Raw genomic sequence first — 72,089 nt, 5'->3', positions numbered from 1 at the left:
GCCTGCCAAATATTTATAACTTTTAATTTGTCTACAGAACAACTCCCTCTTGGAGGAATGACTGAAGTCTATTTTAAGTTCACCTCCGAGACGGTGGCGAGATGTGGGTGCTTATTATTCCTTTTCCAGTTGTACTCCAGTTGTTCCATATATCACCATTACTTTGCTTGAAATTCCATGTGCCTGCCAACCCTGCCCTGCAGAGTGACCCTCGCTCTGAATGCGACTCCCTGTGCTGCAAACAGGAAGGGAGCGGACAGTGAGATCAAAGAGGAAGGGGAAGCGGGGAGTCTAGACCCTGACAAGTTAATAACTTAGCAGTGGGTGAACAAAGCTGAGAAAACAGCCGAATGAATGAATGAATGGGCTGCAGGAGTGGGGTGGAGGGCAGGCTAGACAGGAGGGAAGAGAAATGCCAAGAAAGGGCAGTGAGGCGGGCATTCCAGGACAGCCACCAGGTCCTGGGTGGGACACAAACAGGCTCAGGAAAGTCTCTGCAGGAGCAGGGACTGCCAGAGTGACTAGATTCTGTACCTCCTCATCTGTGTTTGGGATCCTGACTTTTAGATATCTGAGATCAGTGGTTCTCAACCTTCCTAATGCTGCGACCCTTTAATAATAGCTCCTCATGTTGTGATGACCCCCAACCACAAAATCATTTCATTGTTACTGTAATTTTGCTAATGTTATGAATCGTATTGCAAACATGTTTTCCGATGGTCTTAGGCAATCCCTGTAAAAGTCTTTGGACTCCCAAAGGGTCAGGACCCACATGTTAAGAACCATTGCTTTAGATGCTAATGGCTCAAAGTTCTTCACCTCCCCTCTTTCAACCAACTCAAGCTTCAATGTGCCAGATGTTCCATCTCCCTGCAGCTGGTCCACACCTCTAAGAAGCTGCTCAAAGCCACCGTCTTCAATTCCTTACCTTCGATTTCCACCACCCTCTTCACTCTGCCTTCTGCCCTCTCCTCTGTATCACTTAGTGTGACGATCCTCCACCTCCTGTCTCACTCCCCTCCTCCCTACCACTGGGTGCTCCCTCCTGAAATGCTCCTCTTTTGTCCTTTGGAAGGTCTTGGCCTCTTAGTTTCTTCTTTTTTTGGCTCTCTTTTTCTCAGAGAGATTTAAGGGGTTGTCTTCTTCCACCACGCACCGTGCTTGTGCACTGGAATTCCTCCACAGCCTTTGTGGTTTGCCTCTTGTGACATTCCTTTTCCTGAGGTGACGTGTCCTAGCCCAGAGTTAAGGGCCACCCAACTGGTGATCACTCACAACGGGATTCTCCGCCACTGAGCTGAGATTTCCACTGTCTGGTATCTACCTCCTGTCAGGCTTTCCCACTTCGTCTTCATGATGATAAATTAGTGACATCATCTTATAGTCTTGTGTGTAAACCCCAAGTTCTAGTGTCATCTATGGCCTTCTGCCTGATGATGACCTGTGGACTCGTTGCGAGGATCTTGGGATATATATTCTATCACCCTGTACACCCTCCTAGTTCTGGTCGCCACCATCTTTCCTGAACTCTGCAATGCCTTTCAACTGCTCTACTCTGACTCTTCTTCGATCCCTTTTCTGAAGGGTTTAGCCTTTAAATAGAAGCAGATAGTATGGAATTACCCAATGTGTAAAGCAAACCAGAGATGGCTTCTTGCTAACATCTCAACAGGACTTCTATGACCTGCAGATTCTGGCTCCTGCCTGCCTGTCCACTCACTGGGCAGATGCTTTCCCTTGGACAGGAACTCTCTCATGATTTCCGAAACTCCCTGGCTCAGCCACAAGGCTTTATTCCAGGCTATTTGACCTGAAACCTGTTAAGCGTTCTGTTATCACATGCCTACTTTCTCCATAAACTCAAAAAATATTTCCCCCAGAGAGAATGTCTTTGACACGTTGGAGCAGACAATCTTAAACACACATGTATGACATACTCTCCTAAGAATGTGTTGTAGCATTCTTTCATGGATGCTAGGAAAACCAAATACCAAAACAAACAATTGACAAACGGAAAAAAAAAAAAACAAAACAAAAACCATCCTGTCCCATCTATAAATCGGCAGATGAACGGAATAGACAGTTGTTAAGCCTTTCCAAAAGTAATCAATGTCGTTAGCCATAAAGCAATGCAAATCAAAACTGCTTTGAGAGCCTATCTCACTCCAGTCAGAATGGCTATCATCAAGGGGAAAAAACCAGCAAAATAAAACAAAACACCACTGACATCAAATGCTGCAAATGCTGGTGAGGATATGGGAAAAGGAAAAAAACCCCTATCCAGTGCTGGTGGAAATATAAATTGGTTGTGGGCACATGGAAGTCAACACACCCCAGAGGTGCCAATGTATCCATGTTAACAGCTTCATTATTCGTGACAGATAAGAAATGGACCCAGCAAGATGTAGCTGTAGCCATGAAAATGCATGAACCCCTGGGGTGTATTTCATAGGAAAGACACAGAAACTGGGACTCTGCTCCAATAGGAGGCTCAAGGCCACTTTTATTGTGGAGAAATACTTAATGATAAGAGACACCGAGAGAGCTGCCAAGAAGAGATCAAAGCAGGCCAGTTCAATACCCTTTAGGCAGATAAGGTAATTATAGAAATCAAACTTTATTTTTTACTAAGAAAAAGATGAAGAAAAGCTGGTTAAAGAAAAGGATGAGTCCCCTGGAAGACATGCAGAAGTGTCAGGAGGCAAGGCAGAGCACAGCTGACCCAGGAAACTCTTGGAGGAAGAAACACAAAGACACAAACGAGGTGCCATTTTCCATGGGCTGTTCCAAAGCAGAAAGACAAAAGAGATGCCAGAGATAGGTTAGGGAAGGAAGATGTCAAAAAGCAGGTGTTACTAACGTAGACTGGGATGCCTCCCAGAAAGAGATCCTACACAGGGGCACATGGCAGGAGTGCCACAGGTCACCTTGTGAGAGTCGATGGCTGCTGAGATGTCTTCTCCAGACCGTCTGTCTTGGTCCTCTGGGGCTGTCCGGTTCTCATGCACCTCATGATGGTCTCTGGGGTGACTTTCTCTGGGAGCAGTTTCCAGAATGTTCTGGCAGTCTCCAGGAAAAGCCAGTATTTATGTAGTCAACCTGCAAACATTGGGGATTTAAGTCTATCCTGGAGCAAGTTTCCAGGAAAGGAGGAAAGTGGGAACACTGATGAACCAATGAAAGAGCAGCCTGTGTTTGGGGAACCAATGAAAGCACAGCCTGTGTCTGGGAACCAATGAAAGAGCAGCCTGTGTCTGGGGAACCAATGAGAGAGCAGTCTGTGTCTGGGGAACCAATGAAAGAGCAGCCTGTGTCTGGGGAACCAATGAGAGAGCAGTCTGTGTCTGGGGAACCAATGAAAGAGCAGCCTGTGTCTGGGGAACCAATGAGAGAGCAGCTTGTGCAGGGAGCCAATGAAAGAGCAGTCTGTGGTTGGGGAACTATCTGCATTTGGAGGCAGATGGTTAGACATCTGGGCTATTTAGAAAACAGTTCTCTGGCAGCAGAATCCAGAGGATTTTCTAACTCTATTCAATGTAGTCCTATGCAAGGTCTAAAGTTAGAAAACTTTTGCTCCACAGTACTTTTAGGACTATGAGAGGGGATGTGGACAACAGAAAGCAGATGGGGTTTGAAGTCCTGGAGTCCAGAATGCTAACCTTTGGACCACGGAACCACGTGGGTTTGGAGTCTGGAAGAACTAGGCTTGGGAACTAGCTATCTCAATTTTTAGATATGAAATTCTGGCTGGCTTTCTCTATGTGCAGCGGTTTTATGGTCTGGGAAGGGTGTAGTAACCTCCTCGATGTGGGCTGTGTAGTTAGGAAAGAAAATGCAGAGCCCGGCATTACAATGAGGCCTCAGGAAATGGTGAGTGCAATAGTAGATACAAATCTTGCTTTCACACTGTGGCTAGATTAGAATGCGTGCCTTTTAGAAGCAGAGAAGTGGTTCCCTCTATTCCCAGATCTCCCTGTTAGATGCAGCCTGGTCAAGATGGGGCAGGTTGTTTGGTAGCTTAGAGCTTCCCTCCCCCACCGTGTATGACTGTACCAGAATGAAACAGGTTTAATTAAGCATTTACAATCTTGATCATAATCTAACTGGGGGTGTGCCGGGCGGGAGGGGGGCTGGATGAAGAAAAGCCTCAGGCACCTTACATAAAGCCATCACCGCGCTGCCACTGGGCATTTTATATGTGAGGTGTCAACCCTCAGAAGGAGCTGTTGGGAGGGTTGTGAGTTCAGACCCACTCTGCCCTCTAACAATTCGAGACTTGAGGCATAGAGTGGCCATCAGTAACTTGGAAGGCCACACAGGTTGCAGCAGAGGCTAGGTTTGGTATTAGAACTCAGTAACTGAGCTAAGCCTGTCCATGTAGTGGCTTGTAGCCCCTTGGGCTCAAAGACATGTCACCACAATGCTGGTGATCCCATGAGCATCACACGGGGAGTACAGGGCAGAAGACACTGAGGGGAGAAGTCCTTGTCCTTCCTTGAGTTTCTGCCACACTCATGACTCTGTCTTTTCCCTCCCCCATAGCATCCTGAACATAAAAGGCCAGCCTTGAGGAAGGCTAGGGTGCAGCCCTACTGAAAATGGATGTCTACCAGGGCATCCACTCAAGGACAGAGGTGGACTGTCTGACACTTGAGGCTGGGCACGGGGGAAGAGTTCAGACCCTGCCAAGGACATCTCAGGGAATCACTTCACATCAGTCCTAAACAGGTTGTCCTGAAAAAGGACCTGCCTGTGATACGCTATCTCTGCCCCACCCTCAACTCCTGCAAGCAGAGTCCCTGGAGAGTCCAGGAGAAAAGTACAGGCAGTCAAGTGACAAACAAGTCACTGTCCCCACCCAGAAACAGGGGAGCTGGCTGTACAGTGCCAAACACACAGAGCAGACTCTGCTCAAAGGCTTTAGTTCTGCAGTGAGAAGCCAGATCCAAGTTACTGTTCGGTGAGCACAGATGGTTGCTGCTTTCTACAGACAGAAAATCAGAATATCTAGCAGCACAGGGCAACAGGCCTACACCCACACAGATAAATAGACACAGACAGATATACATACAGATATGCACAGGCACATTCATGCTGACACAATGGTACACATACATATTCACGCACATACACGCATGTACATACATATACACAACACAGAGACAAACATGCAGACACCTTCCTCAACACACACCCTACCCCCATCCACATATACAGAAACACATCTTATATACATGCACACAGACATAGACACAGGCACACAACACACATGACCACACATTCATTCACAAACGCATAGAAACTTAAATATATATATATATATGGCCATACAGCAAAATATACATGGATGCACAAACACATATACTGACACAAACCCATAGAAACACAGAAATCCACAAATAGACACAAACAGACATATATGTAAATCTACAACTCAGTAAACATATACACATGCAAATACATGGACACAGAAACACATGTGTATATATAAATATATACATATAGAAACCTATACATCTATACATAAACACATAGGAATGCAAATACATACACACAGAAAGACAGAATCTACATGCATCAACACGTGTAGAAACCTACACATTGCCTAACATACATGTATCCAAACACATACACAAGCACTCATAGCAACCACACCAACACTTCAATTAAACAGTTGTTCTTTAACTTATCAAGCTTTTAGCAGAAGTCCCCAGCCTTCCAAAGGAAAGGGGCCTGAAAAGTGTTCATCCAGGGTTTTGTTCTCAGAAATCATTGTGATTATAAAATACACACTCGCTGGAAAATTGTCCAACACAGGAAATGATAGAGCAAGTGACGGTCACTGGGTAATCCTATCCACTGCACATTCCCTTTGACATGGAGGCTCAAGAACACCCAGACTTTGGAAACCCTTAAAACACCCGTTTTCTAATTAGGGAATGAATACTAAGGTTTGACAGAGAGGAGAAATAAAATTGAAATTAGGAATACACCAGGGACAAATAGCCCGAGAAGGAACCGGGGTGTTGACTGGCATTTAAGAGGTTCTGGCAGAGACGCAGAGGATTCTGGGACGTAAACAGCTCCACCAATCCCAGCTGAAGCTGGAACAGGATCCGGCTGAGGATGGAACAGGATGCATCTTTGCCACAAAGAGAACACCTCAGATTGCTGCTCCTTGCCACCGTACGGTATCAGAGCCTGGGCTCAGGAGAGATGAAGAGCGCGCAGTAAGACCACCGGAAGTATGCACATGATAAGTCCACATTTTAAGAGCTGCCCAGATAGCATATTAAGAGAAGAGCAGATGTTTAGGAGGCATTTGGTCAAGGAGGAAAGTGGGGAATACTGAACACAGTAGTTCTCTGAGTACCATAAAAAGTTTAATCCAGGGATGACAAACAGGTTTTTACTCTGGTGACCACACCTTGATCATGGCAGACATCACTAATCAATCGCTACCTACTGTCTTAATGATTAGGGGTGGCAGGGTGGGCGGGCGGCAGCGGGAGGAAGCTAGGAATTATAGTTTGATGCACAAATAGTCACAAGGAAATCATCAGTGTTCTGGGGAAGAGCATCAAGTCTGCGAGTCTTCAAGACTGCAAGAGGCGTGAGGAGATGACAGCTGGAGCATTTGTGTGACAGTATCTCTGCAGTGACTGTCTCTGAGTCTTGAGATAAAAAACAAGCCGTCCTCCAGCGTGATGGTTTGTTTGGAAAAGCCAAGACTGACTGTTGCAGGAGATGCTTATCAGTAAAGAGGCCCCACTGCCTGAAGGGGGAGATAAAAAGAGGGACAAAGAAGGGGGGACAACCTCCCACAGGACACTTGAATTCCATAGGGTCTGTATCTGGAGAGATTAAACAGAGAGAAACAAATCCAGTCAGTTCAGCAGGCTCAAGGACTTCCAAGTCCCAGGCTAAGAGCGGGTATTTGATAGAGAAGTTTTACATTGCAGATATAATCTATATAGCATTAATAAGAACAAAGGCAGCTTTACAAAAACAAAATGGAACAAAGCAAGAAATGGTCCAGAGATGTCCCTGTTGGGCAACTGTAGCCTCAAAAGAATACACAAATCCCACTGTTTGGAATCTTGCATGAAAAACTACACAAGATGGGAGCGTATTTGCATTACTTGAAGGAAATGAAACACAGTGTGTTTGATGCTCCGTCTGAGGTATAAGCCACTGTTCTCTGGGGTTGGTCGGCATAGCGATGCTTCCGTCCTCTTGGGTGGGGACGGTGCTTATGTTTTATCACACAGGGAAACAGTGTTAGCCCTGAGAATGGCTCTCATCCATCCTTGGAAGCAGGAGGGAGGCAGGCACGCCGGTTGATGGTTTTCTGATAGACCAAGAATGTGAAGTTGAGGCTGGGTCTGCCAAACACAGCTTGGGAGAAGGAGTCGTGAGGTAAGCCCTCCAGAGCTAGACTGACATTTTCTATGAGATGTTGGTACTCGTAAGGTGTGATAGCAGGTTCGGGCTTGTAGCGAGCCAGATCCACAGAACCATTCGACATCTGTGGTTGGCTGCCCCTCCCCCCTCTGGAGTCAGAGTCTTACTACCCTCAAGCTCACCATCTTCCTGCCTCAGCCTCCTCTTGTGGGTAAGCACGGGGAATTACAGGCAAGTACCATCATGCCTGGCTCTTATCCTAGTAGCAAGATAAGCAGCACTGAGAGGGTACTGACTTGCCCGGTGTCATCCATCTAACTACCAGGGACTCGTCACGGCTGGCAGGCTGGTTCCTGTCCTTCGCTCCCAGGGCTCTTACTGGGTTGCCGAGAAGTCCTCGCTCGAGGCGCCATGTGCAGTGGCTGTACTTACTCGGCAGGTGCGTGTACGCCACCTCAGTTCTCCTCCTCCTCTGGGTAATTATCAGAGTTCTAGTCAGCTGCCTCGGCCAGAAGCACGAGGAGGTCTGGCGGGACTCAGAGGCTGGGTGACTTCAGGCAGCCCCGGGAGGTCTTCTGCTTCCTCTGACTTCTCAGTGTGGTGATGGCATTTCCTTGACGTGGGTTTGCTCTGAAGCCTCCAGGTGCAGACTCCAGAAAGGACAAGCGTCCCAAACGAGGAAGGCCCACAGGAGGGCTGCTGAGAAACCGTACCAGACTCGCATGGGTTTGTTAACCAGCTTCCCCACATAACGGAGCAAGGGGGCCCAGGAAATGAGCATAGGCTTAAAATGCTAGTTCCCTGACACCCCTAATTCTTCCTGAGACTACAGTGAGAAAAAAAATAGTCAATGTGTTTCTTAACTACTAGCCTGACCTGAATATTTATTTACCACCAGCACTGTGACACGATTTCTAAAAAGGGCACAACCAATGATCATCTAGGAAAGAAGGTTAATAAAATAAGGGGACGAAAGCCGAGAGACTTTCAAAATATGAGCACAGACGATCAATACCTTCACTCGTCAGTTGTTACCTTGTCCCCGGCATCTCTATGGAAATGCACAAATTAAGAAAGACCCTAGGAGCTTGCAGATGGCAGTAAGCTGTCTCAGGAACTTTCTGGGTCAAAACTTTTGCCTACTTCAGGGGTCAAAGAAGAGGCAGAAGATGGAGAAGGGCAAACTGTGCAGAGGTGTGGGGCCCCTTCACCGAGGACAGAACATGGCGGGCAAGAGTGGGGCGGGTGCTTTCCCGAGTACCACAGTGAGACAAGAGGAGACCATCTTCCCCTGCTGCATTTTAGAGCTGGAACTTGAGGCAGACACTTCAGGGATGAGGGTGTCTAGCATCTTAATGTCTGTAGGAAGGCTCCTTACTAAAGCAGAGGAGCAATACAGGGGCTAAAGCTGACAAAAATCACATTCTTAAAAATGGAGGGAAGAGAGGGGAGGGGCTTACTGTCTGGAGACCCTTAAAGGACGTAGCAGGGAGCAAGTCAAGAGCTGGAAGGGCTCTGAAGGATGAAGGACTAATCCTGTAGAGCTGGCCTTGGGGACAGAGCTGAGGGAACAATTATGTTTTCCATGAGGAGTTCTGTTTAGAAAGGGCCACGTACAAAGATGGCGCGGTATGCACCAAGGACCAGCTGGGAAGAGTGACGTCATGATTCTGTGAGGGCAGGGGCCAGTGTGAGATGAGGTGTATAAAAACAATACTACCACTGTTAAAAGGAGGTGTGTGTGTGTGTGTGTGTGTGTGTGTGTGTGAGATGAGTGTACTAGTTTTAGTAGTAACTTGAAAAGGGATGAGGGCCATTGCTTTGGGGGAAATGGCAGCACATTAAGAGGGGACAAAGTACAGAATCTTGGCTTTCATTGCTCTCGCCTGTGTAAAGAAGCAACGTGGTCTAGCTAGAGAGACTGAATTAGACGCGGTACAAACAGTGGAAGGCGGGTTATGTGGCATAGTGGGAAAATGTCTAACATGAAGGAAGCCTTGGAATTTATCTTCAATATCTCCCAAAAGAAACAAAGAGGTGGGAGGAGATAGCTGGGTATAGTAAGTCTGCTCTCTGAGCCACTGTGGTCCAAGCTGCAAGACCTTCCTTCCTCATAGGTCCACATCCTAGGGGCCTGACAAGCTCACAGGGTGGTGATGGGGGGGTTGATGAAATAAAGTCTGCATAGACAACAGTGCTGGTGGCTGAGAATAACCAGACATGTGGCATTTATGTGGGGCACATGGATTTGAAAAAAAGAGATCAGACCAGAACGCTCTACTGCCTTGTGCCCAGACAGACTATGTTGGGGGGCTACGATGTCCTCACTAGAAACTGTGATTCTAGAAAAGAAACATGCATTGGCTATGGGTGAACTTATCACCTGGGCAACAGGGATATGGGTCCTGTGTCTGGGCTTGCGGGGTGCTCAGGTGTCCACGGCACAGCCTGTTTCCTCTGGTGGGGTTCACCTCCCTCACCCATTCTGTCTGAATGCTCACTCAACTCAACTGCAGGGAGGTCCCTTCTCAGTCCTGTGTGCTGGGGAGGGCGTTTATCCACAATTGCTGAGCTACTGTGGTCAGTCTGAGGTGCCGTGCCCTGGGCTGCCCCAGCTCCCGCCCTGGGCTGCCCCTGCTCCCGCCCTGGGCTGCCCCAGCTCGCGCCCTTGCCCTCCCGGCCAGTGCCCACAAGCTACTGAGGAGTTTGCATTCCAAAACCCGGCAGACTGCAACTTGCTTTTGAATGTCTGCACCGTGCAGTCACTGTGCCCCATGGCTTTCTCCGAGTCTAGACCTCTCACTGGTGACTTGGAGGTATAATATATGCTCAGAGATCATAACACTGGGAGAGGATAATTATATTTGGGGCTCAAAGTTCAAAATCCATCTGTCTATTTACTGGTTATAAAGCTTAAGAGCACAGATAATAACTTTTTTTAAAAAAAAGATTTATTTATTTATTACATCTAAGTACACTGTAGCTGTCTTCAGACGCACCAAATGAGGGCATCAGATTTCATTATGGATGGTTATGAGCCACCATGTGGTTGCCGGAATTTGAACTCAGGACCCTTGGAAGAGCAGTCAGTGCTCTTACCCGCTGAGCCATCTCTCCAGCCCGATAATAATGTAATGTAGGCTGATAATAATTTTAATGTAGGCTGGCATGCTTACGGCAAAGGTTTATTTTGTTTCATCTTTAGGTGAAACATTAGGCAGCACATCAGAGGTTGTGAATTGCAGGTGAATACATCCACACAGGGGGAAGTGCTGTATTCACAGATCAGTCTTGTAGAATGAGTATGTATTGTGTGGATGTATCACCTGTCAATTTAAAAGCCTATGGCCTATGGCTTAGGCAGGAAATGGAAGGTGGGATGTCCTGGAGGAGAAAGGCTTCTGGGATAGAGCCATGTGCAGGAGGTCTGAGGGAAAGATGTGACAAGATGGACACAAGGTACCCGAGCACAGGTATCCAGCCAAATGGCAGAATATAGGGCAAAATAAGTGGGTATTTTTAGTTATGATCTAATCAGAGCAGAGCCTCTTTATACCGGAGCATGGGGTTTGGAGGAAGAACCAGCGCTTAACTGCAACACAGTCTCTTGCATTTGTATACAATGTTTCCTCTGATTCATGTTGACTACACCATGTAATACTACTGACCATACCACATAATAGATCATAATGTCAACAAACCTCTCAAGTACATCTGTAAACTTGCCCACTGTGGAAAGATAACCAACCATCAAAAGTTTTTAACTCATGCAGCTTTACATTCGATCTTGAAAAGTAATCCAGGTGTCTTTCTGTAGTCTGAGCAGTATCTGGCCATCCATCCACACATCCGCCACCCACTAACCTGCCTCGACACTTGCAATGTGTCAAGTACTGTGTAGGATCTACAAAATCGGTGGAAAAGAAACACTGTTTTCCCTTGAGCATTCCTGTGGGAGGACATAGACAATAAGCAAGGAAATGACGTAATCTAAAATGATGAGGACCAGAGAAAAGGAAAGGACGCACTGGGGAATGTGGGTTCTTTTGGGGTAAACAGGCGCACAGATATACTTTGAAGCTAGCAGGGAACTAATGTGAAGGAAGACTGGATGGGGCCTGATGGCTAACAGCCCCCCTCCCTGCTCAAAAGCATGAGGGTTAGACTGGAAATCAGATCATGGTAACAGAAGCAGGGTAGTGCAATCAAGAGTGGTGGTAATCCTCCTGCCTCTGTTGGTCACAGCTCTTCTAGGCTATCTTCTGAAGATGCTAATGCCGTACTGTAAGAAAGTCATTGGGTGCATCTGGAAGAACAGTCTAGACATCTCTTGAGGCCACGCTGAGTCAACCAGAGGAGTTTAATCTGAAGATGGATCTACCAGGCAGTCATATTCAAACCATCTGTGTGCTCAGAGGAGAGTGGGGATAGAGTTTTGTCTCGTTGTGGCTGCTACTGCTGCTCTTGTTTTTGAGACAGGGTCTCACTGTGCAGCCAAGGTTGGCCTAGAACTTTCTGTGTACCTCAAAGCTGGCCTCAGACTGATGATCCTTCTGCCTTAGCTAGCCAAGTATGCATGCATTCCAGACATAACTCCATGGAAGCTTTTGCTTCTTTGGGAAGGAGGCACCCCATTCCTTGAAACAGCCATGGATTGGATGAATGCAACCAAATCAGTTATGGTGGCATTCATATACTAGGTAGCTTCCCTCCCCCAGAGAAAATCTGACAAAGCTAAACATTTTTATTTTTCAAGCAGATAATTTTCTCTTCTTGAAACATCAAATCCCCCTTAAAATATTTCACACACAAGCAATGATATCTCCAAGGGCTTCAGATGTTTCCCCCACCCCCAAGAGCTTCTATAACCTTGGGGCAGCAACCTCTCTTGATTGGACCATCAGTAGTGATGGGCTTCTCTTGATACTGGAGCTGAAGTGTGCCTTGGATGTCTAAGCATGCACAGGAAGACACAGACATCTTACATCCCCTGTCCTCAGAAGCAGAGGTGACAGAGAAAGATGGGGACCCCTGAAGCTATACCCTGCATTTAGATCAGGTAATATCCACTTACCAGGATTGCAGAAACTTAGTACATAGGGACCAGGAGCCCGGGCAAGACACCACTAACAGCATTCAATCAGAACTGTATGCTTTTTTCCCTCTTTTCTCATGTCCCCTGTGCACATATGTACATGCATTCACAAGTGTCTAAGCACAGCTCTCTGAACTTGCCAACCCAAAGTATCAAGAGACCTGTATCTATGGCTTAGGTCAAAGAATCTGTTCTGTTTGAGATTTCTATAGAACGCTCTAAGGCCTAAGGCCTCTCCCTGTCTTTGGAATGTGGATTTATCTTGAGTAGATAAGTATTCTACTTTCTGTTCCAAATCTGTATTAAGGCCGTGTGTTTACAGAACAACTCAGCTGACCTTCACAGCAACTATAACACATTTAATTTATTGTAATCACTTTATGACTATGATTTGATAGTGTATGAACTCTGTATCACCATACTTGGAATAGAAAATAAATAAAAACCCATAAAGATTAAGGTTTAAGGCTGCAATGAACTTGAACCCCAAATCAATACTTCTTTGTGTATTTAGGTTGTGGACAAAACATGGTTTTTCAAGGATGGTGGAGAACATAGGCTATAATTCAGGGAAATACCATACCTGAGCCACAGACCACAAAAACAAACAGGGCCAACAGCCATGGCCCAACAGGGTACTTCTCTTCTTGTGGCCTCTGTAAGGGAATAGAAAAATTAAGGTTAGGTTCACTGATTCGGGAAACATTTACAGGGCTGCTAGGTATTGTGTGTCCTGAGGATCCTGCTGAGTCTGAATGACAGACTTGGGTGCAACTCTTAGTGGGCTTATATGGCTGAGTTAAGCCAGTTATTAAAGATTGGGCTAAATTCTGTAGAACAAGTCATTTATTACTTTTTTACTATTAATGAATTTGGTGGTCTAAAATGTCATAGAAGTGAATGATGTATATATGACAATTCTAAAGGCTAGTGATAGTAACAATAATTCTGTCCATCTGTTGAAAACATAGTCCAGGTAGTCCATGTATGTTATCTCCAGACAAAATGGCTCAGTGCAAGATTATTATTATTATTATTATTATTCCTATTTTGCAGTTGATAACTTGAGGTTCAAAGTTTGCTACTGAGTAAGAAATGGGGTTCAATTCATTACTGTGCTTGGGTGTCTTTTATGACCAGATTCATCTTTCATTCTTGTGTCTGTGCATTCCCAGAAGGACCAGACATTTTCCCCAAAACATCAATATATTAAAAATGAAGAAAGTCCTTGTAACCATAAAAGCATTCTGAAGAGTGGATGATAAAGGAAAAAACGTTTTCTAAGAGAGCTGGTAAGCCTTAATGACCCCTGCAACTCAGAGGAGTCTCTGCACATTGGCAAGGGCACAGCTGCATCTGCAGAGACTGGCACACCTGAGGCTCTTCTCAGAACAAGAGCAAGGGTACTGGGGATTAGCTTTAATATTCTGAATTAACCCGGCCCCCCAAAAAATCAGGAATCCTCTTGTCCAAATGCTGAAGGTCCTTGTCCCCAATTGGTTTTTGATCTATCCACAAAGAGCCAATGACTGGGCATATAGACTGAGGCGGGACTTGAGGATTTGCAAGGTTAGGAACTAGAAGAGAGGAAGAGAGAGATCGATATGTCTCTGAGGGAGATGGATTAGATTTAGAGCCACAGAAGAAAATGCATCTAAAATGTAGGTGGAAAGGGAAAGCAGCCCTAAGGGAGGGCCTGCCCAGAATACGGTAATAAGGCTGCGAAGATAAACCATAAATTTAGAAGGTGTTGAACCTGGAGTACTGGAGGGAAATGTATGCTAGCCACGGGGAAGATTAGAACTGCCCAGCCTTTGAGCTACTCAAGGCATATTTAAAATTAACTGGCGCATTCATGTATGTGTGTATGTGTGTGTGTGAGTGTGTGTCTTTTCCATTTTTCAGTAGGTATGCACGTGTAACCCATGGGTAGCACAAAGCCGATAGCTAAACTTGCCGGTATACAAGGGTATAACACAAATGTCCCTCTGCCAACACCCTTAGGCCTGAGTACAGATGCTCCTAAAGACCAATTGGATGAACGGGACACACCTAGGGACACACCTAGGTTTTAGGGAAGACGCCTGAAGAAGCAGTGACTTATCAAACAAAAGAATCAAGAAAGAATGGGGCAGGCCGGGCCGTGGTGGTGCACGCCTTTAATCCCAGCACTTGGGAGGCAGAGGCAGAGGCAGAGGCAGGCGGATTTCTGAGTTCGAGGCCAGCCTGGTCTACAGAGTGAGTTCCAGGACAGCCAGGGCTACACAGAGAAATCCTGTCTCGAAAAAACCAAAAAAAAAAAAAAGAAAAGAAAAGAAAAAAGAAAAAAAAGAAAAAAGAAAGAAAGAAAGAAAGAAAGAAAGAAAGAAAGAAAGAAAGAAAGAAAGAAAGAAAGCCAAAAAGCATGCAGAGAGAAGCACGTGGGTAGGAAAGACAATCTGTGAATGTTTACTCTCGGAGCAAATCACAAACTCAAGCTGTGGGTTTCAAATGAAAGGCTGTGAACTTCTGAATACATACTCAACATTATAAAGTGTGTGCTCAAATACGTTTATGCAGATCTGACAGCTACACATTTAGGAGGTGCACCCTATTAGTGCTTCAAAAGAAAATGAACGGTGCTGCTCGGGAGCATATAATTTTCCGACATGTTGCTCAAGTTTTAGTAAAGTCTCGAACAAAACCCGTGCAGGTTTTCTTAGAGTTGCTTCCCAGAAAAGTTCACTGTATGAAAGCTACAATACCAGGCTGTGTGTATTGGTAACTCCCATCCTATATTTAGTAACATTCTTCACTTGCTGATAGCACATACCTCGAATCTCAGCAGTGAGGTGGCTACTGTAGTTTGATTGTGAGTTTGAGATCACATAGCAAGTTCAAGGCCAGCATGGGCCACATAGGACAACTGTATTTCATTACAGAGCTCAGTGGCGTGTGCTTGACTAGCATGTACAAGGCCCTGGTCTTAGTCCCCAGTACTGAAACAAATAGGAATTCCTTTTCCTCTTCCTCCTCCTCCTTTTAATAGATTAAGCTACTTTTTTTTTTTTTTTTTTTAGATTTCAAATCACCTATTACCTTCTTAGCCTTTCGTCTCTACCTTACTCAGTTATGTCATTTGTATGACCGAGTACATTTTCTTACAGTTTTTATAGTTTAGAAGTATGGACTCCCCAGAGAACATGTTTAGTGTCCATCTCTCCACTATACTGCAGGCCCCACAAGGACTGGCAATGAGTTTCTTGGAGACACCAGTGGAGAGCAAAGGCTGTCACAGACTTAAATAAAGAAGATAATGAAATGTTCATTTAAGAATGATCATGCCTGTTTCATTAATATGACTTCATAGCTCAGGGAAAATGCAAGTCTATGAAGATTATTACCCTTTTTTGACATAGGCTTTCTTGTCCAGGCTGTCCTTGAACTCAGGGTGTAGCCAAGGATGATCTGATCTTCTTTTTCTCCCCTTTCCCCTCCCAAGGGTGGAATTGCAGGCATGCAACACAACTCCCAGTTTTCCATGGTGCTAGGGATCAACCTCAGGGCTCCCTGCATCTATCCAAGCAAGTCTACCGACTGAGCCACAGGCTCAGCCGCCCTTTCAGTAAGACTTCATCATTGGTGGTAATGAGTAGGTCATCTTGTATTTTACTTACTAGATCGTGAAGAAGAGATCAATGTGTCAATAGCAGGTTGACTTTGACTAAAGATTAAAGCCACTCATTCTTTGGCCTTGACCAAAATGCATCCTGAGGAGTCACAGTGCAATAGGTCGTTCCTTTGGACCAGAAAAGAACCAAGTAATTCTTTAAGAATTTCACAGTATTGCTTTAGTATGTCACGTAAAATTAGGCTAAACTCAGATCAAGTAAACAAGGGAGATTTTAAAGTCACTTGAGCAAAATGTGATATTTGCTCTTCCCTGCCCTCTCCTAGAACTTAACTGTCCTACTTTCTCTTGGAAGCCAATTGCATTGCCTCTGTGGTAACTCAAGGAACATTATGATTTACCTCAGCTCCATTCCCAGCAAAGCCAATAAGAGAATCCACAAGTCTCTATATGAGTCATTGGGCTCCTAAGGATGCCAAATGGAGTCCTGTATTTTATACCTACAGTTAAACACAAATTATCATCGTGTAGTCCGGTGTATGTATGCAAACCTCTTTTGGAAGACATTCCCTGGAGAATGGAAATGAGGTGGACTCAGAGATCCGGAACACATCACTGATCATAACACCAGTACATCCCCTTCAGAGTAGTAATTTTTCCTGCAAAGGGTACCAGTACAACCCCACCGGGACATGTCACACAAGCACCATTACACTGCTGCAGAAGACAGAGGAAAAGATGTTTCTACAGCGATCGTACAGCAAGGCTCACCTCAAACATGAGGGCTCACCGTGTGAAGGGCTAGCTGTCTTTTTCTTTGATTAAATCCTTGCAGGGCAGCTCAGAACTCTACAACTTAAATTCCCTTTCACTGCGGAGAATTTCCAACTGTCCAATCAATCCCCAAACAGCCCCTCCATTTCCGTTTCTTATATCAATCTGCTATCTGGGAGGAAAACATTGGTTTACCCAAAAGCCATTAGCTAATCGTGAAAGTCAAGCATCCTAGCATCCTCTGCCTAACAGTGGCAGAGGCTGACTTCTGCACAGTAAGCTCGACTTTTCAAATTCCAGGCACAAGGGAAATGAGTGCATATTTTACATATCAAAACAGACATGACTTCCAGGTCTCCCAGCATCCCTCAGTCACTACCCGACATACCCTGACCCCAACCAACCCTGCCGGCCCAGAGGCTGGACCAGGGCTGCCCTTCTCCCAGAGACTCTTCCCTATATATGATCCAGACATTTTGATCTCCCCTCTCTCCCTTCCTCTTTTTCTTTCTCCCCCCTCTCTCTTTCTCCCTCCTATATTTTGGTCTTCTCTCTCTCTGTTTCTCTCTCTGTCTTCTCTTCTGCATGCACCCCTTTCTCTCTCTCCCCACCGCCCCGTGGTGATGTCCAGTAGCTTCCTTCCTTAGGACCAGTGGACTCGCCTGAGAACACCTTCACAGTAAACCTGCCTTTAATATAATCTAATCTGACTTGCACTGACTCACTTCACGGTTGGACAAACAACCTAGCAACTTCTATCAGAGTATAACCATGTTTGACTTGTAATTAGGACCACAAGATTCAGGAGTTACAGAGGAAAAGTTTTGTTTTCTTTCTGGATGCTGACCCACTTACAATACGGCTAACCAAAAGACCCTTCAAAACAACTGAAAACAAACCGTTTATTGGGGCTTGGTTTTGAAACCTCTCATTACAAATTTAGTCTGGTCGATTACAGGTCCTCAGAGGCGCCAGGCACTGTTGAGGAGGGCCATCCACGGTACAACAGAACCTGTTAGAGGCACTTATACCATACGTAAAATATAATTTAAATGTAGCTGGGAGCATTGGGTTGGATTGCAGATGGCTAGTTATATCCATTTCATGGCGTTTTCCCATTTTCTTTTCTTATTTTTGAAGCCAATGCTTTTTTTGCTTTGTTTTAGGCCCTCAACAGTCTCTCGAATCCACAGAAGCTGATGGAGAAAACAGCCCTGCAAATGAGTCCCTGTGTCCCTGCCCTTGTCCCGACAGAAGCTGTCAACTGAGATCATTTTACATCTGAACTCAGAATCCTTCGCTCATTAGAAAGAGAGCAACATCTTCATATTTTCACTATGTCAGCAAATAGGTCTGCCACCTTGAGAAGGAAGAAATGATCTACTAGGAGCATAAAAGAATTGCCTTTAATGTCGACTTGGGCAGTGGCTCCCTGCCCCCACCCAGTAAAACCTCACAGGGGAGACAGATCTCTGTGAAAATACGGTTCCCATTCTATGGTGGCGTGGCATTTTGTCCCCTCGAATCAAGCTCCAGTTCCCCAAAGAAGGAATTCAAGGGTTACTTAAGCCTGGAGCTGTGTATAAGCTCGGTGTAGTTGATGCCATGGTTTCTCTGCCACAGTTTTGCTTGGCTGAACGAGAATTCCGGTGTGGTGACGACACATCCAGCTTTTCCCTCAGTTAATCAAACCAACATCATTTCTTTGCTAAAAGGTATTACTTCATCAAGTCTGCGTTTCCAGACAAACCCTAAGCTTCGGCTGGGCTTCCCCCATAATCTTATGGGATAATAGATTCCAGGCGCCTTTGCAAACCAGTTCTCCATAACGATGCAACCCACTCAAGCCTTGGATGGTTCAAAGTCACAGGCCTGACATTTTCTGTAGCAGACAACTTGGTTTCCTAAAGGAAACCTCTGCGCCTAAGGTCCACAGTTTACTTAAGATTCCTGGGGTAAAGCTTTAACACACAATCTAGGAGCAAAGAACCTGGGGCTATAAGCTGGTCGCTACAGTTACTGCATCATAATGAGCCAGAATCCATAGCGTGAACTATAGGCAGTAACGACGCACTTAAGAGTTGGCTGAGGCAGCCTCATTTTGCAAGAGAAAGAGGAGGGCGGAAAGAAATGTAGCTCTGAATCTTACGCCCTACTTTTAAAACACACACACACACACACACACGCGCGCGCGCGCTCGGAGAAGAGACAGATCATCATAAAAAAGGTGGAAAGAAAACCTTAGCATGGGGGTAGGGGGGAGAGTCCAGGGGCGGAGTCTGGAAGCTGGGGATAAGTGGCATTCTATCATTCGTTCGTCCCTTCGTTCATTATTCATTCATTCATTCGTTCATTCATTCACCTACTAGGCTCCCAGCCCAGTTGGCTTCACTGGCCCCTAAGATGCAGCTTTTAGCCCTCTTCAAGGACGATGGCTCATTCTCTCTTGGGGAGGCTCCACCAACCAGAGTCCTCTCCGCCCACGAGAAAGCAGAGCAGTCTGCGCCCCCAGAGCCCGGGTGGGTCCCCCCCAGCCTGCGGGACCCCGGAGGAGGGGCCGGGAGGCCTGGCTCCGAGCCCGCGGCCCGCCCGCTCCGCCCCGCTCCGCCCCGCGGGTCCTGCCAGCTCGGCCCGGCCGGCGCCGCCCCCGCCTTACCAGGGTTTTGGCTACGTTTCCCCTCTGGGTGATGTTTTTGCTGTGCTTCTCATTAGCCATCCGGATCCGCTGTTTGGCCACCATGGCTTGGGCGCTTGGGGATGCTCTCGACTCCGACCTGCAAGGATGGCCGGGGTGAGCCGTAGCCGCAGGGCCCCGCGGCTTGCCGGGGCGCTGCAGGTGGCAAGGCGCGGCCGAGCCCCCGCGCACCCCGTTCCCCGAGCCCCAGCCGGCCGGCTCCAGAGAGAGGCCAGCGCGGACGGAAGTAATCTCTCATCTCAGGAAACCCTCTCCGACTTCCTTGCCATCCTTCCGGTCCCCCCAGCTACCTACCCTGCGCGGCCACCGAGGCAGGAGGCGGGAAGCGGGAGGCGGGCGCTGCTACAGCGCCACGCGCCGAGCCAAGGGCACCGTGGCCCAGGGTGTCCCGGTCCTGAGATCGAACGCTGCGGGGCATAGGATTCGGGCGACCCGGCGTTTGTGCGTGCGTGGGGGGCGGGGACGCAGCCGCACCCAGCCTAGTGACCTCTGACTGTTTCCTGACCACCTTGGGCCAGGCAGGGATGGGGCGCTGGTGCTTCAAGCTGAAGGCTAGACCCTAGGCATGGAGCGCTGAGCCTCAGAAGACAAGCCGAGCCTGACCAGGGTTGGGTAGTACTACTGTAGGGAAACACCCCAAAGGAACCTGCCCTCTTGGTGTCTGAAGAAACTCCACTTTGACCCGTTGGGTTGTGCGAAGAGACCCTTTGTGACATAGGAAGAAGAGCCAGGAAGCATCTTTCTGGTCCCTGAAAAATGTGGATGAGGGTGGAGTTGTACCAGGCCTTCTCACCTTGGCAGTGGTGGGCATCACACTAGTGGATTGCCCCAGAAGCAGCTGAGTGGAATATAGAGGATGAAGAGTTCGTGACCAAAGTGTTCACCAGGCTTGAACTCCCAACCCAACCACCGCCTTGGGGCATCTTGGCCCTTTGGCCATCCTTGTTCTATGGGGTGCTAAGTGTGGACTCCCAGACAGCATTGGGAATTTCTCTGCAGTAAAAGGACAAAACCAATGTATGAATCTCCAGATGTTGACACGGAGATTTAGCTAGGGGAGGAGGGGCCTTAACTGCTCATCTTTCCACAGCAAACATGTTTCCTTGGAGCTCAGGAGGAGGGAAATCTGGGGAAGTGGGAAGAGGTGGTCCAGGGTAAGGAATGAGAGCTGTGTAGACCAGATATGTCTGATGCATCTCTGATCCTATCTTCCAGGCACTAGAGGATGTTTCAGTAGGCTCTGGTATGGACAGAATTTCTTATGTGGGTAGAAAGCTAGGAAGAGCTTTTTGGATACTGCTTGTCTTAGGGTTTCTGTTGTTGGGATGAAACTCAAACAGGGCAGAAACCTGGAGGCAGAAGCTGATGCAGAGGCTGTGGAGGGGTGCTGCTTACTGGCTTGCTATCTCTGGCTTGCTCAGCCTGCCTTCTAATAGAATCCAGGACCACCAGCTCAGGGATGGCACCACCCACAATGGGCTGGGCCTCCCCTTCGATCCATAATTAAGAAAATACCTTACAGCTGGATCTCATAGAGTCATTTCTCAACTGAGGCTTCTTCCATTCTGAAGACTCTAGCTTGGGTCAAGTTAGACAAAAACAGCCAGTACATCCTTCTATCCACTGATTAGAAATCTCTTCACTTGAATGAACAACTACTGGCTTCATTAACATAATGAGCAGCCACCAGCATCACAGGACCACTCAAGTCTGACCAACGCTGGTCCCTGATTTTAAGGACCACTGGCTTTTATGTGGAGGAAGTTGTCATCTCAGCCTCTGCGGTGTCACCTCCTGAGCAGGGCTATTGCATAGGACCCCAAGGCGCTTCTGCCTGTCCCTCACTTACTTCAGTAACTGGGAAGAACCAGGGCAAATTCTCTCTGAAGCTGACCAGAGGCCAGGCTCTAGGGGACACTCAGAGTGGTGAGGTTGATGGGCAGTTTCTACTTCGTGACTTCAAGCAGTGTGTTCCCGGCTCTACAGAGGCAACTTTATTGAGGAAAACTTATAATTTCTTGTTCTTTGTTTTGTGTTTGTTAGGGGACAATCTTACACCTTTAATTTTTATTTTATGACATTTTAAATTAGTTTTAATTAGATAGAGGGCCTGTTCACAGTAAAAAGTCCAATGAAAAGTCCACCACTCCCACATTTTCTAAGTTGCTTTCCTGGTATTCTATTCTATATTCATCTATCTATCTATCCATCCATGTATGTATGCATGTATGTATCTATATCTCAAGCTATCTATCCATCCATCCATGTATATGTGTATGTATGTATGTATGTATGTATCTATCTATCTATCTATATCTCAAGCTATCTATCATCTATCTATCTGTATCTAAGCTATCTACCTATCCATCCACGTATGTATGTATGTATGTATGTATCTATATCTCAAGATATCTATCTATCCATCCAGCCATGTATGTATGTATGTATCTATCTATATCTCAAGCTATCCATCCATGTATGTATGTATCTATATCTCAAACTATCTATCTATCTATCTATCTATCTATCTATCTATATCTCAAGCTATCTATCCATCCATCCATGTATGTATGTATATATGTATGTATGTATGTATGTATCTATCTATCTATCTATCTATCTATCTATCTATGTACCTACCCAGCTATTTGTCATCAACCTGCCTATTTGCAGAGTCCCTTCAAAGTCCAAACAGAAGCAGAGTATGATAATGAGTATTGACTCCCATATTCTGGAGGCCAGCACAGGGGAATATCTAGTTTAAGGCCAGCCTAGGCTACATATGAAGACCCTACTTTACAAGGAAACCAAAACCACCAAGTCAGATGGAGTGATGCCTTTCTGTCACCGTGCAGTCTCCATACTTAATGTATCAAAAGCACAGTTGTAACTCTGTACAGTAACTCCATTTTTATACTTGCTCCCACAATATGACTATATAGTGATATATTGAATGATGCTATTGGTAGGTAATCGCCAACCCCCTTCATTGAACAGTAATATCTTTATTGGTTGGACAACCCTCAGTAGAACATCTCTGTGCGTGTATTTTTGCACCTTTGCCGGTGTGATATTGTGGAGTATATCATTGTAACCATACTTCCTTCCTGGAATGCTTCTCCAACCTTGAAATCTCTATATTGACACGAATGCTTCTTGTTTGCTCAAGAGCACTGTGGGGTTGGAGGGGTCCTGGGTGGTGTATGGAGGGAGAATGGTCACTAGAAAGGGCAAAGCATGACTGGAGTTGGGACTTTTGATCCTGTTCCCAACCAGGGAAGGAAAAAGGGCCAAGAGGTAGTTGAGTTGATTACCAAGGCAATGATGCAATCAACCACATCAGAATAATAAAGACTTTATAGAATCCCTAAAAGATTTCATTGAGTGAGCCACTGGGTGGCCAAACATGGTAGGCTTCCAGAAGGTGTGGAAACTGACCTGCTCCGCTCACCCTGACCTTTGCTTCTTTTCTGTCTGCTGCTTCTTAAAACCTTTATAACATAAGCTCAGTGTTTTCCTGAGCTCTCTGAAACATTCTAGCAAACCGCTTGTGTTAGTTACTCTCCTAGTTGCTACAACCAAATAGCTGACAAAAGCAACATCAGAAAGAGGGCTTTGTCTGGGCTCATGGCTGAAGGGTAATTCATCTTGGTGGGCTGTCCTGGCAGCAGACGCTTGAGGAAGATTGTCACAGCATCCAGGAAAGAAGCAATGAACGATGCTACTGTCTGTGGGGTTTCTCCTCTTTTTGTGTCTGCAATCATAGCCCATGGAATGGTGGTGCCCACAGTTAGGATGGATTTTTACCACTTCAGTCAACCAAATCTAGAAGGTCTCTCACAGACTTCCAGAGGTTTGTCTCCTAGATAATCCTACACCATGTCAGGTCCATAATCAAATGAACCATCATATTAGTCAGACTACAGGGAAACCGTGGGAGCCTCAGTCTGTCCCCTGTTGCTTAGATGTAAAGATTGTACTGAGTGGGACTGGCATCTGAAGCAGCACAGGCTTGAGGCCTTAACCTGTGGGGTTGAACGCTACCTCCAGGTTTATGGCATCCATATCAGAGTTGAGTTGAATTCGGAGCCACTCGGCTGGTGTCCACTCCAGACTTGGCTTGCCAGTGTTGAAGCTGACCCATTCCTCATTTGTGAGAAAGTCCTGCTGAGTGTGAAAGAGCAGGGGTGGGGTGGGGGGAAGCACATTGGGCTTTGCTCTATCACTATACTGCTGAATTAGGTTCTTGCTAGTGAAATTAGTATAATTTCTGTCAGTGGAGTTCCTGGTCCTGGTTCTGGAATGAGAACCTGTTGTGACTGTCCCTTCACTTGCTTTACCCATCCCCCACCCTGCCTTTGTCCCGTTGAGTCAGGCTAGCACCATAACTGAGCCTCATTATTGACCATGGAAAGCTGCTTCCTCTTTTCATCGATGTTCTTCTTCCTCTGCTCCACCTCCAGCCTCCCTTAAGCCAGGAGCTGCGCTGGCTCCATAACCTCGGTGCTCGCTCTGTCAGGTCTGGAACTGGATCCCAGCACCTCCTCCATAGTAACAACTGGGCCCAGAAGGAGCCAACTGCTGAGTTGCCCTGCACTTTGGGGGTGGGGGGGAAGTTGGTAAGAGTTGCGTTCCCTGGACTCATTCGTGCTGCCAGTAGGAATTTATGCCAAGTGCCAGTACCATGCCGTGTTCAATCACAACCTCTGAAATCTCATGGGTATTTAACTTTGAATTTTAGCCTTTACAGAAGAATTCCTAACAAGCCAATGCGCATGAATCTGAAATCCGCCCCCATTGGATTTATGAGAGACTGGCTTTTACCCATCTTAAAAAGAAAGGATGCTTCATCAAAGGACCCAGAGGCTGTCCTGTTGAGCTGTGAAGTAGAGGATGCCTGACATTTTTCTGCAGCAGTGTACTGTGAACCTCCCCTACTGTGTGAATCTTGGTATGTTCCCTCCCACTACGGAGCATAAAGGAATATATTTGGTCTCTCAATCCCTGACAGCTAGGGCCAGTTATTCAAACACTCCCATGTCAAACTTGAATTCTTGATCCAGTGATAAAAAAGATAAAAAAGATAAAACTTAATCTTGGTGCTGGAGACAGGGGCTTCTGGTAGCCATGGTGGTGAATCCCCAGCAGTTACCCTTCTGCTACCTGAAATCTATCAGTTCTTTATCTACTTCTCTTGCCCAGGGTTTGTTGGTAAACACACAAGAACTCTGATACGGGTGAAAACAAACAACCCCACCTACACATCTGGGAAACCCTGCGAGTGTAGCAGAAGCGTCAGGCATTGATAATAAATGGCCTTTCTTGAGCTCATCCTTCAGGGGAACTGAAGATAGAGGCCATGGAGACCGTGCTGTGAGTGGCCAGTCCCTCAGTATGGTTGGGTGTCCTCGACAGGAAACGGCTGCACTTTAGTCACCTTCGGCATCTTCTTCACTCGAGAGGAAAATCAGGGAAGTCCCAAATCATCCCCCTCTCCTGTTCTATTTACACCCTGGGAAATGTTTGTGATGATGTATCAGTGGTAGGTAGGACTCAGACTGACAGCTAATGCTACCCAAAGTCCATTCAGTTCTGTAGATGGTGGTTCTGTGGACACACGGACCCTGCAACTAGCAAACTTGGACCCTCACTTACTCTTAGGTTTGCTGAGTGTCTGTTATATGATAGACACCATTTTAACCATGAAAACTCAAATACTAATAGAATTTTTGCTTTAGGGAGATCCCAGCTGGCAGAAGGACAACCAAACATGTCCTTGTGAGACTGTCGTCCTTTCACAGGTGAGCAGGAGCCTTGGAATCACAGAGGAAGCCTTAGCAAAACTCAGAGCAGGACTGAAGCTTCCTGACAGGTCTCTATTCTCAGCAAAAGAGCAGTTACCAAGTGTCTTAGTTAGGGTTTTACTGTTGTAAACAGACACCATGACCAAAGCAACTCTTAAAAATGGACCGTTTAATTGGGGCTGGCTTACAGGTTCAGAGGTTCAGTCCATTATCATCAAGGCAGGGAGCGTGGCAGCATCCAGGCAGATATGGTGCAGGAGCTGAGAGTTCTGCACCTTCATCTGAAGGCTGCTAGCAGAATACTGACTTCCAGGCAGCTTGAATGAGGGTCTTAAAGCCCACGCCCACAGTGACACACCTACTCCAACAGGGCCACACCTGGCCTGTTGTACCACTCCCTGGGTCAAGCATATTCAAACCATCACACCAAGTAGACAGACAAGTGAGAGATAGGAAAGTTTGACTTCTGAAGAGGTTGAGCTTTGGAGCAACTTGCATATGCATGGGAGAATAAATCAATCTCTCTCTCTCCCTCTTCTTCTTCTTCTCCCTCCCTCCCTTCCCCCTCTCTCTTACACACACACACACACACACACACACACACACACACACTATGCATAGCAACGATAAGCTCCACTGCAGAGCAATGTTAGTCACCAGATGGTGGCAAGAGACAGAACTGAATTACTATGACAGCAACGTGAGGCCTTGACCAGAGAGGAGATCTGATTAAGCCTTAAAATGGAGACATGATTACCCAGCTCAAGTCTGTAATTGCCTGGCCTTGTCTGTTGCTAATAACAGTAAAGCCATTGTATTCGGATGGAAAGGAAAACACAGCCCCACTGAAACCCTTTCTCTGGTGACCCCTGGCTACGCCCCTGACCCCCCCTGCCCTGCCCCCCCCCCCCCCCAGAGCAGGACACTGGTGACTGAAGACTTGAGATCTGAAGAGGTGCCACATACTCCACCTCAAGTGTGGCCAGGCCCCTGCTAATATGTCATTACTTGTCTCTCCTCGTTTCTATTCACCCAGATAAATACCTGGTCATTTACCTGGAAGAGTTTCCTAGAGGGAAAGAAAGGACATTGGTCATCATAGCTAAAGCATTTCTTAACAAGGCCAAACCTGTCATTTCATCTGTTCTTGCTTCTGTCACAGTGCTATAAGCACATGGATTCTGTAAACACCAGTCTTGACTCCTCTGCTTAATTACTTTTGTAATGTGAGCCTCTTTCTTCATCTGTAAAATGGGTATGATCGCAATGATGCTCCTTAGATAGGGTTCTTTGGAGACAGGATGAGATAATCCACTCTGAGAGCAGTAAGAGGCTGGACCCATGACCATCACCTAATAAGTGTCTGCTACCGCTGTAGCCTCAACTCTACCACTGAACAAACAAATTGATAATAGTTAAGTCACTTCCCTGGGAACTTCAAAATAAATGAACCACTGGTTGTGACGGGGTGGGCTCACCTGTCACCCTAGCGCTAGGGAGACGGAGGCAGGGTGGTTGCTTTGAATTTCTCAAGGACTGTGCAGCGAGTTCTCAAGGCTAGCCTGGGTTCCGTGATGAACCTTGTTTTCAAAAAAATAAACCAGCCCAACCTAAGCAAATAAAAACAGTAAGTGAGCCATAATCTCTGTACTCACATGGTAGGACACCCAATTAGAGTCCTCAGACACACACTGCTCATTAGCTGTCGGAAGTACCAACAGTTAAAAGGAACCAAAGAAGTGGGAGACAGGTCATGGGGAAGCCTCCTCCTGAGTCGCCATATTTTTCTTCTTAATTATTTAAAAAAAATTTATAAAAAAGTTCAACTATCATCATAGCAAAAACATATACAAGAGTCTAGCACCCGCCTTAAGTTCAAGAGTCAAATCAACCTCCATTTTCTTCACTTCTCGAGCATGCATGATGTATGTATACGTGTTTTGCATACTTTATCTAGTATCAGAATATATTTGTTATAGAATCCATTTAGTCTCTGCCAACTGGACTCAACAAACGGGAGAATGAAGAGTTCTCCAAAAAATGAAGCACAAGTGACTCGTAAACAGTGATCAGCCTCATTTGTCATCAGAGAAATGTAAGTTGAAGCTACATTGAGATTCCATGTCACCCTAGTCAAAATGGCAATCATTAAGAAAACAAATAACAACAAATGCTGGAGAAGACACAGACAAAGGGGGGTCTCAGTGTTGGCTGGACTGGTTTACAATCCTGTATAAATCAATATGGTTTCTCAAAAAGACTAAACATAGATCTACTGCATGATCTCCTATAACTCCTGAATATTTACCCAAGGGACTTTAGATCAATATATCATGGGGATACTTGTAATCAATGTTTGTTTCAGCAATTATAGAACCAATTTAGGTATAGAGGAATGAAGAAAAAAATGGGCTATATGTACACAATAGAAATTTTTTTTTACTTGCAAAGAAGGAGTTATGCCATTTACAGGAAATGGATAGAATTGGAGATAATCACTGTGGTAGTTTGAATATACTTGGCCTAGGGAGTGGCACTAGTAAGAGGTGTGGCTTTGTTGGAGGAAGTGTGTCACTAGGGGTGGGGGCTTGGAGAGCCTTCCCCTGGCTGCCTGGAGGACAGTCTTCTCCAGTTTGACTTCAAAACAAGATATAGAACTCTAAGCTCCTCCTGCTCCATGTCTGCCTGGATGCTGCCATGCTTCCCGCTGTGATAATAATGGAGTGAACTTCTGAACCCGGAAGGCAGCCCCAGCTAAAAGTCCTTGATAAGAGTTGCCTTGGTCATGGTGTATCTTCTCAGCAATAAAATCCTAAGACAGTCACATTAAGAGAGATCCACATATACGTGTAGGGAAGAATCCATATGAACACAGTGTCAAGTACAATGATTACATAAAGAGAACGTTTTTAAAATGGTTTCAAGTAATAATGACAACCATTGTGAAATTATTATAGAATCCACATGTTATTGGCATTAGTATTTGAATGCTTCAGAAACCAAAACTTCAAAACAAAGTCAACTGAAATTATCTTGAAATGTTTGAAGATTATGTAAAGAAAAGGCAAATATGGAAGTTCAGAATTTTACTGAGAAACAGGTTTGAAATAAACCTGGAGTTGCTACAGGGTTTAGTATGGGTACTAGTTCTCCTCATCACATTGCTTTGCATAATAGAAGGTGGCTATTTTGTTATTTAAGCAGAGGTATCCTTGAATACCTTTTTCCCTATAACATGCACTATCCACTTTTAGTTGAGCAGACTTGATTTTACCTTCAGCTTTATTGTGCTATAATTGATAAAAATAATGCATTTGAAAAGAGCAAATACTCATATTGCTTAATATAATGTGTATCTTACTTGTGGTTTGCTTTCATTTAATATCTAATATACAGCATTTAATTTTACCTGGATAACTTTATTCTTTAAAGATGGCTGTATGGGGAACTGATGAAATTACTCAGTGGGTAAAGGAGCTTGCCACCAAGCCTTCTTCCTTCTCAGGTGATGGAAGAAGAGAATTGGCTCCCACAAGTTGTCCTCTGATCTCTAGAGGTGTGCCTTGGTACACTTGGGTGCATCGGCATGTACGCGAGAGTGCACACACACAAATTCACAAAATAATAAATAAATATAATCTTGGTTGTTTTTTTTGTTGTTGTTGTTGTTGTTGTTTCAAGACAGGGTTTCTCTGTGTAGCCCTGGCTGTCCTGGAACTCACTCTGTAGACCAGGCTGGCCTCAAACTCAGAAATCCGCCTGCCTCTGCCTCCCAAGTGCTAGGATTAAAGGCGTGTGCCATCACTGCTTAATAAATATAATCTTTAAAATTGGTTGCAAAGCATTGCTTCATATTCAGACATTGTAGTTGATTAAACAAATTCTCTACTGGTGACTAGTGAGGCTGTTTCTACCATAAACCAATATATGTCTTAGTTAAGCTTTTGTGTTTGTTTTGTTTTGTTTTGTTTGTTTTTGCTGTGAAGAGACACCATGACAATGGCAACTCTTAAGAGAGGCTGGCTTACAGTTTCAGAAGTTCAGTCCATTATCATCATGGCAGGAAGCATGGCAGCATCCAGGCAGGCATGGAGCCAGCTGGAGTTGCTGAGAATTCTACATCCTGTTCTGAAGGCAAACAGAAGACTGACTTCCAGACAGCTAGGAGGAAGGGTCTCTCAAAGCCCAGACCCCCCACAGTGACACACTTCCTCCAACAAGGCCACACCTCCTAATAGTGTCCCTCCCTGGGCCAGGCATATTCAAACCACAACATACACATACTTATTGGAGAATTTTCTGGAAGACTAACTTATGGGTTATAATTATCATAGTGTAAAGAGCATTGTGCAATTGTCTTTCTGAGGGGTGACATTAATTTATAACCCAATATAACACGTATGAGTTCAGACTGCTCTTTCTATGCTCAGATGAAATTGATAAACAACCTTGATTAAGTGTAATTATTTTTCTCATTTATTTATTTATCTTTTTTTGATTTGGTTTTTTCGAGACAGGGTTTCTCTGTAGCCCTGGCTGTCCTGGAACTCACTCTGTAGAACAGGCTGGCCATGAACTCAGAAATCCACCTGCCTCTGCCTCCCAGAGTGCTGGGATTACAGGCGTGCACCACCACTGCCCAGCTTTTCTCATCGTTTATAAAGTGTAGTAGTTAGATTGAGTGCTGAATTTATGAGACCAAGGCCGTATTAGTTGACCTGCCAGTTACCTTTGATATACATACCCTTAAGCAAAGGTATGCCTCTGCACGGTTTGTGGATCACAGGAAGGCTTAGGAGAAAACAGAGACACAGACATGGACTGCCAGGTATAGCCATGGATGTTCATCAAGGTGTCTCAGAGACCAGCGTCATGACATGATATTTGAAAAGATTTAGGTCATGAATTAACTACATGGACTGTTTATTCAGTGGCCTCTATGAATTGCATTTTATCCATTGAGTCCACTTGAGCTGGACACAGCACAGGTTCATACATCACAGATGTGGCACAGATGTGGGCCACTCTTGACTGGCTTGTGTATTTACTCGTCATCAAAAAATGTAGAGAAATTACGATTTAAAGACACATTAGCATTCAGGCTTTAGGGATCCAATTAACACATTCTTTACAGTTATTATTCTAATTTCTATCAATCATGTTTCAAGTTCCTTTCAACAGCTCCATCACAAATCACTGATGAAGCTGCCACATCCTCAGAGTTTCTGCTTTCCGAATGCCTGTATGCCAAACCCAGGATGCTGGTGTCTAATAGCTCCTAACGCCTGCCATACCTAACATACGTTCATAAGAGTTTATGAAGACCATATCGGCAACGATAGATGTGGATTATAACCCATCTATCTGTACAGACCCAGGAGTGTGGAGAGCTTTTTCACTGAGACAAAGGTGGCTTCTGAACCCTGTGGCACCCCTAGGCTGCTGGCTTCTCCTGTTCCAGGTGGGTGCCTCTGAGGCAAGAGCGGCCTCTAAGTTGCTAAATACTGCAAGGCAGCCTCAAGCAAGGAAAGGAATTGGGTAGAGAGTGGAGAAAGGCAACCTGGGAAGAAGTTCCTATGTAGTTGATGGTAGAAGTATTAGAGGCCCCATGTTGACAGCTTAGTGGCTCACCGGTGATTCCAGCTTTCAGGACGCAGAGGCAGGGGAATTGCATGGTTAGTTAAGGCTAGCCTGGGCTACAAAAGATGACCCAATTTCTGAAAACCAAACCAAACAAAAACAAAACACCCAGAGTGAAAAACAAACTAGCTTGAGAGAGAGGGGGAAGTAGGGAGGAGGGGAAGGGTCTCAAGAAGGGAGGGAGAAAGGGGAGGGGAGGGGGAGGGAAAGGGAAGAGAAGGGGAGGGGAAGGGAAGAGGAGAGGGGGAAAGGGAGAGGGGAAGAGAAGAGGGGGAGGGGAAGGGGAGAGGAGAGGGGAAGGGGAGAGGAGAGGGGGAAAGGGAGAGGGGAAGAGAGGGGGAGGGGAAGGGGAGAGGAGAGGGGGAAGGGGGAAGAGAAAGGGAGGGGGAGGGGAAGGGAGAGGAAAGGGGGAGGGGGAGGGGGAGAGAGAAAGAGAGAGAACACAATGGTGGTTCCCCCCCCCCCCCCAACAGATGCAAGTACTGTTTCATCAGGGAGCAGAGGTCAGGAAAGAGCCAGTCTTTCAGGGAGAAGAGAAGTGATTCAGGCCAGTTGGCAATCCTCGGCACTAATGATTCCCAAGAATTCCTCTCAGCCTCATATTGGGCATGCGGCTTAAGCTGTCCTTTGATTCCAGAGTCCTGTGTCCAAGTGTGACAAAATACCAGCTGAGGGTAACATGTGCCGCAGCCTGCACCTTGGGTCAGGCCTCTGGAGCAGTGTGAATTCTTTCTGACTGCAGAGTGTCTGTCCTAAGGCGCATTCTTCAAGGGGCTGTTGCAGCCTCAACAACTTGATCCTCACAATGCCACTGAGAGAACTGGACACTAGCAGGCCCGATGACGACTCTACAGTTGTGGGAGGACTTTAGGGACCAGGTCAGAAGCGGGGAGGAAGGATGGCGGCAGAAACATCTAGAAGCTGTGTTTCCACAGTGGTTTTTGTTTGGTTTGGTTCTGAAAAAAAGAACTTCCAATAAGCCGTTTCCCCTCCACTTCCGGTCACCAAGTCCCACAGTACCTGTGACATCACAGGAGGGCGTGGCAGTTTGCCGGGCCCCTTGCTCTTTGTCAGACTTCCCTGTACATCTTTTGATCCCGTATCCCTCACAGCACTGGGGGTTGAAAAGGACCTTGGAGGATGTCCAATTCAACCCTCCCAATATTAAAGGGGGTACAAAGCAACCATCAGAATGTAGAAAAACAAACCAGACGGTGCCTGTAACAAGAGAGATGGTTTTCAGATGTAAGAACTAGGCTCAATGAATTTGAGAATGCGTGTTTGTAGCAGGGCGCTCATTTTCTGCTGAGCTCTTGTTTTTGATAGTATATAGGGCACATAGTTAAATCTCACGTAGCACAGCTAATTATAATCCTCTTTAAAAGTCATGAAGAGAACTTGGCAGCTAAAGGAACAAAATATATAAGGAAGAAAATATGACAGATACTAGTAAGTTTTTTTTTTCCCCTATCCTTTGGAGGAATGAGAAATATACCTTTTAAAGATGTGGACAGCATTGGCGTTGCTGGATTAATGTAACAAGCGTTCACATGTCTGTATGCAAGCTTGGCTCTCCGATCCATCTTAACTCCATTTCCCCTGGTCCTTTTGACCTTTGGGGCTCCTTTTGCGTTGTAGCTCTTTGCTACGCTTGGGATTTTGTGAGAGTGTCATGTCGGCTGGTTGATGGTTTTATGATTTTTTTTTTCTCTTTCTCTGGCCATGGTTCCTGCAGTGCACAGGATTCGGTGGGCATTTCAGACTTAGGCATTCAGGCACGTGGGCCTTGACTGGACAGAGTTGTCCTGTGTTAAGGGTGGAATGGCCTAAGTCCACGGCCAGCGACTTGGCTCCATGTTATGGGAGGAAGCTGGGCTTGGGCTGTGGCTCCCCAAAGGGAAGGGTCAGCTTACAAGCGCACATCTGGCTCGCTCTGCAGCTGTTCCTATAAACTCGGGGACTCAATGGATTTCTATAGTCAGCCAAACCTGATATCTTGTTTTTTCTTTTCTTTTTTTGGCTCGTTTCTTCTTCTTCTTCTTCTTCTTCTTCTTCTTCTTCTTCTTCTTCTTCTTCTTCTTCTTCTTCTTCTTCTTCTTCTTCTTCTTCTTCTTCTTCTCTCTCTCTCTCTCTCTCTCTCTCTCTCTCTCTCCTTTTTGAGACAGGGTTTCTCTGTGCATCCCTGGCTGTCCCGGAACTGGATGTGTAGACCAGGCAGGCCTTGAACTCACAGAGACCCACCCAGTTCTGCCTCCCGAGTGCTGAGATTAAAGCCACCACAGTTGGCTTCACACCTGATATTTTCTAAGGCTTTGGATAATCTGGTTCCCAAGCATCTAAGAAGAGCTCCTAGAAACCCACACACCATCTAGGCCCTCTAGGACTGTCTTCTTCCAGTGGTCGACCGAGCAAGAGACCTGTGTTTCTTCTGGTTTCTTCATCCCTCCTAGAATGCCGTACCTAGGCAGCCTATGGCCCGCTCAGTAATATGACCTCTGTGATTCCTTCATCCCAGCCTTTCTGCTCAGCTCCACTGGGAAGTAGACAGCTGTTGTATCAGCGCTGGTACTAAAGTCACCCTTCTCAGCTCCCTGCCTCTGCCTGGGTAACCCGTTGTGTTCCCTGCCACAAACCACAGTCTAATCAGCATCGACAGAGCTCTATGCCACTCAGCTTTCCGGGTGACAGCTCAATGCTAAGGGGCCTTGACCCCCATTCTTGTTTTCCACTTACTCCCTTAACTCCGACTCCACCCCGTGTGAACCCCTTCTGATAAACGGGACCGTTTGCTTTCTCCACCCCTGGCCTGTTGAGATCTGGAAACAATTGGCTTGTCTGACACTTCCTTCCACAGCTGAACTTGTCCCAATGCACTGTGGTCTCCTGTGCGTTCCTGGCTGTTTGTTTTAATTCCAAAATGGGCCTTGACCTCACCATCCCCCTCCATCCTGTGTGCTTTGTTTGTTTTACGTGGGTGTGTGCCAATATAAAATAAGAAAATGTCAAGTTAGGGCTCTAAATAGTGGGGAAGGGGGAGGAAAGATCCAAGAGGGCAGACAGGAACGACTGAGTCTCTTGGAAACTCTGGCCTAACAGAGCCTTGCTAGCCAAAGACCCAGGCCAGATGTCTGCAGCACTATAGTCTAAATGGGCCTTGTATCCATAGTAACCTGTTTTTATGAAATATAACCCCTCCCCCAACCACCACAAGTTCTTTAACAATCTTTTCCTTTAAGATTTAAAAAAATAATAAATCTTTATTTTGTTTTCTGGTAAAATATAGTTTAATTATTTCCAAATGTACAAGTTGACATTAAGTACATTCATACAAAACAAAACCCAGTTGTACGCTAAAAAATACATTCGTCATCATGTAGAAATCAACCCTCTTTCTAGAATTTTCTTCTTCCAATGAAAACTTAGAAAACAAACAAAACACCAGAAACTTCTCTTTGTCCTTCCCATGAAGCCTCTCTTTTATTTTTCTCTATGGAGTTGTGTGTTGTAGAGTCTGAGGCTCAGTTTGGAAGTTTGGTTTCTTTAGCTGTAGAAGACATCCCAGCAGCCTGATGTGCGACTCTGAGATTCCGTATAACCCCTTGGATGGTAGGACCAATCCTTGAACAATCAGAACTAGCCGTGACTCACCTGTTACTCATCCTGCTTCCAGAGAACTGCGTACGTCATCCCTGTGTCCCGGCCCCAGAAGCTTTTCTTCTTCCTGTCATTTGTGATGTTTTCCAAAGTTTACTAAAGACTGCTCATCTCGTCACTTAAGAAGGGACCAGTTACCCTACTTATGACTCCCATCCCAGGCCATTTTGTTTTGTTTTTTTAAACATTTGAGACAAGGCCTTCCTGTGTAGGCCAGGGCGCTCTGGAACTTGCCCTACCGCCTCCTGAGGGCTGGGGTTGGATAGCTATACACAACTACATCTGGAGAGTTGGTTTTTGAGACAAATTCTCTTTACTCTTAATCTTAAAGATAAAATATGCATAAAATTAATTGTTTTAGCTAGCTTTAAAGATATAGTCTGGTGGCATTGGACTGGTACACATTGCTGTGACGTCACCGTGCACCCCCATCTCTAGTTGAATTTCTGAACCCATTGAGTCTGAGTCCTTCCTCACCCCACAGCAGACATGGGATTCTGTACCCCAAGGGAAGAGATGTGTAAGCTTCTCAGTCACCCATTTTGACATGGCTGGATCTGTACACAGAGGTTTAAAGCTGCAAGAGTTCCAAGCTGTTGGGGCTTTGTGTAAGCTCCACCCCACACCTACCTGGCAATAGCCAGGTATGCCCCGCCCCAGAGATCTGGCCCACTATAAGAAGGGCTACTTGCTCCTCCTCTCCCTCTTTGCTCACCGCTCTCCCACACGCTTACCTCTCTGCCCCTGGGGCTCTTCCCCCCTCTCCACGTGGTCATGGCCGGCCGCCTCCACACTCTCTCTCTCTCTCTCTCTCTCTCTCTCTCTCCCACTAACTCCCATCCCCTATTCTGAATAAACTCTATTCTATACCATGTCCGTGTTCACTGACTCGCTCACCGACTCCCCTTCATTTATACTCCTTCATTGGTGCTGTTGGCCCGGATACGAGAAACACCTGGGATATTAAGCCTCTTCCATCAATGGGAAGTTCCGCCCTGCGCATGCGCGATCACTGATGCCTCCTCGCCTCTCAGAGACCGCCGCAGCAAGCCGTACTAACTTTCCCTGCTACAGTTTTCTCGCTGACAGTCTACCATCAGAGCCAAACCAGGTTCTGGTAACGCAACTGTTACACATGGCGCGGTCTCCAGGCTCTCAGAATCGGCTACACTCCATCCCTGCCGAGCGATGCTGCCTCCTCGCCGCAGCAAGCCTACACCCTTTCCAGTGGCTGCGCCCCACCCCCCACCACCATACTGTCCCACTCTGCTGGCTACAGTGCAGATTTCTAGGGCCTTTACCTGCAAAAGCTTAGCCACAGCCCACGTTCCCATCAATTCTAGTACCCGATTCTTTTACAGTTCTACAGCTTCTCCCTATCACCCTGTCTTCCCTCTTCTACACTGCGTGGTCTCCCACAGCAGTCCATGACTGGTCTTGCAGCCACGCACAGGCAGGTGAAGCAAGGTTGGGGGACCGGGTCCCACAGCCAAGCTGTCCACACTGACTTCCACGTTCCCGGATATCGGATTGCACTTCCTTACCAAACACCATCGGCCTAAGAAGGTAAGGTCTTTCGGTTGGCTGGACGGTTTCTTAAGTTCAGAAGGGATGTGGCCAGTCCTTGCTGGACCTAGGTGCCGCTTGGCTAACACTCGTTTTACGACGCTCATAACCCCAGGTGTTTTCCGTTCCAGAAGTAATCCTGACTCTCCCTCATTGGCTTCCAGCCGTTCTGAAAATCCTGGGACCCAGGTGGATTATCTTCTTCCGGCTTTTTGCCTCAGCTCCCAGGTTTCCGCACGACGGTCCGGACTCTCTGGCTTAGCTGCCGTTTCTTTGTTACACACTATCCGGGACGCCGGTAGTGGTATAACAATGCCCCCCCCCCACACCTGATGGGTAATAGCGTCTTCGCCGGTACCCCCAGGAAGCCATCTTAGTTGCCTCCTGGAAAATCTCAAGTCTCTGAACTAATAAACTTCTACAATAAGGTCTGGACTCAATATAAACTAGATAATAATTCAAAATGGCCACCTAATGGCACCCTGATCCAATTGTTTTAAGGGATCTTAATACATACTATAAGCAATCCGGTAAATGGGACCGAATCCTATACATTCAAGCTTTTATCTATCTCTGGTCTAAGCCTTCTCTTTGCCCTGCCTGCTCCCCATCTGTGTTCCCACACCCTTAGCTCATTTGCTCCTATAGGCTGTGTGCTCAAGTTGATGTTAACAAGCCTAAATCTGCCTGGACATCACAATTTTATCCATTGCTGCCAGCTTTCTTTCTGTGATCCTAGAATCTTTACTAACCAAGACAATATACTTTCCTCTACCTATACAATCTGTCAAAGCTTCTTAAGATTTCCATTCCTAGTCTCTCTTTAACTATTGCTCTCCTATCTTGCGCTCAATCTTGTCAGAAGTTTGTTATTAGATTTAAGACAGACAGAATTCCCAAAGGCCTGACAGCTTCTCCCAAGAGGTCTCAGAAGAAAGATGGACACCGCCACAGGATGTCTCAGAAGAAAGACGGACACCGCCACAGGATGCTGCCTGAAAGTGCAGTGGACAAAACCGGATACCTTGAGTCAAATGACTTAGCTAAACAAAGGTAAGCCATTTCTCATGTCATGGGTATCCATTCCACAGAGAAAAGCCGTGCATCTTCTGTGCTTGAAAGCCACACTGACAGCCAAAGTCACCATAGAGACCAAAGACCACAAAGAACTGCTGGCTACTGGAATCTGTCATTCTTTAATAATATGATTGCTAAGTTATTGTTTATTCCTCAGACTTCTGACTACATTGACAGCTAGACAGTTATCTCCTTACCTAAACTCTGTTTCCATTAAACACTTCATATTTCCTCTTATTGCTCTGCCACTGTCCCAACCTTCAATTCTATTTCTTCTGATCCACAAAGGCTCATCTTAAAGACTGTTCATGTGGTTAACTCATATTGTTATCTCTTTAATAAACTTGTTAGCTACAGGAAACCTACCCAAATCTACTGCTCATGGACCAAGTAGGCTCCATCCAGATAAGTACATCTGCCCAAGTTCCCACTTTACTACCTTTCCAAAGGGTGGGATTCCTCTGGGTTTCAATTGTACACCTTAAGAAAAATTTTCCTTTCTCCCAAATGTACTTAGTCTTATTCCCTAACTATACTAATGTGATCCAACATCTTGTCAAGTCCAGGCCCTTGCCATATCCAGGACAGCTCCAGAGAAGCAACCTTCAGATGTTCCAATCTCTCAGCTTCTCCAGACGCAGACAGCTTCTACTGGACCTGTTCTCCTGACCTATCTTCAAATGGCTCTACAAACCCTGGACAGCAAAGAAGCAGCCAGTCCTCCTGAGACTGGACAATCACCCCCCATACCCCTTTCTCTAGGTTCTCCAGAGACACGTCGCCCCAATGTCAGCATGAAGCAGCCAGATTACAACAACGACCCTATTCCTGCTTCGCCGTATGCGCCGTCACTTCTTTTCTTTTTTCTTTTTCTTTTATTAATAAACCAAACATTGGGGAATGTTGGGGCTTTGTGTAAGCTCCACCCCACACCTACCTGGCAATAGCCAGGTATGCCCCGCCCCAGAGATCTGGCCCACTATAAGAAGGGCTACTTGCTCCTCCTCTCCCTCTTTGCTCACCGCTCTCCCACACGCTTACCTCTCTGCCCCTGGGGCTCTTCCCCCCTCTCCACGTGGTCATGGCCGGCCGCCTCCACACTCTCTCTCTCTCTCTCTCTCTCTCTCTCTCTCCCACTAACTCCCATCCCCTATTCTGAATAAACTCTATTCTATACCATGTCCGTGTTCACTGACTGACTCCTTCACCGACTCCCCTTCATTTATACTCCTTCACAAGCTAAGGGCCCCACCTTTTGTGAATACTTTATAGTGGTTAAGGAAGCCACTTGAGGAAAATGTGTCACTACTGAGAGTTACTTCTTGAGAAGTTACATGGTTGCTACTTCCTAGAGCCCAGAAGTGCAGATTCTAAAAGGAGGTGAGTTCCTGAAGGGCGTGGACCGGCTGCCTGACTTCAGTGTGTGTTCCTCTGGGCATCTCTGTGTTGTGGTCAGGGAATTCATCATTATCTTCATTTTTGCTTAGACAGAGGTAAGAAAAGTAAATGTGTCTCCCATCTTGAGGCTGTTGTTGCAGTTGTCCTTGGGGGTTTTTTTGTTGTTGTTGTTGTTGCTGTTTTTGTGTGTTTTTGAGATAGGGCTTCTTTGTGTAGCCTTGGCTGTCCTGAAACTAGCTTTGTAGACCAAGCTACCCTTCTCCTCACAGGGATCTGCCTGCCTCTGATTCCCAAGTGCTGGGATTAAAGACCACCCCTGCCTGCTCTATGAAGTCTTTTTAGACAACTCAACAAGTCATTGTTTGGCTTCCCTGAAAATTCTGCCACTCCTTTTTTCTGAGTCAAGCATCCAACAGACACTGTACAGTGATTGGAACATTGTTCTCTCTCGATAAGGCCTAACTTGTTCCCCAACATGCTCCTTACGGACGAGAACCTTCTGTTCAGCCTTTCCCTTACCCAAGCCCTGCTATGGCAACCAGAGCAGGCTATCAGCCTTAATTCCAGGGGCTTCTTACCAGAAAGAACATCTGGTTACAGTTTTCTGCCCCCCCCCATCCCCTCCCTTTCACTCCCCCATCCTGGTCTCCTTTCTTCTCCGCACCTCTGGGAATTCCCCCTGTCCCCCTCGGCTTCTCAAAGAAGAACCCTTGGGCTTTGAGGGGCAGCTGCAGAAGGGTGGAAAGAAGACTCCATTGGGACCCAGAGTCATGAGTGCTTGTTTTAGAACTCCATGACTTAGGAAGGCATTGTGTTCTCATCTGTGGACCATCAGCAGTGCCTCCTCTGAAGGGTGGCTGTGAGCAGTAAGAGGAGATGCTTACTGAGCTACAGTCCACAACTGCGGATAGAAAGGGTTTGAATTCTGGCTCAGCATTATTATGTTGACTAGGCCTCTGGTGCTCTGGCAGTGTTGACAAGACCTATCTTATAGGCTTATCAACAACTAATAAATGTGGGAACACAGAGGGCTAAATGACTTAATCATAAATTGCTATTGTGTATATATATATATATATATATATATATATATATAAAATATGACAAATATATAATAACAATTATATATAACAAATATATATATATATATATATATATATATACATATATATATATATATCCCACTTAAACATTTTAGCATCACTTATGTTTCCAGGTCTAAAATGGAAGTCACTATTGGAATCCAGAGCACCACAGCTTTCCAGCTCTACTGCTACATGTCAATGTATTGGCCTTTCTGCTCAGATGAGACGGTGTCCTGGAACTAGACATCCAGGAACCACACAACTCTGAGGCATGGCAGTGTCCTAAGGAAAGGTATACTGAGACATGGAGACCAGGAACTACATAGCTCTGAGAGGAAGCCTCCTCAGCAGAGGCGTTGCAGCTCCCAGAGGAAGGCATCCCCAGCTAGCTGAGGAAGGCAGGAGCCTCAGCCCCTCTTCTTCCCTTTCCCATCCTCTTTTCTTCATCGCTTCTTGTCTTCTTCCGATGAGTCACACCAGATAGCAAATCTCATAAAAAAGACTTATTGGCGAGGCCAGGGAGAGGAGGAAGGAATCCAAGTGTGGCTGCCTCAGCTCCCAGGAGTGCACAGACAGCAGTAAGGAATCGGACAAAGTACAGTGTTTATTTGGGGGTTCCTGTGGGTGACTTTCTAGGGTGGAGATTTTCAGGGTGAGGATTGGTGGGATTTCAAGTCCTGAGCTTAGGGAGCTCAGGGATTGGTGGGTTTTCCTCTTCAGGGATTGGTGGCTTTTGTTTGAACTTTTCACTTAAAATTAGCATAAACTGGGGAGGGTTCTGGAGATGACCTTTGTGACAGTTACAGCAGTTAGGGAGGTCTCAGAGAGGGTCCTGGATGCAGGAGCTCCTCAAGGGGGCCCTGGCTATTTTGCTGCCATTAGGGTTTACAAATTTTATACATATACAAAGTTTACAGAGGGCTTCCACTGCAGGGAAAGCCTTTCCTGCCACTTGAGTGACATGAATATTTGACCATGTTAGTTCTTAGCCTTCAGGTTAATATTCTCTCCATCATTCTTGACCAAGTTGCTTTTTTGTTGTGATGTTTATCCCGGGGTCAGAAAGCAAACTAGTATACTAAAGTGTAAAAGCAAGTGTTCCATAGGCCGTGAATCTCTTATTTTCTGCTATGACACCTTTACCATAACTATCAGGACCTCTGAATGCCTATCATGTTTCCATCTTAGCATTCACGATGGCAGAGGATGCTAGAATCAGTTTCATTTCGCTTATGTGGCTGTTTAGTAAGTATTGGTCTAGGATGTGAGTTCCATGAGAAGTAGATATTGTATTTACTGTCGGTCACCAGGTCATCCAGGGCTGAGGAGAATAAGGGAAAAGAGTATCAGTGTAATTCAACACACCAAAAATAGAATTATTCCAGGAGCCCCTCAACACTCTGCATTCCACATTCCTAAATTTTTAACTCCGTTATTAAAGATTAAAAGTATAGGGCAAATTAAACTGAGTAGTCAAGGGCATAGAGATTTAGTTCAAATCCAGAATTTCCTCTCACTGTGTGTTCTAAACGAGTTTATTAAGTTCTCCAAACCTCAATTTCAGTCACATATAAAACCAGTGTAGTAGTTCTGAGTCTCCTAGAGTAGTGTATAAAACTCTGGGTGCACTATAGGCATTCAATAAAAACCAGTAATTGTTATTAATTAAATGCTTTGGGTGAAGGCTTCACAGAATATAAATTAATCTCCTGTCATTCTCTACATGTAAAGATAATGGGTATGTGGTCTGAAAGGCCTGCTTAAATATCAATGTCACCCCTTTAAACTCAGAGTTCTGGAAATATCATTTTCTTGGTTTGAAAATAAAAACACAGATCAATCTTTGGTGCTAAATCTCCTAGTTCTATCTGAACTGTATTTTCTAAAGGCTGCCGCATGAACCACTTGACACATGTTTACAACTACATATTCTAGAGGCAATTTCCATTTTGATGTGTTGTTTCACAGATTGTGTTACTAGTGAGTTAGGCAGAATGGAAAATAAGATATCAAGCTGACATCTTGGCTAGATGAAAATACAGATTAATGGGGCAGGGGAATTCACTCAGGGCTGTGAGGACAGATATTGTAAGTTGAATGGTAATTTCATCAGAATATGCCAGAAGACACAGGCAAATTGCCAGGCTGAGATCCAACAAATGTGAATGCATTGGCTTTTGCTGTCACAATGGATTGCCACGTTTCTTTTCCTTAACAGTCCTAGGGGCTCATAAATTGGAATGGCAGAAAAAGAAGAATTCAAGGCTGTTGGTTAGGAATCAAGTTGGTCAGATGCCTAAGAGTACATTTGGTGTGCAAATCTACAGAGCTCAGAACAAAGGTGTAAGTGGGCTCATATTGGTTACTTCCAGAATAGATGGAAAAGGTACTTAAGATAGGAATTTAAACATCTACATTCTTCTGATTTTCACTTAGCTATTGTCGATTTAACAAGTCACTCATTTTGTATTTCACTTGGGAGTGTAAAATGAGAATTTTTTTTTTTATGATTCACAAAGCAGTGGTAGAATTGAATAAAATACATGGACGATCTTTGGAAAACGTAAAACATGTGTGTTCTTAAAATGTCTCCTATGACTTCCTCCTTCCTCCTTCTGTTTCTCCTTCCTCTCTCTGTCCTTCCTCCTCTTCCCCCTCCTCCTCGTGTGTAGGTGTGCACATCCCTGTGAATGTGTGTGTGCATGTGCCATGGCATATTTGCAGAGGTCCGGGAACAATCTGCAGGAGTTAGTTGCCTCCTTCCAACACGTGGGTTCCAAGGGTCGAACTCAGGTCGTCAGACTCTGCACCACACTGGTGCAGGGTTCTCAACTTGTGAGTCACCACCCCTTTGCTAACACCCCAAAGCAGGGGAAGTCAAACAGCCCTTTCACAGGGATTATATATCAAATATCCTGCATATCAGATATTTACATTATGATTTATACAGTAGCAAAGTTACGGTTATGAAGTAGTAATGAAGATAATTTTCTGGTTGGGGGGGAGTCACCAAAAGATGAAGCACTGTATTAAAGGGCTAGAACCTTAGGAAGGTTGAGCACCACTGACATAGACACTAAAGTAAGCTATAAGAAAGAAGTTAATTCTCATGAGCATATTTCTTGGGCTGGCAATATAAATTAGGGTATTAATAACATTGTTGATTTATCTGCTTTATTCATAACTATTATTTGAAATAGAAAGGTCAGATTCCTTCAGCTATGGAGACAAGGGCTTGTGTTGTTCACTGTAAGAAATATGGAAAAACCCACCAATTAGAATTTTATAAGTTGATGTCAGTTGGTCCTGATCTCAAATGTTTTAAATATAGGATGTTTATCAGTGTTCCTTGTGCCTGAGGAATTAAAGAGAACCCTGTCCACTCACTTAGTCTCCAGGGAAGCCTCTTTTCTGTAGCTCATGGATAAGTGTGTAGGATACAGGTAAGCCAACTGATTCAAAAATATTTTTAAAGCCTCTAGAATTAAAGTCTGGATTTGTCTGAATCCAAAGACTACTATGCCATGTTGTATTTTAGTCTATATTGGCCCATGAAGAAGTTTAAATCTTCCTTTTACTAATGAAAAGTTAAAATTTGGCTTGACAAGTTCTACAACCTGACAGACCAACTGACTGCCTTCCATTTTCAATCATGAGTTACCCTTGACTTCCATAGTAGAACTGGCCCCATAATTACACCAGGCCAGTTTGCCCAGGCAGAGCTCTGCCAAGACCACTCAACAAAAGTGGGCGTGGGGGGGGGGCAGACAAGCGTTCCGGACAGTGTTTGTTGTTTTAGTTCGCTGTTGATGGTTTATTGCCAGTGTGTGCTAGCCTCGTCAGGACGTTGGCTATGCCTCCAGCACTACAAGCCCGAGCCTTGAGGGAGTCAGAGGTGCCACCCACCCTCCATCCTCACCCCAGTGTTCCAAGCAGACAGTGGTGGTGGGCAGGCCAGGGTGTGGCCCCCCAGTGCATGTGGGAGGTGTGTCATACTCTGTTGACTGCCTTTGTGCCCACATCCTGTTAGTCTGCAGGACTGTATGATCATAACAAATATTGACCCCAATTTCCCTAAGTGTAGGCTTCTCTCTGTTTATTGGCTGAGCAGTTTGGAAGCCACTTGTGTGCGCGAGGTTGCCCAGCCCAAAGTGCCTTCAGCTAAAGGTGGTCGGTAGAAAATGCACTGCTCCAGACAGAAGCAATACTTTAGGTCTAGGGACCCATGCCGAGAACCCACGTTGATGAAGACTCTTGAATGAAGGCCTTGAGTTCTTGTTTCTTAAAAGAACTTAGGCATTAAGGTCAGCTGTCTCTGTGTTGGTAATACTCTCAGTGGTCCTTCTTCGCAGAGCTTAATCTCTCAGTTCATAGCTTTCATACACACATTACATTCTCTGAGTCAGACAGGGGTGCCTAGAGTTCCAGCCTTTGGGAGGTGGAGGCGAGAGCGTCAGGAATTCCAGGTCATCCTGAGCTACACAGAAAACTCAAAGTCAGCTTAAACTACACCACTCAGTTACTCCCTGGGCTACTCACTGTTTTCCCAGCTATGTGTTGCCTGGTTCAGAGAGACCCGTATCTGGAAAACAAGAGAGCTGATGTCAACTCTACCTCTTAACAGAGAGCTGATCTCGGGAAGGTGCTCTCACCTGGGCGATAGCAATCATAATAACACCTGTGCTGCAGGCTCCTGGGGATTAGTGAGGTAACCCAGCCACCCTGCAAGAGCTCCTCACATGTGGGCTGTCCGTGGTCATCCCTATCTGGCTTGTGTGTGGGCTTACCGGGCTTGGGAAACGACACAGGGGTCAGGGGATGTGCACTCATTTTCAGATTCGCCCTACTGGGCAACATGTGTGGTACTCTTGAATTTTTACCTTGCACGGAGCTTGCAAACTGAAGTATGTTTTCTTGAAATTGCATCTGTTTACTTCAGTGTTCTCTTCTACGTGCTCGCAGCTTGTTGAGTACGTGACAAAGCACACACGCAGGTGGACAGCTTGTGGGAGTAGGTGCTCCAAGCAAATGGGTTGATGAATCAAAGGCACACCGTCAGACTCGGCAGCAAGTGCCTTTGTCCACTGAGCCATCTCTTAAGTTTGATAATGTGTCTTTTCGACTTGTAAAACATGTTTTGAACTTTTGCTTAACTGGAAACTTTCAAACGAATGCCTTGCTTTCCTGTAATTTAACAAACAACAAAGAAACAAAGAAACACAAACACCTTAGGATTCAGGAACATTGGGCCAGGAACTCAAGTATTGACGATAATCCACAAAGCTCCATCTCAATGGCCAATGGCATGTTCTTTTATTTCATAGCCCCTGCGCATAGTCACTGAGCATGTCTGATAACACCATTTGAGTAGATGGGCACACCTGTGATTCTAGCACTTGGGAGGTGAAGACTGGAGAATCAGGAGCTCAAGGGCATTCTTTGCTACGTAGTATATTCAATGCCAGCTGAAGCTATATAAAACCCTTTCAAAACACACTGAAAATAAAAATAAATATCTTCTCATCTTAGACCTTGCAGAAATCCGGATTTGTAGATGGCTCCTTCTTGATGGTGAGCTGGGTGGATTTGTACTGTCTATATTTAGAACAGCTGTTCTTGGCTTTGCTAACACTGGGACCCTCATGTTGTGGTGTCGCCCAACCACAAAAGAATGTTTTTGTTGCTACCTCATAACTGTAATTTTGCTACTGTTATGACTAATAATGTAAATATTTTTTGGAGGTAGAGGTTTTGCCAAAAGGATCACAAGCTACAGGTGGAGAACCAATAATCTAGCGCATTCTGGGACAGAGGGAGGAAAAGAGGGAAGAAAGCTCGCTTTTGGTTTTGTACCAGACAGCTGTGCTCTGCTGGACCTCACTGTCTGGTTTCAGCCACACAACATTGTTCTCTGTTACAAACAACACCAGCTTATTGAGTAACTTGCCCAGGGTCAAGTAACTCGCTACAAAGAGGCAGAACTGGTCCTGAAAACCAGCTACTTAGTACACCAAGCCCATTTTCTGCTCATTAGGCTGTAACAATGGATGGAAAATTAGCTTATCAGAGATGTCAATGGTATAAGTGGTCTGCTGTTTGTGGTTGGCAGTGTTCTCCTGGAGAGAAGGGCGTGCAGGTGTGAGCCTCAGGGCACAGGCTAGAAAACCAAGGCTGGGGCCACCTCCTTTCCTGGTGACAAGGTTCCTGCTCACCCTAGTGTTTATTTTCTGAAGGATGAACCATCCTCCCCCAAGTGATGGATGTCTCTAATCTCCTGGTAGTAAGATTTGAGTCTGCAGTTTACCGGTCACCCTAGACTTCTCAGCCAGCCCTGGAAAGCCACAGGGCAAGTCAGAGAGTTTGAGCAAGTGGAAACAGGATGTGTTCCATCCTGAAGGTAATTAGACGCCCAGTGTAGTAAACGGTAATGAGGTGGATGGAGTCTCTCACCACAGAAGGGCTTCTGATTGGCTGACTAATGCTTTTCTTACCTGGGTAAATATTTTGCAACAGTTACCTGGGTGAAAACCAGCTTCCTGTAAAAGGGTTGATTTAAAAATCAAAACAGAGCAGAGACTCTTGTGGGTTGTGTGCTATGTACTGTGTAATTATTTCCCAACTAATGATACCGACTCAACTTTATGCAAAGGGAAGATTCAGAAACAGTTCTTATTGGCTAAGGCATACTCTAAAGTGCATGCTTATTGCTTAATAGCTTCAAAGGGGAAGACAACTTTTATTATTTAAGCAGAATTCATATCTGGTGAAACCATTTTTTTTTAAAAAGCTGTTTAAATTAATGTTTGCAATATAGTAGTCTTTTGTGTGGTCTTAGGAGCCAGAATAGTCTGGACCTAGAAACTTCTTTTGAGACTTTGTTTTTAGTTACATAATACTAATAATTTAAGTTACATAATATGTAATATAATACATTGATTTCTGATTGGTGTTGGAAAAAAACTCAAATGAGATTAAGTCCAATTCAGACAAGACACATTTTTGAGTGACAAGCCTTTGCTAGGCACAATAACAGATACAAGGAATAAAAAATGAAATAGTCCCTGAATCCTAAAATGGTACTGTGATGAATTTTTCTTTTTTTCTTTTTGGTTTTTTGAGACAGGCTTTCTCTGTGTAGCCCTGCTCACTCTGTAGACCAAGCTGGCCTCGAACTCAGAAATCCGCCTGCCTCTGCCTCCCCAGTGCTGGGATTAAAGACGTGTACCACCACTGCCTGGCTGAATTTTTCTTTATTTTCTTTTTTATCATCCTTTTCCTTCCCCCCCCCCATTTTCATCATCATTATCATCTTCATCTTCTTCATCATAATGTGTTATCTTTTTAAGTCTAGCTTTTTTCTTAGCATGATGACCTCTAGTCCCATCTATATTTTTTCTGCCAAGGGTTTCATTCTCTGAGTCAATCTACTACAACACAAAATTATATTCTTCTTTACAATCGAATAAAACTCCATTTGTATATAGTTACCACATTTTCTTTATCTGTGCATCTACTGGCTGGATTCATAGCTTGGCTGTTGTGACTCATGCTGCAGAAAACATGAATGTGCAATTTTCTCTGTATTATGTTGACTTAGATTCCTCCAGGTGTGTGCGTAGGATTGGGGAAGCTAGGTTAGACAACTTACTTTTAGTTTTCTGAGGAAGCTCCATACTGATTTCTGTAGTCCGTGGTGTATAAGGGGGCCTCTTTTCCTGCATTCCTCCTAGCGCTTTGTGTCTATTGCTTTTTGCTTTCTTGAAGGTTTGTACTGTTCCATCAGAAGCCGGAAGGGAATGGGAGGGGATACAGGCAGAAGGATTAATGTCTCCATGCACAACGGCACAGGATCACCCGCCAGTCCTTTGCCTGCGACTGAACTGTTAGATGGACAGTGGGGATGGGTAGGGCTCTGCAGAGGAACCTGGGGAGGTAGGAATGTGGGACAGAGCAGGGCAGGGCTAGGAGAACTCTGGCTGCAGGGTGAGGCCTGGCATCCTGTAGATTAGAGGCAAAGGACACCCCGAAGGAAGGAATATTGATTGCCGAATGCTCCAGCAGCAACAGACAGTTGAGGGTCTCTTGGTGGATTTGCTGTCATCTAGTAACGCAGAACTATGCTCCGGCTAGTCAGTTCTTTAAAGCAAACCTTTGGCCTTTAGCACTCCAGAGTCTGCTCTTCCAAGGAGTGCTGTGTCTAGTTTTAGCGATTTCTTGTCATTTTCCAGTGCAGGTTCACTTGCCTTCCCTGGCCTGGCCTTAGGTTGTGTCTCAGCCACCAGTCCCATGATGTTCATTTGCAGTATAGCCTCCCCCGTGTGCCCCCTAACTCTGTCCCTGGGAAGATCACAGACTAAGGAAAGCCTTTGCTGTGCACCTGAGGACTTGGTTGGCTCTGTTCCCCCTCACACTGCCAGTAACTCCAGCCCTAGGAATCTGACACCCTCTTCCCACCACCTCCCCATTGCTTCTTCTGCAGGACCTTGAGAACCACATTTCCTTGTATCCAGGCCAGGCACCCCCTGCCAGCGCTTACCTTCTCCCTGCATTCACGGATCTAGGGCACCGTGGCTGCTCTCTTTCCTCACCTGGGTTATTCTGACTGCTCGGGAGGAGCATGCATGACGCTAGGTCCAGATCAGTGGAGAGACTCAGCCCACAAGTGTAGCCACAAAATGTTCAGCAAAGGGACTAAGAGCTGGAACCTAAAATGTGCCCCTCGGGAGGAACAGCCACAAGTGGGGAAATGCATAATAAGGGACAGTTCTCTCTGAGTTGATAGATGGCAAAATAGCATACTTAATTGAATTTATTATTGTCCACCACTACGTGATTTTTTTGTTTTTGTTTTTGTTTTTTTGAGACAGGGTTTCTCTGTGTAGCCCTGGCTGTCCTGGAACTCACTATGTAGACCAGGCTGGCCTCGAACTCAGAAATCCGCCTGCCTCTGCCTCCCAAGTGCTGGGATTAAAGGCGTGTGCCACCACTGCCTGGTGTGATTTCTTACATACTGGACATGTTTAGATCAATAATAGAGACCCAAATAATGATTGACAATTATGTGCTCCATGAATATCCATTTGTCTTGCCTTGTTTCAGCTCAATCAATAATTACATTATTACAGGAAAGGTTTTATATATTATATGCAATATAATTAATAATAGTATAAAAGACTGAAAATACATTGCCAGACTATTGATGGATTCCTTTGCTATGTTTATTACTTGTTTTACTTATGTTTATAACATGCAGCATTCTCCAAAACAAATGTAAATAAAATATAATACAGACAGTTAAATTTTAATTATTGACATTTAGTATAACTATATCCTACGTGATATTTGGTGTAATGTTTTAATATAAGTATGTCCCAACTATTTCACTTATACTTATACTAAAAATTGTTCTTTGTTTACCCAAAATTCAAATTAATTGATCATTCAGTGTTTTTGTTGGCTGAATGGTTTCTTTACCAGAAGACTAAACTGGAACGGCATTAGATAGAACCCAGGAAAAAGAAAAGCAATCTCTAAACCCTAGAGTTTTAACCAGGACTCCCGAGAGAGGGATGCTGAATATCCTTCCCATCCTTGGCTGGAGGTCAGCTGCATCTAGAATATGGCTTTCTTACAAGAAATGCCTATGGGAGTCTGGAGATGGACTCTTTGCTCCCACATAGCCTCAGAGTATCATTAGTTCATTCTGTCATTTAGTTTGAATAACTACCAACTCTTCCCTGTATTTATTCCTTCATTCCTTCATCAATTGTTAGGACAAATGCACTAGTGTCCCTGTCACATCACAGTTGATGGTTCCAACCACGTTGTAGGGCGAGTGCTACCTCCCGCTGTACAGTATAGAAATGAAGCTCACGGAGGTTAGCAATTTGCCTGGGATCACAGGCTTGGTTATTGATAGTCGCTGGATTTGCATCTCTGTTGTTCTGAAGTCTAAGTTCTGGTGGAAATGGCGGCTGGGGTGTGGGCGGGAAGGAGAACACACCTCTTTTAGAGCCTGATGCTCTCTAAGGCAAATTTTATACACTTGAGACTGTTGAAGACTCTTTTTGTTTAGAAACGAACTGAATTCTGACCTCTCAGAATTTAAAAAATAGTGACATAGAAGAAATTCTAAATTGTTTCTGTAAGATAAAAGTTATAGTGGAAAAGAAATGAACACTCTTTTCCTATTTTCATCCCACTATGAAAAACTGAAGTCGTGAAAATGGCCAAGATAGTTTCAAAAAAGAACAACAAAGTTAGAGGGTGTACATTACTACTCAGTTTTGGAGCTTTACAGCAATCAAATACCTGTGGTTTTGGCAAATGGTTTTATACACCTGTGGTGTATAAATCAATGGCAAAGACTAGCATCTAAAAACAACTGCTACATTTGTGGTCACTTAATTTTGAAATGGATGCAGTGGAGGAAGATATTCTGGAAAAAAATGAATATCTACTTCTATAATAACAACAAGAATGACATATTTGATATTAGGTTTCAAACCCAGGACTAAGGGCTGAGTTGTCTTTTTAACATATCAAGGCAGACTTGCCCTCCAGTTTCTCCCAGCATCCCTCAGTCCCTACCTGTTACAAGATATGGCTGACAGATCCGCCCCCTACCCTAAACTTCTCCAGCCCAGGGACTGGGCGCTAGCCAACCCCCCCCCCCAGCCCTTCTCTATATCACCCAGCCATTTTGATTACCTGGCAGTTTTTGTCTACGCTTTATTTTCAAGGTGTCTTGGCTCCTCCCTCTCCCCTTTCTCTTCTCCTCACATGGCCCCAAACAGGGTCCTGTTCATTCTGGATTCTCCCAGATGTCTCTGCTTCTGTCTGTGCTCTCTCTCACATCTACAATAAACCTTCTCCTCGACCATACCTAGAAGCAGTCTGGTTTTCCTTTTATATTTCTTTTCATTCACCTAGATTTATCATGTGTATTATCCGCACAAATGAACCTACGATATATCACAGATCTGTCTGCGAGATCAAATCATAAAGCTGCTACATTGTTTAGTCAGTTGGCCACAAACTAGACACACCTGGGATCAAAGAGCCTCCTTAGAGGAGTTGCCTCCTTCAGAGCAGTCTATGGGCGTGTCCTCGGGGAATTTTCTTGATTGCTGACTGATGGAGGAGGACCCAGCCTACTGTGGGTGATGTAACTCCTGCAGGGGTCATCTGGGGTTGTACAACAGAAGTCTCTGGAAGCAAGCCAGTGGACATCACTCCTCCATGGTCTCTGCTTCTTCAGATCCTACCTTCAGGTTTCTGCCTTGAATTCCTGACTTGGTTCCCTTAATGATGAACTGTAATGTGGAAATATAAACAAAATTAACCTTACCCAGCTTCCTTTTGATCGTGATATTTTATCATAACAACAGAAAGTGAACTAGATCAGGGGGCTTTTAGGAAAACTTCATAGGAGGAAAATCTTTGTGAACTTGAGTTAGGCAATAGTTTCTTAAACATGACTTTAAATGCATGATGTATGTTGAAATAGATACATCACCAGAAGATTCATGAAAGCAAATTGAAAACAAAGCTTGGAAGAAGATTCATTAATCAGGGAAATCCACATAAACTATAGTGAGATAATAGTATATGTCCCTTCATAAAAGAAGAAACCAGAAACACCAAGTGTTGGAGAGAATCTGACCAAAGGAGGCCTCAGAAATGGCTGGCATGTGTTTAAACAAGGTTCACTCTCTTTGGAAAGCTACTAAAAATTTTAAACTGGGCAATGATGTACACATCTTTAATCCCAGTACTTGGGAGGCAGAGACAGAAACAGGCTGATCTCTATGAATTTGGGGCCAGCCTGGTCTACATATAATAAGTTCTAGACCACCAAAGGCTACATGGTGAGACAGTATCAAAAAAAAAAATTAGGAATACATTTACTGTAGAGTCCAGTGATTCTCATTTTATATATAAAGTCAAGAGAAATTAAAATGCACATCCAACAAAGAATTGAATATGAGTGCATTGTGTATGAATGCATTGTGCATGAATTGTGTATGAGTTGTGAATGACAGTGTTCCACCTGTCAATCATCAGATGAGTGGGTGGAGAAAGTGATGGAGTCATGCTTTGTCATCGAACTCAGCAGGAACAAGAATGGATTATAAAAGCACACCAACGTGAATGAGATCCCACGCACTGTACAAAATGACGAAAGCCCAACAAAAGGCCACACAGTGTGGGGTTCCGTTTATATGAGTTTCCTGAAAAGGCAAAGTGGAAGCTTGGTACCGAGTGGCAGCTTGAGAACCAGCAGATGTTAGGCCACGGGCTGAATCAGGACTCTGTGAGTTTGCTGAAACCCGTCCAATCATACACGAGATGGGTACATTTTATGGTGTTTGAATCATACCTTCTTAGAGTCTTTCTAAAATTTGTGTTCATATAATCAGTTTCTTGTTTTATCTGGTCCAGCTCCCCACTCACCCAGTGCCTAATATGTCAGGGTCTTCTAAAGTTTGGCAATTCCCAGTAGACACCTATTTGCAAAGCCCATTGGTTTGGTTGTTTGTGACTTCTGGCTGTTGACCTCAGGAATGGTCTATGATGTGTCCTACGGAGCTATCCCAGAGTTCTGTAAAAGATGGTGTCTTCATCATCCGCCCATGGATAAGTGGAGGAGAATTACCTGAAGAAAGACCGTAGACTCTTAAATGTTCATATATACATAATGGGAAAGAGTGACATTAGGCCTAAATTTCAGAGATATATGTTTTTTGTTGGTTGGTTGATTTGTTTGTTTGTTTGTTTGTTTGAGACAGTCTCACTAAGCAGTCCTGGCTGGCCTAGAATATCTTAGATCAGGCTGGCTTTGAACTCATAAAGACTCTTCCACTTGCCTCTGGAATTACAGATGTGTGCCACCGTGCCCAGCTTGCCTAGGATTTTTTTTCTTTTTCATTTGTATTCATAGAATTGATGGACACAAGAAGCCTGCTCTCGGCCTCAATGATTCAGGGCAAATGCCATAGAAAAAGCTCATCCAACAGGAAGGCAGAGACTCTGTGCTCTAGGGAGATTATAACATGGAAGTTCTTGAGCAACAACAACAATTGACAACAATAACAAATCGCCAAGGGTCTTGGAGATAGAAATGGTATCTCCACCAGGGTCCTGCCTTATCCTTCCTACTCTAGAGGATGAAGTAGCTTGCTGTGAGGGCTTCCTTAGCTACTTTCTGCTGTGGGAAAATGATGACAGGCTTTGATCCTGGCACTACATTCTTCCAACCTCTCTGCTTACCTCATTTGATAGTGTCAGCTGCCCCGAACTTCTATCACAACAGGATTCATCATCATCATCATCATCTGCCTGTTCTAGTGCTGGCTATGTACTTACTATTTAAAGTGTGGTGGTATGGTCTGTAGACCACCTTCAGGAACATCGCCTGGGACTTACCCATTGTAGTGGGTACAGGACCCTACACTGTACTTAGGACCTGACCTTTGATCAAGACTTTGATCAAGGTGAGGGGCTGGAGAGATGGCTCAACTGTTCAGAGCACTGACTGCTCTTCCAGAAGCCCTGAATTCAATTCCCAGCAACTACATGGTGGCTCACAACCATCTGTAAGAGGATCTGACCCCCTCTTTTGGTGTGTCTGAGGACAGCAACAGTGTACTCAGATACATACAATAAATAAATAAACCTACAAAAAAAGATTTTCAGGTGATTCCCATGTATATTAAACTGTGGGAAGCTGTTCTATAATCTTCACATTTTCCTGTAACTATGCAACAAATAAAAAAATAGTTGAAAGACAATTAGTACTCTAAGTGGAAAACTATTTTCTACACATAAAAGTATTCTCTGCAAAATTAAATATAGTAAAATTAAATAGCTTTTCCAGAACAAATTATGAAAGATATTGAGATAGAAAAAAATGACTTTGTTTCTTGTCTGTTGAAATTTTCTGGGTTCTTTGTGTCTTTCCTCATCTCTGAGCTGTTTCTCATCCCCATCCTCCAGACAGGGTTTTCCTGTACATAATAGCCCTGGCTGTCCAGGAACTTGCTTTGTAAACCAGGCTGGCCTTGAACTCACAGAGATCCATCTGCCTGTCTCTGGTTCATTGAGCTGCTTTAAATACAACAAGGTCTAGAAGAGTTACAAATTAAAAACACATACCATGTAAATAGTTCTTGTTATTCAGATGATAGAACTGAGCTGATCATATCTCTGTTGACTTTGGCCAGTTTTGCTTCTATTTGCGAATACATCTCTGCAGATCTACTTCTTTATTTGCATGCTTTCTGAGCTCGCCTTGCGCTCTCCGTAGGCTCTTAACTAGTTCACTGAAGCAGCGAAAGGCCAGCTTTTCGTGGCGGTAAGGATGCCTGAGGTGAACCAGCTCACGAAGAGGCAGGTTTATTTTGATCTGCACTGCTGGTGGTTTCAGCTCGTGGTCGGTTGTTTCTGTTGCTTTGGAGCCTGCGGTGAGGCAACACGTGACCTGAGCAAGGACTGCAGGATTCATCTTGTGGTGGCCAGAGAGCAGAGATGAAGAGGAGGAGACTGAAGGCCCAAACCCCAGGCAAGAACACACGCCCAGTGACCTAGCTTCCTCCCACCAGGGCCGGCTTCCTAATTCAAAGTCTTAGAACCCCTTGAAAGCACTATAGGCTAGCTCACTATGGTGAAAATACACTGCACAGGAGCAGCCCAGGAAGGTGATAAACAGGTAATAATAGCTAGACATTTGTGGGGAAATGCCTGTATGAGCTACCCTGCAACCAGATCTGTGTCCTGAGCTAATTCTGGTTTCTCACATTTGTAGACAGGGCAGATGCATCCCCAGAGCGTGAATACACCTCCACTCTCATTCTCTGAGCTTTGGAGTAAGGCTCTACAGAGTGGTCCTCACTGCCAGCACAGCTATGGCTTCCCTGGTCTGCTCAGTCTGCTTGGCATTAAGAGTGGTCTGTGATTAAGAAGTAAACACGCGGAAGGCAGGATGAAGGGTCAGCTGGTGGATTGTGTGCATTATCATCCTGCCCAACCGGATGCTGTGCTCCTGTGGGCTCAGGTGGAAGAGGGCCGGATCTGCCTCGGTGGCTGCACCTAGGCATCTCTTGGTTTTCAGAGAAGCAGGAGGCTGGGAAGAGACGATCCCAGACTAGTCAGTTAGCAGTAATCCTAAGAAACTGCCAAGTGGTCAGCAACAATGTCAAAAGTCCTTGCTTACTGAGCTTAAATAGGAGCACAGATATAAAGATACTAGACAAAAAAGAACTTAAAATTAGATAATGTTTTTGCTGGTAATAGGTGCTACGAAAAGTAGTAACTAGGAGGAGGGAGGGAGGCAGTGATGTCATATAGCTGGGGTTGGGGAGAGCATCCCTGCAAAGGTGGCATAAGGACCCGAAGGAAGGAGTTAAGGTATCCAGACTGGAGCATTCTGGGTAGACAGAACGTCAAGCATAAAGGTCCTGGATTTGGAGGATCTGGTCAAAGAGCAGCAAGGAAAGAACTTGTAGCAGCACAGTGCATGAGGGAAGAGGACAAAACTGGAAGCCAGTGTGTCTCAGGGCCACGGGGGTCATGGAAAACCACTCTGCTTACTATCCCAAGTGAAACAAGGGGCATGTTAGTCACAATTAACCAGTGAAACAGAGCCACCAGGATGGATGGATGATGGACGGATGATGGACAGACGATACTGTAGGGAGAGGAGGAAGCTCCCAGTGGAGGAAGTCCTGACTGAATACATGCTGATGACTCAGGCCCAGCCATGCCAAGGACTGCCTAGCCTCAGGATCAGAGGGAAGGCAAAGCCTTCTTTGGGGATCAGCGTGGGAATGTTAATAGTGTGAGCAGAAAGTTCCCATTATAGCTCCCCACCCTGTAACCCCCTGATGTTTGCATCCTGAAAACTGCTCTCCTACAGAGCCTGCTCCTCATGAGATGAGCTAATTCTGTTCGATCCAGCTGTATACACTAACCCTGCCTCCCTCCTAGCTGTATACCATAAGCCCCACCTCATCGTTCTGCTGTGTTCCCTCTGTTCAACTCTGTAGGATAAACTCGATGCTCTTCCAGGGTGCTGAGGTGCCTCCATTGGAGAGCCTGGAACACCCAATCTCAGTTTTGCTGTGAGTCTGTGTTTCTGGCTGTGTGTCTGTCTATGTTTGTCTTTTCTCTATTTCTTCTCCACCCGAGTCAGGTCCAGTACTAGAATTGTGTTGGATGAATACATGATACACTGGAAGACAATGGATACATTTATTGTAGAAATTGCCTTTCATAGTGATAGAAGCCAAGAAGTCCTATGGTCTGCTGTCTAAGCGGAGAATGAGGTAAACCAAGGTTGTAAATCAATCTGAGCCTGGAGGTCTGTGAACCAGCAGAGTAGACGGTATAAACCTTAGGCTAGACAAAAGCCTTGAGAACCAGAGTGTAGAAAGGCTGATAGTGTAAGCCCTGGCAGCTAGAGACACAATGGCCAGCACATCCATTATTCAAGCCCCGAAGAATAAACCGAACAACAATGGATTAATATACACCATACATCTCTGTCCATTTTTTCCCCACTATAACAAAACACCCAGACTGGATAAATTGTAAACAGTAGAAGTTTAGTTGGTTTGTGGTTCTGTAGGCTGGGGCGTCTGGAGCATCTGTCTGGCGAGGAGAACCTTCCTGCTGAGTTATAGCAGGGCAGTGAGTCAAGGCAATGTGTGTGAGTGAGACCCAGCGATGGTTTGGCTGAACTCTTTCCCTGTGTAAATAACTTATTTCTGTGATAATGGCCTTAATCTATCATAAGGGTGTTGTCTTCATGATCTAATCATTTATTTTCTATTTTATTTCTGCAGTGCTGGAGATGGAATCCTGGACCTCATGTGGGCTGGGTTAGCACTCCATCACTGAGCTACGCCCCAACCCTCTAAACACCCTTGAAGACCTACATCTCCTAACTGTGCTCCAAGGAAAATGAAACATCAACCCGAGTTTTGGAGTGGACGTCCAAACCATGGCACCGCAGACAGCACAGAGACGGGGCTCAGGGAAGCAGTGTGTGCCTTTCTTTTGACTTTTAAACCTTCTTTCTTCTGAAAAGCAGTCAAAATACTGCAGTTTCTATTTGGGTGAGGATGACCAGCTGCATCTCTCACAGCTTGGCTGGATGAAATCATTAGGGATGTTTCTCTGACTCTGCTGGGTCAAATCATGTGGTTTATGATTAATCCATATACCACATATGTGTATATGAGAATATATATGTATGTGTGTGTACATGTGGGAATAGTTCAGAAAAGCACTGGTCCCTGAGTGCTTTAAGGCAGCCTTCCAATGGTGTAAGTTTGGCTCAGACCCACTCTCTGGGGACCCAGTGGAGTTATAGGCATTACCTAATGCAGTCTGGGCTAGCAGGAAAGGTAGGAGGTGCATTATCATTTATTGTATAGGACGGAAACGAAGACTGGACCAGAGGTTTGCACAAGCACACCCAGGGCAGAATCAGCCTTGATTCCTGGGCCTTGGTTCACCTCTCCCTCTCCCTCTCCCTCTCCCTCTCCCTCTCCCTCTCCCTCTCCCTCTCCCTCTCCCTCTCCCTCTCCCTCTCCCTCTCCCTCTCCTTCTCCCTCCCTTCTCCCCCCCTCTCTCTCATTTTTATCCAGTGTTTCAAACAAACACAATTGTGAAAGTGAACATCTTATTTGGTTTCTTCCACAGTGAGTTCTCTACTTTCCAATATCCCTTTAAAGTTTTCAAAAGTTTGGGGTCAGCTGAATTATTATAATGGTAAATTTACTGACACAAGAGGACAATTTCTAAACAGTTCTATTTAGAAACCAAAGTTCGTCCTGGGGTTGGCTGTGGAAGCTCAGAGAAGGAAATCACATGGCCCCCCAGATCACATGATGCCAGGACCCTATCCTATTCTAAGACTTCATGATTGAGGATCTGAGAAATCGCTAAAGGACTCACCATGTGCCCTGTCTACTTCAGCCATCACAAGATCTTTCCCTAGCGCACTAAATGCCTTGGGATAGTCGGCAGGCTGTTTTACTTTCTCTTCCTTGGGTAGGTGGGGGGAGTAGTCCAGAGGAAAAGAAAATGAAACACCACACAACACTGCATGCTGCTGGTTTCTCGAATGCCCCTCTTCTCTTCAAACAATTTTCTGGTTCATGCATACATTCCTTCCTTCATCCATTCTTCAATATTGAACAAGATGTAAGGAAGCCCTATGGTTGCTACCCTTCTGAGATCTTACCATCCTATGGATCTGGAAATAAATATAATTTTTTTTGAGCTGGTGAAGGAAAAATGCACACAGAATATTTAAGAGCCCTGAAGAAGGTACCTCACAAAGCCTTGGGGTTGTCAGGGTGGAGGTCAAGGACGGCTTCCTGTAGGAGGTGCTGTCTTAGTTCAGAGGTTCAGAGCTCAGGTGTGATGTTTCTCAAGGAGAATAGAAATGGGAAGAGGGAGGAAAGACATAGGACCCTGGTAGCACTCAGGATGCTCGTGGACTTGTCCTTAAGTCGAGCCAGATGAGTCTGACAGAGATGTTCTTGTGAGAATGGGAGTGCTGAATTTTCCCAGGGTTTGGCTTTCTTCTCCATGTGAGTATTAGGTAAAGAAAGAAAGAAAGAGCTGAGTGAGGTACAAGATATGCATAGGTGACTGCACAGGAAGGTCTGGACAGATGGTGGGGGAGCTGGTGGGGCTAGTGAGTGACTAGGGTCGTGTGTAGAAGGGGGCTCTACTGGAGAAGGATACAGGAGAACCGTGCCCCCTTGGAGGTAACTAAACAGTTAGGACAAGAAGCTGATAAGGCTGTGAAGAGACAGGGTTTTGGTGCTTTCAGTGTTAGATCATGAGACCAGGGGAGGTTTGATATACAGGAGGAGAGAGACAACTGCAGAGAGAGGGGAGTAAAGGCCTCAACGGGGGTGGGAGGGCTGTGAGTGTGTTAGCATCACTCCAGGTCTCCTCTGGTTCCACCATCATCTGCGTTTACACCAAGCTTTTCAATGTCATTCCACTCACGCTTTCTTCACCAGAGATATCCTTTAATGTTTCTTTGTATAAACATACAGTTAGACAATTGTGTGGTCTGTTCATGCAGCTGGATTGTTGATTTTAGGGCAGGGGCCATAGTGATAAGTTCTTGTCGTGCCAAGGACAGTCTGGGAACATGCAGTTCTGATGTTCAGCAAATTGAGTCAGCTCCCTGGGCACTTGTTTTTTGAGGAGAAACTATGTAAGAAATAGCCCCAGCCTCTACGCCTCCATTTTCTTGCTTGTAATTACCAACTTGAGAGTTTTATGTAAATTGTAGTGTGGCCTTACTTGCTTACAGACTCCAGGGGCTGTGAACCTTAGTGAACGCTTTCTTTGGGCTGGGCCAGGTGCATTGGCTCATTGGACTTAACCTAGAGATCTGAGGAGAGCGATACCAAGCTACCCTCATCAAGTTCATTTTACAGATTAGGAGGCAGAAGGTTTGCCCAGGTAAAAGCTATCCCTGCGACCACAAGCACAGAAGACAGTGGGATCAGGTCTGAACCCAGAGCTCCTTTCTTCCTTAGCTGAAGTGTCCTTCCATTAGGCCAGCCTCTCTTTCTCTTCTAGTGTGAAAGAGCAAATAGCCCTCGGATAGGAGCCTCACTAGTGTGGGATGATCACTTGCAGACCTTGCGGTAAAGCTCTACTCCTGTGTAAAATTAAAGTCTCATCATCCAGGCCCTTGCCACTTGTTGAGTACGGGTTACCAGTCAGGGGAAGGCTGCAGCAGTGTCTTCTAGACAGACTTGCAAGGAACTCTGGCACATTTTCCTCATCGACCATGAAGCATTGATTCCTGTGACTTGGGAAGGTGTTGCTGGGGCTGAGAGCTGCCTCTGCCCCAGAGAGTAGTTTTGTGGTAAGGTTCAGGAATGTTTCCAAAGGAAGGAAGAGCAAGTTGAACCACGTGTTTTATTTAACACCACACTTTAGTATACGCGTACTTTGGGAAGCAAAATCAAAATAGTTGTTTTGTATGTGGTGTGTTTGTGTGCGTTTGTGTGTGTGTGTGTGTGTGTCCATTACTGTGTGTGTACATGAATGAGTTCTGTGCACATGTGTGAGTAGAGCTGTGGAGGGCAGGGACCAACTGCAATGTTCTTCACTAGTGGTCTAGCTTGTTTTTGGAGGCAGAGACCCCAGGACCCCAGGATTGCATATTAGAGTAAGGTTTGTACCACTGAGCCCCACACATCCTTTTCCCTGCCTCCCCAGGGCGAGGGATCATATGCACATGCCGGCACACCCAGCTGTCTACATGGGTGTGGGTTACTGGACTCAGGAGCCCATGCTTACAAGGAAAGCACTTTCTGACCGAGCCATCTCTCCAGCCCCATCAGCATGTTCTGTTGTTGTTTTGGTTTGGTTTTATGCTGTGGGTTGGGAAAGTTAATTTAGGCACAGAAATCCCACCAAGAGTCCTATTGCCACATTTTTTATTTTAGTCCATGCCTAGAGAGGTTGTATTTTTACTAAGTCAGTCCTATCTGACCTGGAGTTTTAAAACTGGGGAATGATCTGAACCATTCCAAGAAAAAGTCTAGTTCACTTTGGTGATCATAAAACTTGAAGCTACATTTAGCCAGAGCTGCTCTTCATTTCAGAGACAGGATTCCATGAACCACCAAACTTTCCAGAGAAGGAAATGTCACGATAGCTTTTTAAAAACAATCAGTTTCAGCATCTCATGGCCGCACAGTTAGCATGTTAGTTTTGTTGAGGATCTGAAGGTACCAACCTCAGAGAAGTGAGGCTTACAGCCTGCCTCTCCTTTTGCATGGCCTGTGTTCCCCTTCATGGTTCATCTTCACGTGGAATCCGTTTCCTGGGAGCAACAACCCAAAGTCCGTCTTCGAGTTTAGCACCCAGGTAAATGAGGTAATGTAGGCTGCCCAGGAGCTTGGTTGACCCTGGGTTGTGACTGAGCATTAAGAAAACCTCCCTGGCACTGCTTGTAAGAGGCCAGGCATCTGCACTAGAAAGAGCTGTTTCTCCCGAAGCATGTGGTTGCAGGGATCTCTAACACGCATGCATTGTTAGGAGAACTACAGCCCTCCCAGCTGTTTCAGATGAGACAGGGTCTGAGCTTTTGCTGCCTTAAAGTGTTCTGACGCAGAGCAAGGTTTCTCCTAAATCCAAGACAAATTATACATCTTTTTAGAGTAGTTGGCTTCTTCCCAGCTCTTTTGCTTGCAGACGCATCCAGATATTTATCCTGGATGACCTTTTACAAAATGATTTCTTAGAGGATGGGAGGGGAAGAGCTGGCAGGTGCTCAGAGTCCTGTTTTCTGACAAGGCGATCAGAGGACGACTGGGATCATTGATAAGGAGGTTCGTTACCAACTTGGAGGGCGTCAAGGATAATAGCAAACAAAGAGTGTAGACAGCCACTTAAGGGAGAACTGTTAGTCACTCTGGCTTTCTCTTGCTAGTCTCGAGGCAAACAAGCCCTAAGACAGTGCCTTAAATGGGTACAACTCTAAATGGTACTTCAAATGAACGTTAAACCAAGTATTATGAAGTTGAACAGAAGAGGGAAGGTCAACATTCTCTAGTAGGCAATGGAGTGAACTAATTTCACCTGTGTGTGCAGTTATACTATTTACCAGCTCAGTTCCCAAAGACAGGGGTGTATCTCATTAAAGTGTCACTGAATCCTAAATAGTACAGAGGGCCATCTTTAGGTAGACACCTGCAAATCTCTCCAGTTCTCTTCCAACTGTGTGAGCGGAGCGGCTGTCCTTCCTGCTGGGATTTGAACCTCTGAACCTTGGTTTTACAGAGCCAGGAATAGTTTGCACGCTGTTTTTTGGCTCATACACACCCTACTCCCTTTCTTATTCCCTTGCCAGGACACAGCAGGCTACTTGTGGGAATTAAAAAAAAAAAGTGGAAAAGTAACACTAAATGCTCCAAGATGTTTGCAGAGGCCCAGGTAACTACTGGCATTCTCATAAATGGACCATGTTTTTTAAGGAAGTCATGGGCTTGGAGCTTTGCAAAGAAAGCAGTATCCTCACAGTTCAGTGTGCGATGTCTACCCCGGAGTCTCCCAAAGGGCACTCTGTGAGTCTGTACAAGGCTCCTTTACAAGGCCACTGACTAAAACTGGGACTGTTTTCCAAACACAGCTGGCATATTGTAAATGCAAAGCTATAACCAGGGCAAATATTTGCTCGTGGGGCGACTCTGCACAGTATTTGAAGCCAAGGTGGTTGCCAAGAAATGTTTTGCTAGCTTTGGAGTTGCGGTTCAACCGCCATGTTTTCAGCGGCGTGGCAAAGAATGGGGACAGAACTTCACAGCTTGCTCTGCAAACATGCTCTACCTGGGCATGGATTTGAGATGGTGTTGGGTGGGGCTGTGTTTAGACTTGATTTCAGTGAGTGTGACCGGGACCCCTTCTTCCTCTAAACTCTTTTGGAAAATGACCATTCTCTCTTTCTCTTCCTTTCTTCCTTTTTTTTCCCCACCCCCTGCCTCCCCCACGCCCCCGGATTAGAAAATCTATAACTGTGTTTCATCTAAATAGCTATGCACACTAGCTGGGAAACTTGCTTGCCCTTCTTCACGGTTTTTGTCTAGCCAAGCACAGATTCCACTACAGGAAGCAGAGGAGGTGGATACATTATTGCAAAGTAGCATTCAGCTGTAAAGCACAGCTCCGCCCCTAAGAGAGCACAGCCCCGCCCCTAAGAGAGCACAGCCCAAACCGAGCTCTAAGGCACACCTGCTTTTTTTGTGTGTGCCACCATGGTAGCATTTTTGACTTCTGGATTTTAGAAGATGACATCCTGGTGAAAATAAAGGGCTCCCAAGGTCTTTCCAGTCTGGCTGCCCCGCTCATAACCCACCGTTTCCACACATCTCAAAGAGCATGTCATTTTTCCTTACTCCTTTTACTTTGAATGACAGGTGTTTGTTTCTCCCCCTTGCTTGAAAATGCTCTGCTCAAGCCGCACGCATGCACGCACGTGCTCTTCCGCTTTTCCTAATGCGGGGAACCGCAGTTCCAATAAGTGCCCTCCATGACTCCCTGCTTAGCAATGGGATCAAGTCACCTCAAACCTTCCAGGACATCCCCTTCCTAGACCCAGCTGTTTTCTAAAACAACATCCCCATTTCCCACACCCTGGGGCTTTGCAGAGGAGCCAGGGTCATGAACTGCTCTCCTGCTCCCGCACGTTTTTCTGGGCCTCCTTCTCTATTGGAGATGATGGTCCCTCGTCTCTAGTCTGAGGGCTGAGCACCTTGCCCTTCCCTATTTCAGTGCCTGCCATTACTGCCCGTTCCAGAAGGCTTGTCTAGCCACACCAGCTCACAGTCCCCAACCCCCACCTCTGTTTAGTCTTTGGCTCAATTTACAGAGGATTAATATTCAGAATATACAAAGAACTTAAAAAAACCAAGGAAACAAACAACTCAAGCAAAAATATAATAAGGAACTAAAAAGAGAATATTCAAAAGAAGAAGTACAAATGGCAAATAATATATTTCAAAAGCATTCAACATCCTTAGCCATAAAGGAAATGAAATTATAATGGCTATCATCAAGAAAACAAATGCTGGAGAGACGGTTCAGCAGTTAAGAGCACTGGCTGCTCTTCCAGAGGTCCTGAGTTCAATTCCCAGCAACCATATGGTGGATCACAACCATCTGTAATGGGATCCGATGCCCTCTTCTGGTGTGTCTGAAGACAGCTAAAGAGTACTCATATACATAAAATAAACAAATCTTAAAAAAAAAAGAAAACAAATGACAAGCGATACCAGCGAGGATATGGAGAAAGAGAAGCCCTTACTGCTGTTGGTAGGAGTGTAACTGGCGCAGCCCCAATGAACATCAATGTGGAAGTGTAGTAAGAAACTAAATATAGAACTGTCATGTGACCCAGCCATACCACTCCAGAGTGAATCCCAAACAACTCACATCCTACCTTGGAAATACTGTGAAATTGATGTTTATTGCTGCTTTGTTCATAACAGCAAGGAAATGGAATCTTTCAGGATGCCGATGAACACCGAGTCTGAGGGACATAGGTGGGTAAGGAGAGTTTGAAAGTAGGCTCTCTGGTATAGCAGCTGCTTGAGTTTGGAAGACGTTACAAAGAAACCATTGCTAGAAAGGCAGGGGTGGGAGTGGGTTTAGGCACACACACACACACACACACACACACACGCACACGCACACGCAAGCACGCACACGCAAGCACGCACCCACCCACCTACCCACCCGCAAGAATGATGGGGGACTCCTATCCAGCTTCTATTTCCACTAGGAATAAAGAGGGTGGTGGATCCTGCTCCTTCTGAGTGGGGGAATGAATGATTTCATCTCTGGAAGGCTGGACAGACAGAAGTTTCTCCTTGGGGAACCAGGGAGAGGTTTAAACCACCTCTCTAAGCCAAGACCCCCTGGAACCACTTAACTTCCCAGGAAGGAAGGAAAGGGGGAGGCATGATTCCCCAGTCTGTAGACCCGGAAATGTCCCTATGGAAGCTCAATCCTTTGCTCTTGGCCATTTGAGCCGTGAGTGGCTAAAAAGTGGGCATCTGGCAGTGGGCTGCGGGGTGGGGGAGGGAAGTCTTGCTGTGCTTTTTGTTTCCCAATCTATTCTAGCACAGAAGCAAAATCTGGAGGAGTCTTGATGTTTTCCAGTGAAGAGAAACTGATACTTCGAGGTGGGCAGGGGAGGGACTAAGATGCAAATGAGGGGGGCTGGGCTTGAGCTGGAAGGGCAAGTTCTCAAAGGCATCCTCAGAGGTTTATGGCTGTTTGTCCTGAACCCACATGGCTTTCGTGGTGGTGGCAGCGCGATGCTCCCTCCGCATAGACAGCTCTTATCCAGCTCCTCCCCTATGTTTATGTGCAAAGCTCTCTGCTGGTCTTGCAGAAGCCACCGGACACACAAGGCCCTGGGTTCCACCCCCACCCCAGCACTACAATAGACAATTCATAGAGAAAATGGAGAGGGCCTTCAGCCGCCGCATCATAGATTCATATATTTACTGATTTCTGAATGAGACTTAAGAGTTTTCCCACCTGATCGGGGAAGCTCGTGGGAGTTCGCAGAGGCCCAGGGCCAGGTGCCTTAGAAGCGGCTGCCAGTAACAGCTAGAGGCAAGGGAGGGATCAGTTTGCTTAGGGTTGGAGGCTGGAGAGGAGGGCTCTGCTGGGTCTTAATGCCTGCTCGTTCTGAATCTCTAAGTTTGATTTCCCCTGTTCTCTCCTCACTGTAGTGGAGAGGACACCATAAAGGAACTGACTGGCTGGCCGACATGACCTCTCCATGATTTGGTTAAGATTTTTATTGTAGATTTCAGAGTGAGAACAGCCAGAGACATCTGGAAGAGGCCAGAGCAGAGAGAGAAAGAAATGGACAGACCGTGTGGCTAAGGAAGCTGGGGGGGGGGGGGGGGCGGGGCGGGGGGAGAGTGGAGATAGCCAGGGAAAGAACGGGGAGGGGGGAGGAGAGAGAGAGAGAGAGAGAGAGAGAGAGAGAGAGAGAGAGAGAGAGAGAGGAGCTGGGTTGTAAGAAGGAGAGGGGAATCTGTGAGCTGTGGGTTTAGGACTGATGAGGAGGCGAGGAGACTTTGAAGTGTATAACCTGCTCTTTACACTGACACTGAGGCAGTCTGGGGACCCGCATGGGCTTTGATATGCTGATAGGTGCCTCCGCAGGGAGCCTTAGGTGCGTGCGCAGAGGTGAAGGAAAGGGCTCTTTTGGTAGCTGGGAGCCCAGTTCACAGTTCCCGCGCAATGCTGGCTCTTACTGAGCCGCCAGAAATCCTACTAGGCAGCTCCAGCTCATTTCTGGATATGTGGACGGCCTGGATATGTGATCTGACACTCACTGTTGGCTTTCGTTTCTGCCCCATCATGCCTGGGACGATATTTTTGTTTCCTTTCTAGTTGGCACGGTTTTCTCTAGTTGAGGAAAAAGTGCATTCTCTATTCTCTAGATCACTGAGTAGCCATCACACTTGCTCACAAGTTGTGAAACTGAGGGAACGGGGAGCGTGTACTACAGAAGGTCTTTGAGTAGTGGACCGTCCACGGGCAAGATAACATTAGGATTTTTTAAGCATCTTACTGGGCAGAGAAAGCCCCACGAACAGGCATCCCTTCCCACTGGTCAATCAGGAAGGAACGGATACAGGTATCTACTCCCATGTCTGTAAAAATATCCAGAGGGCGCTCCGGCAGTGGTGGCGGTGGGCAGGATCTGGAAGGTTCCCATGTCACTTTTGTCTCTATGAGTGGTGGTGAACGAAGGCCATCTGCACAGGTGCAGGGTCTAAACATAAACTGGAGGGGAAAAAGTAGCCTGCAGGAGGAATATCAATCAGAGAATTTACTAAGTCAATGGGGAGAAAGTCTCCACAGCTGTGAGCAGATCCTGGCAGAGGGTTGAGAGCTCTATGGAATTTCCTGCTTGGGCAGAGCTATTGTAGATCCCTGTGCTTCTAAGCCCCTCACTGTAGGCAAAATGTTATTGTGCATTGTGTAAATATTACCCTTATATTACTCAAATGCTGACTTTTGTGCCCCCATATCTAGTTACAATCCTTATTCTAAGAAACTGCTCCCCATTTATTCCCTGATTGGTCAACAAAGCTAACTGATCAGCCAAGGACTGATCAGGGAAGAGAATAGGGCTGGACTTCCTGCCAGCCAGGGGAGGTGGCCAGAAAGAGAGGAAGTGGGGATTCAGCCACTGGAAGAGAGTCAGGAGAGACCCTGAGAAAACCCCTCAAGCGGAAAAGCTATAAAATGCTAGTATCTTAGGGATTTTGGCTGGGAGGTAGCTAGATTAGCATAGAGGATTAACATAGAGTGATACCGCTCAGTTATTGTGCCTTAAAGCTTGGTAAACAAATATAGCCCAGTATCGATTATTTAGGAGCTAGCTGGGTGAAGAGGAAAACACACTTATTAAAAATCCATTAACACTTCACAATTTCTTCTAACTATTGTCAATAAAGAAAGCACTTTCAGAGTAGCCCCTAGTAGCAATGGGTGAATTAAATGTAGCAAAAACCACTCCCTCCTTCAGGGACAGGAGAACAAGAAAGAGTTAAGTGCTGGGCCTCTGAAGGCAGAACACAGTGTTCTGAGCACCATGGTGATTCTCCTTCTAAGTTCTCAATTCCCATGGTTAAGAGTGTCTGGGCCTTCTAGTTTCATCGCTGTCCTGTTCTTGATGCTTTTGACGCCTTGTGACTAGGGCATCTCTGAGGGAAAAGGGTGTTGTTATCCTAGCGGCCAAGAGCATCCCCAAGGATGTCCTCTGTGTATGTTGCACTGTGGGCCCTTCTGGTTTTTTTTTTTTTTTTTTTTTGTTTCTTTTTGGGTTTTTTTTTGGATTTGTTTTTTTCCGAGACAGGGTTTCTCTGTATAGCCCTGGCTGTCCTGGAACTCACTCTGTAGACCAGGCTGGCCTCGAACTCAGAAATCTGCCTGCTTCTGCCTCCCAGAGTGCTGGGATTACAGGCGTGCACCACCACCGCCCGGCGGTTTGAGACTGGGACCACTTTTCCTCCTTATTGGGTACCACCTGCTCCACTGGGATAGTTTTAGGCATCTCCCTGTTGAGCCACCATCTTTGTGATTATTCTCTTGCTTAAAACTCTGGGCTCTTGGCTGAATAGTGAGGAACACTCGGGAGGTCGATAGGAAGAGCCAGTTTCTGTTGAAGCACGGGCAGATTTGTGGAGAAATGGAAAAGGCCTGTGTGCAGGTACAGACATGTCTGAAACCCTGCTGGCTAAGTCTGAAAGGATCGGTGAGTTGCACGTAACCTGTTTCAACTGGTCGACACTGAGGCCGAGTCACAGGAGTGAGGCTTGCATAACCAGGAGCTGTCTCCTCAGAAGGAGTGATGGGCACTAGAGGAAAACCTGAGAGAGCTAGTACTGGTGGTCAGCTGTGGTTGGCCATGGACCAGTCATTCTAATTGTTTCTCTGGGAGTTCTGCCAATGACATTTCAAGGATTGGTAGGTGTATGGGTTCGCTAATGAGACAACCTGAATTCTAGACTTCTTAGAAAGAAGCTACTTATGATGCTCCTTACTCATGGTGTTCCTTAGCTCTCCCGGGAAGGTCCTTGACCATTCGTACAATGGGCTAATGGGCTAGAGCCTTCTTGTATGTGCTCTGGCTCCAGCTCTGTAAACTCGACCGAGTTACAGACCACAGGAGATGTCTTAACCTTGGAGTTAACCTTGGAGCCTCTGGAGCCTCTCAGTGTTCCTGTGGTTTAAATATAACATGGAGACATAGAACGTGGTTCTATGACAAGACAACCGTTCTGAGGAGGGGTAGCATCAAATTTTTTGGATACATTGATAACCTGAGTCCAAGTCCCTGTGGTGAAGGACAAGATGGCCCTAAGAAAGACTAAAGGAACAAACTATGAGATGGCAGGAGACTAAGCCATTGGCAGACATGGGGACGTCACTCTTTAGTCTAGCCTCTCCCTGGGACAGACTAGATAGCCCTTGCTGGTTCCTGTTGTGAGGCTAGAGAGTGCCTGGTGGACTAGAGTCTGTGGTTAAAAACGAGCAGCCTCAGCTCAACATTTCTGATTTCAAGATTCCTCCAAAATTACTATCCAACTGCTCCTCAAAGCATATTACATTTTTCTGGTTGTCAGGTGTACACACACACACACACACACACACAAGCTGATTGTGCATACAGGCTCTCAAGAAGCTGGTCACTGCAGGTCTAGCCTAGGGTCTTAGGTTAGATGTCGGTAGATAGGTAACTTCTGCTGACTTCATCCTGCTTGATGGTGGGTGTTCACTCACCTGTGCACCTAATAAAGCTTAAAGCATCTAAACAGAAACAGTATTTTGTGTTTCTTGTCAATCACTGTTCCCAATGTACAGCCCAATTGATGATAAAACTCATCTGGGCGAATCTATACTGGTTATAAGAAGGAAAGCGGATTCAGGTGCAGCCAGGTGTCACCAGATCCAATAGCAGGTCTCACAATTGGTGTAAGCCACTAGACTCAGTGTTATAGGAGAACAGATGCCTGTGTGTAAATACATTTTCATGAGCTGTTGAGCTCATTGGGAAACTGGCTCTGGAGATCAGATTTGGCCCAAATTTTAGACCCAAACGTTTGTCTCAGTGTCTCCCAAAGGGCCCTTTCCTGAGTCAGGCTGGCCCCCGACTCTGTGACAATGAGAAAGAAGAACAAAAGAGCCAAAGAGTGAAGTCATTGTGACTCATTTCTCATTATATAAAACCCTGCTACTTACATTCATTCAAAACCAAGGCACAAATATGGTAGATCATTCTATATACCATATAAAGTGCGTCTTGTGCTTTCTTAAGGTTTACTTGGGAACTTGCCAAGTCTTGTAGTTTGACAGTATGCACAAAGGTCCTATTATGTATGTGTGGTTCTCCAGGAGAGGGGCTGCAGGGACAGACTCAGGAGAGAGAGAGGGATGTAGGAGACAAGGAAAGCAAGACCAGGCTGTCTGAGGTGGCAGCTTCTGGTTCCCGGGAGACATTGTGAGAAGACACGGCCTGAAAGCTGGGGTGGGCTAGACAGGACTAGACGAGGAGGTGGAGGACCTAGCAGCTCTATAAAATACCCAAGACACAGTCCATTGCAGCCATGGCCCCTCGCATTCTGTGGGTATGTTGCATGATCTTCTGTCTTTATGTTCAATATGTTGTCTGACTCAGCAAACAAACTAGGTGATACCCCAGATGACCACCACCAGCACCCCAACTGCAAACTGACAAATAGATAATGAAAACAGGGTACAAAGACACAGTGGAATTCCATCATCTCTAAAGGAAAACGAGGTGTCAAAATTTGCAGGAAAATGATAAAACTGGAAAATTCTTCAATAACTCGTTTAGAAAAACATATGTAGATGGTAGCCACCTCTTTTTATATATGTACACAGTGTGTAGAGTGTTCAGGGAACTAGACAGGGGCCCATAGGAGGGAGGGAGGACGGTTCTTTAAGGTGTGTGTGTGTGTGTGTGTGTGTGTACTCTCACACACACTGTGTATGCATATGTATAGTAAAGTGTGTGCGATACAAAAGTGGAAGTGGAAACACTCAAGTAGGGCTGGGGTCAGGGAGCCGAGGGGAGGAGGGTGCGTAGGGAGAAGGAACTAAAAAGGACTCAGGAAGAGCCACAGGAAATCTGATACTTGATAATCTAGTGGGAAAACAGTTTACAGGCTTTAGAAGGGAGGCACCCTTCACGGGTGTGCAAGGCTGGTTCCCAAAGCTTGAGAGATTATTAGATGAAAACTCCTGCATTAGAGCAGGTTATTCCCGGAGTTGTGGGTCATGGAAGCTGCTGAGGCCCCGATACCCTAAAGGCCCCCCGGGCCCTACATAAGGCTCACCACTTCCCAGCAATGCCCTGTGGGGCACAACAAGCCCTCTAGCAAGGGTTTTGGAGGACATCCGTTTAAACTGCAGTACTCTGCGAAGGCTGAACCCCGAAGGCTGAACCCACGGATTGTAACTTTGTCTTTCCAGAGTTTTATGGACCAAAGTGAATAGTACAGTTCTCTTGGTTGGTAGCTATTACATACTTCTACAGAATTGAGAGGGAGAGACCTTCAAATGTGTGAAAGAGAAATACGCACACAGACATATACAGACACACACATACACACACAGAAACATACATACACACACACACAGAAACACACATACAGACACACACAGAAACATACACATACAGACACACACAGGGACACACACACAGAAACATACACATACAGATACATACACAGAAACATACATACACAAACACACACAGAGAAACATACACACACACACACAGACACACACAGAGACACACACACACAGAAACATACACATACAGACACATACACAGACACACACAGAGACATACATACAGACACACACAGACACACACACAGAAACATACACATACAGACACACACACAGAGACACACACACACAGAAACATATACATACACACACACACACACCCTTGTAGCAGTCAGGCAGCAGCTGGTCAGTGTCACAGCATGTGCTGTGGACTCAGTCCAGCATTCAGTTCCTGACTCAGCCGGGCAGCTCACCTCAGCAGGCACCACCTCAACACACCCTCACATGGTGCTCGGCTTCACCCTACTTCCCTTTAAGAACGTTATCTGTCCCCCCACTTTTGAAGTCTCCTGCCTCTCCAATCCTGTTTTAACGATGACCATATAACTCCCAGGGATTCTGCCTTTGCAAGCCACAGACACTCTGCAGACCCTCATTCCCCGTTGGAATCATGGTACAGAGGGGTCGGTCTTCCGAACTGCCTTGTAAACACTGCTTCAAAGGACAGGGCTAGATACTCAGCCCCACATTGATTCAGTCACAAAGTAACTTCAGTTACTCTTTAATGCATTATCCCACACGTGGTGGATACATTGTCAAGAAACTCCTCCAACCTTGTCTACAGGGGTCAGCTTGGCACAGGGTGACAACTGGGAGAGGCAGGCACTGTGACCTGAGCCTCCTCCAGGCCATGTGGGTGGCCTGGAAAGCCCCACAGGACCCGGAGAAAAGTTTTGCAAAGACTTCTGCTTATGCTGCTGGCCATCGCTTCAGAGGCAAGGGACACAGCTGGAGGTTAGAAGGCAGCCACATTCTAGGCTGTGTTGAGCGAGACGAAGGGAAGAAGTAGTAATTATGAAAACTGGTTTTCCTCCATGGCCTTGAGAAAGCATGGAGTGCCATAGGTCAGTGGTATCGGTGCCAAGGTAACGATTAGAATCTTATCTCAGGGTGAAATTCTAAGATTCTTGGAAGCCACAAAAGCTTGTTATCAGCAAAGGGAATGTCACTGTCAATGGAAATAGTGCCACTAGACCTTCAGCACCCAGGCCTCCTCTGGACACCCTTGCGATGTACTGTGAATAAAGAATTGCAAAGCTACAGCTTAGTGATCAAAATTTAAATCCTGCGACTACCAGGCTGTGGCTCTTCAAGCTTATTTTAGTGGGTGGAGTGCCCTGCCCTTGCCTTAGCACACACCTATCCCTAGGTATCAACAAGCAGCATCACACAGAGATCCTGGTCCACCTCAGTGCTGCCCATGCTTAGAGGAAGCCTCCCTCATGGGTCCCCCGCAGGCGGCCGCCACTCCTGAGCTCAGATTGAATCGCACTGTTCTATGATGGCGCTCATGTCATTCCGGCCCTTTGACACTGTGCTGTAGAAAAGC

At 45.7% G+C, this 72,089-nt stretch overlaps 1 protein-coding gene and 1 long non-coding RNA gene across 3 annotated transcripts in view; both read right to left on the bottom strand.

Moving 5' to 3' along the window:
* Positions 1-19,996, bottom strand: part of Serp2 (stress associated endoplasmic reticulum protein family member 2) — a 23,983-nt gene extending 3,987 nt beyond the window's left edge. The window contains 4 exon segments of the mRNA XM_052190910.1: positions 13,083-13,155; positions 19,540-19,657; positions 19,873-19,939; positions 19,942-19,996. Of these exon segments, the coding sequence (XP_052046870.1) occupies positions 13,083-13,155; positions 19,540-19,657; positions 19,873-19,939; positions 19,942-19,996 (313 nt within the window).
* Positions 19,997-40,388: 20,392 nt separating this feature from the next.
* On the bottom strand, positions 40,389-54,354 carry LOC127691273 (uncharacterized). 2 transcript variants are annotated; one of them, XR_007979229.1, is made up of 5 exons: positions 53,960-54,354; positions 52,259-52,460; positions 50,851-51,117; positions 43,722-44,986; positions 40,389-41,123 (listed from the first exon to the last, which is right to left on the bottom strand). It is a non-coding gene; the product is annotated as an uncharacterized LOC127691273 (long non-coding RNA). The 2 variants fall into 2 exon arrangements; XR_007979228.1 differs by lacking the exons at positions 40,389-41,123; positions 43,722-44,986 and having other exon boundaries at positions 50,485-51,117; positions 53,960-54,332.
* Between the last annotated feature and the right edge of the window lie 17,735 nt (positions 54,355-72,089).

This window comes from Apodemus sylvaticus, chromosome 8 (assembly GCF_947179515.1).
Source record: "Apodemus sylvaticus chromosome 8, mApoSyl1.1, whole genome shotgun sequence".
NCBI classification, from domain to species: domain Eukaryota; kingdom Metazoa; phylum Chordata; class Mammalia; order Rodentia; family Muridae; genus Apodemus; species Apodemus sylvaticus.
This window is presented reverse-complemented; position numbering and strand designations above follow the sequence as displayed.